This window comes from Haematobia irritans, chromosome 1, assembly GCF_050003625.1.
Source record: "Haematobia irritans isolate KBUSLIRL chromosome 1, ASM5000362v1, whole genome shotgun sequence".
Classification (NCBI taxonomy): domain Eukaryota; kingdom Metazoa; phylum Arthropoda; class Insecta; order Diptera; family Muscidae; genus Haematobia; species Haematobia irritans.
The window spans coordinates 238,141,974-238,214,062 of record NC_134397.1 but is presented as its reverse complement, the minus strand read 5'-3'; the positions used below and the strand labels follow the sequence as shown (position 1 = coordinate 238,214,062).

At 31.9% G+C, this 72,089-nt stretch overlaps 1 protein-coding gene across 1 annotated transcript; it reads left to right on the top strand.

Annotated features, from left to right (window-relative positions):
- The first annotated feature begins 36,917 nt into the window (after positions 1-36,917).
- On the top strand, positions 36,918-51,318 carry LOC142236183 (alpha-2 adrenergic receptor-like). The gene is made up of 2 exons (XM_075307474.1): positions 36,918-38,594; positions 49,570-51,318. Exon 2 carries the CDS (start codon positions 50,215-50,217, stop codon positions 51,199-51,201), a length of 987 nt encoding a protein of 328 aa, XP_075163589.1. The 5' UTR covers positions 36,918-38,594; positions 49,570-50,214; the 3' UTR covers positions 51,202-51,318.
- The last annotated feature ends 20,771 nt before the right edge of the window (positions 51,319-72,089 follow it).

Here is a 72,089-nt window from a genome sequence, read left to right as displayed (position 1 = left end):
TACTAGTTTCCACTTTGCGTCGTTGGATTTTCGAAGTTGCCTTGTTATCTGTCTCCAATCTTTGCTTGGTTTGCAATATAAACTCATTATTCACTTTGCGTCGTGTTGTTTTGGAACGTATCTGCAACGCAAAGCGAGGTCTAGGTGTATATATATTTTTTTCTTTATAGGAAAGATATTGTAATATTATTATTTAATGATAGAATTTTATTAATAAAGTTTATATTTCATACAGAATTAAATTTCCAACATATACTCCTGTGATATTTAGGTTAAAAATTAGAAATCATTTTATTGTATAATTTTGTTCCTATAAGTTTTTTTGTTTCGCATATTAGATATATCTCAACCTACCTCAACCGTCGTCCTCCAATAATATCCCAAATATGGTCGGTCACCAGTGATATTAGGAGTTATAAAAAATAATTATATTTTTTATTATCTTAATTATAAGTTCTAAGCTATTTTTATTGCTTCTAATGGTCATCAATAAATTTCTGGAATTGTACAGTGAAGCGACCACATACGAGTATTCCATGAAGGCAGTGTGTTGGGGCTGATGTAAAACAAAATGATTGAAAGCCCAAATGGATATCTTTTATATTAATAACTCCCTACAGGATCATTGACGACAATAAATTGATTCGGTTCTTTGTGTGTGTGTGTGTTGGTGTATCTTTGTGAAGTCATGTGTGTTATCTGGTGGGTTTGCCAAAAATGCCTTTAAAGAAATCTTTGTCATTGTTAAAATTGGCTCAATAAGTTAGTTGTATTACGCTTTATTGCTGTGAAATTTTGTGGTAAATAAATTGCCACATTACATTCTTAATTCACAAATTTGACTCTTGTAACTCCCCTATTGGGAACAGGAAGCACATTCAGCCAAACAAGGCTGAGTATTTATCAGAATCAGCGATAAATCCATTGGGATTTTTAACCATATAAATTTTTCCATTTACCGCCAATCTATTTATCCTTACAGAGCTAGGTTGACGATAAAGAGTCTTCGGATCATGGCTTTTCATGTCTGATTCCTCAATATATTAATTTCTTAGTAAATTGTTCCGAACCTGGATTTGTTGAAAATTTGGCCATTTACAAATGTTTCTTAAGAGAAGCGGATGTCTCCCTATGCCCTTTTATTTTTCCCCGACCAAATATTAAACAAGTATATACAGCACTAAGTTCGGCCGGGCCGAATCTTAAATACCCACCACCATGAACCAAATATTAGGGTTTCCTTTGAAATTTCAGGAGGGCTTGAGGACTTGAGGACACTTCCCGAAGATAAATTTAAAGATTTCACCTATGAGGACAATATCAGATTCTGGATTTATATGAACCATTTTTGTTTGAGTTCTAGAGGAATCATTAACATCTCTTGTAAGTGTGCAAGAAAATTATAAAATAACGTCTTAATTTGAAATCTTAAATCTGTGGAAGTAAAATCTGGAAATTTTACATTGAGTTTCAAGCAATTTTCATGATCAGTGCGCCTTCTACACCGTCAAGAAGTGAAGTCGGTCTATATGGAGGCATTATTATTATGGACCGATAAAAACTTAATACGATACACGTTTTTGTGAGCCTAAAATATCAGAATATTTACAAATTCAGGCAAATCAGATAAAAACTACGGTTTCTAGAAACCCAAGGAGTTAAATCGGGAGATCGTTCTTATGGGGGCTATACTAAAATATGGACCGATACTCACCGTTTTCGGCACACCTCTTTATGACCCGAAAATACCTCTAGATTTCCAATTTCAGGCAAATAGGATAAAAACTTCGGATTCTAGAAGCCCAAGAAGTAAAATCGGGAAACCGATCTATATGGGGGCTATAGCAAAATATGGACCGATACTCACCATTTTTGGCACACCTCTTATGGTCCTAAAATACCTCTTTATGACCCGAAAATACCTCTAGATTTCCAATTTCAGGCAAATAGGATAAAAACTTCGGATTCTAGAAGCCCAAGAAGTAAAATCGGGAAATCGGTCTATATGGGGTCTATAGCAAAATATGGACCGATACTCACCATTTTCGGCACACCTCTTATGGTCCCAAAATACCTCTAGATATCCAATTTCAGACAAATTGGATAGAAACTACGTTTTCTATAAGCCCAAGACCCAAAATCGGGAGGTCGTTTTATATGGGGGCTACACCAAAACATGGACCGATACTCACAATTTTTGGCACACGTATTTGTGGTCCTACAAGACCTCTAGATTTCCAATTTCAGGTAAATTGAATAAAAACTGCGTTTTCTATAAGCCAAAGAAATCAAATCGGGAGATAGGTCTATATGGGGGCTATACCAAAATATAGACCGATACTCACAATTTTTGGCACACCTCTTTATGGTCATAAAATACCTCCAGATTTCAAATTTCAGGCAAATTGGATAAAAACTACGATTTCTATAAGCCCAAGACCCCAAATCGGGAGGTCGGTTTATATGGGGACTATATAAAAACCTGGACCGATATAGCCCATCTTCGAACTTGACCTGCCTGCAGACAAAAGACGAGTTTGTGCAAAATTTCAGCACGATTGCTTCATTATTGAAGACTGTAGCGTGATTACAACAGACAGACGGACATCGTTATATCGTCTTAGAATTTCGATGTGTTACAAACGGAATGACAAACTATGGTCATTCTATGGTGGTGGGTATAAAAATCAGGAACCTGATATAAATTTCATAACCTCACCCATTTTGCCGTAAAATTTCAGTCGGGGGAGTTTAGTTTTGTTTTCCCTGTATTTAAAAAAAAAAGTCGGGCAAAGGGGAGGTCCCCCTCCGCGACTCAATATCAAAAAAAAATGCAGCGGATCTTTGTCTGGATGCCAACCCCAACCTTCAATGAAAATTTCAAGCAAATCGCATACTTTTGTTCCAAGTTTCAAAAAGTAGGGCAAGGGGGAGGTCCCCCTGCCCGTCCACATATGAACTCTTCAGGTACCCCATATTAGTTACATAACCTCACCGCATGTTCTCTGTAAGTCTCAGATATTTAATTTAGAGAAATTTAGTTTTTCACTGTACTTTAAAAAAGCTGAACAAAGGGGAGGTCCTCCTCCGCCGCCAAATATCGAAATATAAAGTAGCGGATCTTTGTCTAGATACCAACCTCAACCTTTAGTGAAAATTTCAAGCAAATCGGTTAACCTTGGTCCAATTTTCAAAAAGTCGGACAAAGGGGAGGTCCCCCTCCGCGACCAGGTGTCAAAAAATGAGGTACCCTATTTTCACAACATGAGCGCCTCCTATGATGGTTGAAAGTTTCAAGTAAATCGATTCAGCCGTTTCCGAGCCTATCCGAAACATACAAATAAACAAACATACTATGAATTTTATATATATGTTACATATAAATATAGATTTTGTCAAAATTGTATTTCTACAGAAAATTTTGTCCACATTTTATTTTTATACAAAAATTTGTCACAATTTTATGTTTTTGAAAATTTCTTCAAAATATTAATATTATACAAAATTTCGTGTTCGGTCTAGGTAGGAATCGAACCCACTACCTTATGTATGCAAGGCGGGCATGCTAATCATTGCACCACGGTGGCTCCCTTGAGTTGAGAAAGTTCACTTTAAATTGCTAAGTTGCTAAAATATATATAAAAATCATATCGGCGAAACACTTAGTACTTCAGGGCATAAAAGTTTTAATTCCAATTTCTCATGCTATATGATTTCTTAAGAATATTGACAAATTCCTTATTCAACTTATGACTATGTCAAAATGTAACACGATGTAAGTGTTTATTTCATGTGAGTTACACATGAAGTTCTTCAATTCATAGAAACCATATTTAATTTTAATTAGAGGCACTGTACTGGAAAAAGTTAATAAGTTGAGGTGCTAAAATTACTGACGTTTACTTTCCCGCCCTACCATTAATTTTATTGGTGGACCGCTATTAGAATTTGTTTTCCTATGGCAACAAATATGACGTTGTAAGTTCACCTATGGCACTTAAGCTGATTAAAATTATTTAACAATTTTTTCTCATGACATGAAATTTCGTTACAAAAAAAAAAAGAAGTATATATGGCCTTAAGTTCGACCAGACCAGACCGAATCGGTGGATAGTTATCGGATATACAAATGGACGGACACATACTGGATATACAAATGGACACGTACGCTCCCGGGAAGATAGGTTCAAATGGTGCGATCCCCGAAGTTAAATTCAGAACATCCACATATGAATACTACGTCAGATTCTGAATTTATAAGAGAATTTTTTGGTTTGAAATCTAGAGGGATCTTAGACCTATAAAAAAAACGAAATTCTGTGGAATTTTATACACAGGACTCGAATGAGCAGGAAAATAAAAATGGGTAAAATTTACTTCTAGTTTCAGAAAATTTGAATAAGTGTGTAGACTTCTGAGTAATCTGCAGTCAAAATTGAAAATCAAGTGTTGACAAAAAGTTCAAAAAACTAAAATTTTTAAGATAAATATTATTTCCTGGAAATGAAAGTAATGTTGTTAAAAACAAAACTGTGTAGTGTAAAAATATTTCTATTCTCTACTCTCTACTAACATCAAATTGTTTATTTGTAAATAAAAACTTAGTTTAATGCGCACTGTTATTATACCCTCCACCATAGGTATATTAACTTTGTCATTCCGTTTGTAACACATCGAAATATTACTCTAAGACCCCATAAAGTATATATATATTCTGGGTCGTGGTGAAATTCTGAGTCGATCTGAGCATGTCCGTCCGTCCGTCTGTTGAAATCACGCTAACTTCCGAACGAAACAAGCTATCGACTTGAAACTTGGCACAAGTAGTTGCTATTGATGTAGGTCGGATGGTATTGCAAATGGGCCATATCGGTCCACTTTTACGTATAGCCCCCAAATAAACGGACCCCAAATTTGGCTTTCGGGGACTCTAAGAGAAGCAAATTTCATCCGATCCGGCTGAAATTTGGTACATGGTGTTAGTATATGGTCTCTAATGACCATGCAAAAAATGATCCACATCGGTCCATAATTATATATAGCCCCCATATAAACCGATCCCCCGATTTGGTTTGCAGAACCTCTAAGAGAAGCAAATTTCACCCTATCCGGCTGAAATTTGGTATACTAACACCAGTTTGACTATGCAAAAATGGTCCACATCGGCCCGTAATTATATATAGCCCCCATATAAACCGATCACCAGATTTGACCTCCGGAGCCTCTTGGAAGACCAAAATTCATCTGATTCAGTTGATATTTGGTACGTGGTGTTAATAAATGGCCTCAAACACCCATGCAAAAATTGGTCGAAATCGGTCAATAATTATATATATTATAAACCGATCCTCAGATTTGACCGCCGGAGCCCCTTGGAAGAGCAAATTTCATCCGATTCGGTTGAAATTTGGTACGTGATATTAGTATATGGTATCCAACAACCATGCAGGAATTGGTTCATATCAGTCCATAATTATATATAGCACCCATATAAACCGACCCCCAGATTTGGCCACCGGTGCCTTTGGAGAAGCAAAATTCATCAGGTTGAAATTTTGTACGTGGTGGTAGTATATGATATTTACCAACCATGCCAAAAGTGGTCCATATCAGTCCATAATCGTACATAGCCCCATATAAACCGATCCCGAGATTTGGTTTTGGACCCTCTTGGAGGAGCAAATTCCATCCGAGTCAGTTGAAATTTGGTACATTGTGGTAGTATATGGCCGTTAACAACCATGCCTAACTAGGTCCATATCGGTATATATATATATATATATATATATATATATATATATATATATATATATATATATATATATATATATATATATATATATATATATATATATATATATATATATATATATATATATATATATATATATATATATATATATATATATATATATATATATATATATATATATATATATATATATATATATATATATATATATATATATATATATATATATATATATATATATATATATATATATATATATATATATATATATATATAGCCCATATCAATAATTGTATACAGCCCCCATATAAGCGACCCCCATATTTAAATAGTGGCTCCCTACGTACCGTGCAAAAGTCCATATCAATTCGTAATTATTTGTAGACTTACCTACACATACCTTTTTCGTCTAATATATACCACGTATGGACTAACTCACAATTTAGAAAACGATTTAAGATACCACAATCCAAGTAATCCGATTGTGGATGACAGTCTTTCGTAGAAGTTTCTACGCAATCCATGGTGGAGGGGACATAAGATTCGGCCTGGCCGAACTTACGGCCGTTTATACTTGTTATACCCTCCACCATAGGATGGGGGTATATTAACTTTGTCATTCCGTTTGTAACACATCGAAATATTGCTCTAAGACCCCATAAAGTATATATATTCTGGGTCGTGGTGAAATTCTGAGTCGATCTGAGCATGTCCGTCCGTCCGTCTGTCCGTCTGTCCGGCTGTCCGTCCGTCTGTCCGGCTGTCCGTCCGTCTGTGGAAATCACGCTAACTTCCGAACGAAACTAGCTATCGACTTGAAACTTGGCACAAGTAGTTGTTATTGATGTAGGTCGCATGGTATTGAAAATGGGCCATATCGGCCCACGTTTACGTATAGCCCCCATATAAACCGATCCCCAAATTTGGCTTTCGGAGCCTTCCGGAGCAGCAAAATTCATCCGATCCGGTTGAAATTTGGTACCTGATGTTAGTATACGGTCTCTAACAACCATGCAAAAATTGGTCCATATCGGTCCATAATTATATATAGCCCCCCATATAAACCGATCCCCAGATATGACCTCCGGAGCTTCTTGGAGGGGCAAAATTCATCCGATCCGGTTGAAATTTGGTACCTGATGTTAGTATACGGTCTCTAACAACCATGCAAAAATTGGTCCATATCGGTCCATAAATATATATAGCTCCCATATAAACCGATCCCCAGATTTGACCTCCGGAGCCTCTTGGAGGAGCAAACTTCATCCTACCCGATTGAAATTTGGTACGTGGTGTTAGTATATGGTCTCTAACAACCATGCAAAAACTGGTCCATATCGGTCCATAATTATATATAGCTCCCATATAAACCGATCCCCAGATTTGACCTCCGGAGCCTCTTGGAGGGGCAAAATTCATCCGATCCGTTTGAAATTGGGTACCTGATGTTAGTATACGGTCTCTAACAAGCATGCAAAAATTGGTCCATATCGGTCCATAATTATATATAGCTCCCATATAAACCGATCCCCAGATTTGAACTCTGGAGCCTCTTGGATGAGCAAAATTCATCCGATCCAATTGAAATTTAGTACGTGGTGTTAGTATATGGTATCTAACAACCATGCAAAAATTGGTCCATATCGGTCCATAATTATATATAGCTCCCATATAAACCGATCCCCAGATTTGACCTCCGGAGCCTCTTGGAGGGGCAAAATTCATCCGATCCGTTTGAAATTGGGTACCTGATATTAGTATACGGTCTCTAACAAGCATGCCAAAATTGGTCCATATCGGTCCATAATTATATATAGCTCCCATATAAACCGATCCCCAGATTTGACCTCCGGAGCCTCTTGGAGGAGCAAAAGTCATCCGATGCGGTTGAAATTTGGTACATTTCGTTAGTATATGGCCTCTAACAGCCATGTAAAAATTGTAAAATTTTATTACTATAGAAAGTTTTGTCAAAATTTCATTTCTATAGAAAGTTTTGTAAAAAGTTTATTTCTATAGCAATGTTTGCCAACATTTTATTTCCATAGAAAATTTTGTCAAAATTTTATTTCTATAGAAAATTTTGTAAAAAATTTATTTCTGTAGAAAATTTTGTCAACATTTTATTTCTATAGAACATTTTGTCAACATTTTATTTCTATAGAAAATTTTGTCAACATTTTATTTCTATAGAAAATTTTGTCAACATTTTATTGCTATAGAAAATTTTGTCAACATTTTACTTCCATAGAAAATTTTGTCAACATTTTATTTCTATAGAACATTTTGTCAACATTTTATTTCTATAGAACATTTTGTCAACATTTTATTTCTATAGAAAATTTTGTCAACATTTTATTTCTATAGAAAATTTTGTCAAGTTTTTATTTCTATAGAAAATTTTGTCAAAATTTTATTTCTATAGAAAATTTTTCAAATTGAATTATATACGTATTTAATCGGCCTTTTTTTTTTGTTTAATATATACCCCTTATGGACTAACTTACAATTTAGAAGACAGTGTTAAAAAGTTTTACGATACCTTGCCATCGGCAAGTGTTATCGCAACCCAAGTAATTCGATTGTGGATGACAGCCTTTAGTAGAAGTTCCTACGCAATCCATGGTGGAGGGTACATAAGATTCGGCCTGGCCGAACTTACGGCCGTATATACTTGTTTTTTTTTTTCTTTTTGGCAACTTGTAAATAATTTGTACCATTTTATTAATCCTTACTCTGCTTTTAACAAAAAAGTATCCTTTAATAACATGTAACAAGTATACAATGCAGTAAGTTCGGGCCGAACCTTAAATACCCACCACCATGAATCAAATATAATAGTTTACATTGAAAAGTCTTCGTCGTTGCGGGTTACTTAATAATATATAGAATTTCAGGGAGTTTGATGACAAATATTCCGCCAAGCAAATCAGTTCAACCAGCATGCTTCCCGAAGATAAATTTAAAGATTCTACCTATGAAGACTAGATCAGTGGAATTATAAGAACCAATTTTGTTTGAGTTTTAGAAACATCATGAACGTATCGCGTACATGATGAAATAACGCCTTGTTCTGAAATCTTAAATCTGTAGATTTTTTCCGCCACTATTAAAATGTTTACGAGGAGTAAAATCTGGAAATTTTACTTTCAGCTTCAAGTAATTTTCATTATCAGTGCTCCTGCTATTATCCTGAAAGAAGAGTTTTTTTTCTGAGGAACCAAATTTTAGATAAGCAAAGTTTTCTTTTGACACAAATTTTAGAGACATTCGTTGAATCGCTTATCAAAAATTCGGATTAGTTTGCTCTTAGCGAAAATACTTTATAAAGGGTGATACGGTAAAAATTTTGTCAAGGGAAAACGCGTGTAAATAGGTGAAATGGTTTATTTAAAAAAATCAAATTAAATTTCTTTTTCAAATTCAATTAGTATAAAATTCAGGAAAAATATTCAGTTAGGCTTTCTCTTTTCCAAATCCGAATTGCCGAGCCTCACGCTTGACACCTGCCATCAGATTTTGTACAGCCACCTTGTCCACCTTCTTCGCCGCAGAAAGCCAGTTTGCCTTGAACTGCTGCTCGTCCTTAGCAGTTTTTTGGTCTTCTTTATGTTCCGCTTGACAATAGCCCAGTATTTCTCAATTGGGCGGAGCTCTGGCGTGTTGGGAGGGTTTTTGTCCTTGGGAACCACCTGCACGTTGTTGGCGGCGTACCACTCCATGGCTTTTTTACCGTAATGGCAAGATGCCAAATCCGGCCAAAACAGTACGGAACAACCGTGTTTCTTCAGGAAACACACAGAGAACATATTGGTTGAAAATTGATTGTTGCAATAAAAATTCTGCATGTACAATGAAATCACAGTTGCGTCAATCAATTTACATTATTTACAACCTTAATTCGTCCCTACTTCCATTTGACGATTATTATTATAGGGCTTTGTTTGTAATACAAATCAAATAGTTGTCTCAACTAAATGTCTCTCTTTTTAACATTTTTGATTGAATTCGATACGCGCAACCAACCTTAAAAAACCTTCATAACTGTCATTTAGTATTCAGAACTTACAATTGATATTCACAACCGAATTCCTTTGGAAATATTTTTCAAATGTCATTAATATTGTTAAAAATTATTCAATGTTGAAGGAATCGTGTCTTTTCAATTTAAAACAATGAAAATAACTGAAAACGGAGTATTTTCAACCGGTTCTAAGTTTATTTGAACTCTTGAGGGATTGCCTATCAAATATTTCCATGAACAACTCGCGCAGTGTGAAACTGTTCTAAGTACACCATATTTGCTACGAGTCATATAAACAGTTCGTATCTTCAATTGTTTGGGATCGAGTTTTGGATGTGGAACAATTTTATAGATTTGAAAGGTAAAAGTTTGAACCAATTTACAAATTTAAAGTGGCTCTAATGGGAAAATACATCTCCACGCCTGTATTTTGTCTATCAAAACCCTAAGGAAGTGATTGTGGCGAGTATGTTCTTATTTATTTTTTAAAACTCCACACTAATTTTCTGATTTAATTTGTTGCGTTTTTAGACTGGCTATGTCATCCCATTTTATGGTATATCATCATGTGCTCAGTTCGGACGCCGTTTATAAATACTTGTATACTAAGAGTTCCAAAGATTTAACTACCATTGTCTGTCAATTCTGCAATCCATGCTGGAGGGTGTACTTTCAAAGGTGTATATATTTTTGTAATTGTTAAGGTATTGTAATTTTATGTAACATATTTTTCTATCATTCAAAAAATATGAATAAAATACAATATTCTGAAGGAAAAAATCATTTTCAATTCGATTAAGGTGCTAGTAAAGTAAAATATAATCAAATAAAGAAAGGAGCAATGACCAATTCTATCGTCTAATACAACCAACTCTATACATATTATTAGTTGGATTTTCCATAATTCGATTGAGTCGACCGAATTTGTCGGGTGTCACAACTGCTAACAGATGGTTGCTGCAACTGCCAAAAGGAGTTTGGCAATAAATTCGGTTATCACAACCAATCTGTATTCTCTGTGAAGGCAGCAGACGTTTATTCAAACACTCTTTCACGTAAATTTCTTAGTTGACAGTCCCGGAAGCTATGAAAATGCTGCTTTTCAAGCCACAGGTACAGATGGCTTGCCAAACCAGATATTTCTTTGCGAACTTTGACAGTTTTATGTACTTGAAAATATCTGCTACCTTTCTCCTGTTCCGGAAGCTGCTTGTAGTCGGCTTTGAAGTAGGTTTCGTCGTCCATTACCACGCTGTCAAACTTCGTCAGCATCGTCGTGTACAGCCTCCGGGATCGCGCTTTGGCCGTCGTATTTTGTTTATCATCGCGATTTGGAGTCACTACCTTCTTGTAAGTCGATAGTCTGGCTCGTTTTTTGGCTCGATGCACGGTTGTAGACGATACACCCAGCTTATTTGCGGCATCTCGGAGAGAGAGGTTAGGGTTTCGCTTGAAACTACCAGTAACTCTCTTTGTCGTCTCAGCGGCTTCCGGTTTTCGATTTTCCCCCCGATCCAGACTTCCTGGCTGTGGACAAACGTTCCCCAAACACTTTAATTACATTTGTAACGGTTGATTTGGTAACTTTTAGCGATTTTGCCAGCTTTGCGTGCGAGTAGCTCGGATTTTCGCGATGCGCGAGCAAAATTTTGATACGCTGCTTAAACGGCATTTTGACAACTGAAGAGTGAATTCCAAAATCAAAATAGGAGCAACATTCTACACACACACACCTTCAAAATGAGGGGTGTTCAGGTTTTTTTAAATGCAAAATTGAAAGAAATGCGTCAAGTTTATATTGACCAAATTTTGACCGTATCACCCTTTAGCCCACCTTCGAACTTGACCTGCCTGCAGACAAAAGACGAGTTTGTGCAAAATGTCAGCACGATTTCTTCATTATTGAAGACTGTAGAGTGAGTACAATAGACAGACAGACGGACATGGTTATATCGCCTTAGAATTTCACGCGGATCAAGAATATATATATACTTTATATAGTCGGAAATCAATATTTCGATATGTTACAAACAGAATGACAAACTTATTATACCCCCGTCACCAATCTGTGGTGGTGGATATAGAAAAAGCGAGTTGTAAAAAACTTGAATTCAAAGAACTTCCTGAGTAGTTAAACAAAGAACATCTTTAAGGTTTCGAGAACATAAAACATTTCCGATTTTGAAGCAAAACTGATCAAAATTGCGGAACATGTACAAAATTTCAGAATGATTCATTGGTAAAAGGCTGTAGCGTGATTAAATCAGTCTGACAGACAGACGGATTCTTTATATAGTCGAAAATCGATATTTCGATGCATTACCAATGGAATGGCAAACTTATTCCACCCACATTCTATAGTGATGGCAATAAAAAAAAAATATTGGAAAACTCCATAGAATATTTGTTCACATCAAATTGAGTAAACTTTGTTTTTCACATGTGACAGGCAGCTATGTCAACAGAGTCACCATCAACGATATGCAGATTGCATGACATTGCATTTAATAATGGATGTACTTAAATGCATGATAGTGTCCTGGTTGACAGCGACAACGAATTTTCCCAAAAAAAATATTAAACAGTGGTATGAAAAACAGTAAAGTCAATTTTTTAACTTGGACTATGCAACAGATATGAATAGAGCTGAGTTCAGTTAAGCTCGTATACCCATCATTAAGGATTTAATTTATAAGATTTTGTGAAAATGTATATAAATATAATATTTATACCCTGCGCCACACTGTGGAACAGGGTATTATAAGTTAGTGCATATGTTAATAATACCCAGAAGGAGACGGGATAGCCACATGGTGTCTTTGGCAAAAATGCTCAGGGTGGGCTCCTGAGTCGATATAGCCATGTCCGTCTGTCCGTGAACACATTATTGTAATCAAAGTCTAGGTCGCAGTTTTAGTCCAATCGACTGCAACTTTGGTATAAGTATGTGTTTTGGCTCAGAATAGAACCCTATTGACTTTGGAAGAAATCGGTTCAGATTTAGATATAGCTCCCATATATATCTTTCGCCCGATATGGACTTATATGGCCCCAGAAGCCAGAGTTTTATCCTAATTTGCTTAAAATTTTGCACAAGAAGAACAATTAGTACTATAGTCAAGTGTGCCAAATTTTATTGAAATCGGTTCAGATTTAGATATAGCTCCCATATATATATTTCGCCCGATTTGCACTAATATGACCACAGTGGCCAATCTTTTACTCCGATTTAATTGAAATTTTGCGCAGGGAGTAGACTTAGCATTGTAGCTATGCCTGCCAAATTTGGTTGAAATCGGTTCAGATTTAGATATAGCTCCCATATATAGCTTTCGCCCGATTTACACTCATATGACCACAAAGGCCAATTTTTTGCTCCGATTTAGTTGAAATTTTGCACAGGGAGTAGAATTAGCATTGTAGCTATGCGTGCCAAATTTGGTTGAAATCGGTTCAAATTTAGATATAGCTCCATACATAGCTTTCGCCCGGTTTACACTCATATGACTACAGAGGCCAATTTTTAACTCCGATTTAGTTGAAATTTTGCACAGGGAGTAGAATTAGCATTGTAGCTATGCGTGCCAAATTTGGTTGAAATCGGTTCAAATTTAGATATAGCTCCCATATATATGTTTTTCTGATTTCGACAAAAATGGTCAAAATACCTTGTAAAATCGCCACTGCTTAGTCGAAAAGTTGTAAAAATTACATTAAATTTCCTAAACTTCTAATACATATATAACGAGCGATAAATCATAAATAAACGTTTGCGAAGTTTCCTTAAAATTACTTCAGATTTAAATGTTTCCCATATTTTCTTTTACTAACATTGTGTTCCACCCTAGTGCATTAGCCGACTTAAATTTTGAGTCAATAGATTTTGTAGAAGTCTATCAAATTCTGTCCAGATCGAGTGATATTTAAATGTATGTATTTAGGACAAACCTTTATATATAGCCTCCAACACATTTGACGTGATATGGTATCGAAAATTTAGATCTACAAAGTGGTGCAGGGTATAATATAGTCGGCCCCGCCCGACTTTAGACTTTCCTTACTTGTTTCCAATTAAGTACTTTAATGAGTTTTAAAAAATATTCAATTAAAAATTTAATTGAAACAAAAATCAGTCACAAAAATTGTTAGTATCAATTAATTTTGTAATTGACTTTCAATTAATTCTTTAATTGATTCTATTCAATTAAAAATTTAATTGATTCAAAAATTAATTGAAACAAAAATTAGTCACAAAAAATGTTAGTATCAATTAATTTTGTAATTGACTTTCAATTAATTCTTCAATTGATACTATTATTTTTGTGATTGAAGACATTTCAATTACAAACAAGTATATACGGCCGTAAGTTCGGCCAGACCGAAGCTTTTACACCCTCCACCATGGATTGCGTAGAAACATCTACTAAAGACTGTCATCCACAATCGAATTACTTGGGTTGTGGTATCATATACTATCACCACGTACCAAATTTCAAGCAGATCGGATGAATTTTGCTTCTCCAAAATGCACCGGAGGTCAAATCTGGGGATCGGTTTATATGGGAACTATATATAATTATGGACTGATAGGAACCAATTCCTGCATGGTTGTTGGATACCATATTCTAATATCACGTACCAAATTTCAACCGAATGGGAAGAATTTTGCTCTTCCAACGGGCTCTGGAGGTCAAATCTGGGGATCGATTTATATGGGGCCTATATATAATTATGGACCGATACCGACCAATTTTTGCATGGGAGTTTGAGGCCATATATTAACACCATGTACCAAATTTCAACTGAATCAGATGAATTTTGGTCTTCCAAGAGGTTGCGGAGGTCAAATCTGGTGATCGGTTTATATGGGGGCTATATATAATTATGGACCGATGTGGACCAATTTTTGCATGGTTATTAGAGACCATATACTAACACCATGTACCAAATTTCAGCCGGATCGGATGAAATTTGCTTCTCTTAGAGGCCTCGCAAGCCAAATCGGGGGATCGGTTTATATGGGGGCTATATATAATTATGAACCGATGTGGACCAATTTTTGCATGGTTATTAGAGACCATATACTAACATCATGTACCAAATTTCAGCCGGATCGGATGAAATTTGCTTCTCTTAGAGGCCTCGCAAGCCAAATCGGGGGATCGGTTTATATGGGAGCTATATATAATTATGGACCGATGTGGACCAATTTTTGCATGGTTATTAGAGACCATATACTAACACCATGTACCAAATTTCAGCCGGATCGGATGAAATTTGCTTCTCTTAGAGGCCTCGCAAGCCAAATTTGGGGGTCCGTTTATATGGGGGCTATACGTAAAAGTGGACCGATATGGCCCATTTTCAATACCATCCGACCTACATCAATAACAACTACTTGTGCCAAGTTTCAAGTCGATAGCTTATTTCGTTCGGAAGTTAGCGTGATTTCAACAGACGGACGGACGGACGGACATGCTCAGATCGACTCAGAATTTCACCACGACCCAGAATATATATACTTTATGGGGTCTTAGAGCAATATTTCGATGTGTTACAAACGGAATGACAAAGTTAATATACCCCCCATCCTATGGTGGAGGGTATAATTAATTGAATAAATTAATTTCGTGAGTGAATCGAAATATTATATTTTTGTGTGAATGTTGAACGAACTAACGAAATGGCTGTTTCAGCGTACCCTCATCACATGGAGGGCATATAAATATTCGGGGAATATGGCAACATTTGCACATCTACCATTCAATGCCACAGGCATTAATACAGTATCTGAGGTATCGATAGCAAATTCTAAACTGTACACGCACAGAAAAAACATGTTTGGACATGGTTGCCGCATCCATTCAATGCTTATCTAGAGCATGTAATTGCCGCGAAAACCTTGTATTTTGTTTTTGTAAAAATAACTTTCGAGCGGAGAAAAATATATGTTGGCTATAAGCATTTGAATGGTTCTCAAATACCGCAAACATGTTCTATCATTTAAATGATAGAATTTGAGACCATTAAATGGTCGGGAAAATCATGTACCTGACCATTCAATTTTTTTACTTTTTTACGGGGAAAAAAAGTATTTTTATAGGTTAAGTATAGACATGTCTAGTACCATTACATGACCATAAAAACCATTTACATTTTTTTCGTGACCATTTAATTTTTTAACTTTTTTGCATCGAAAAGAATTTTATAAAAACATTGAGCAGGTACACACGATTTTCATTTTGCGCGTCAGTCGTGTGTTGATTGTTTCTTGGAATGGACGGAGAATACGGATTTACTGTTTTGTGTTAATTTATTTATTCAGAAGGGGCACGTGGTTTTATGTGAACAAAAAGGGAAGTGTAATTGAAAAAATGTATCTGTTTTGTTCTGCATTTTGCTATGTGGTATCATTTATTTTTATTTGCAGTTACATGATGTCTGCATTTGTACATTTTATGGAATAATTACTTATTGTTGAAATTGAAAAAAAAGAGTGTGTAAAAATATATGATGTTTGCCTGAACGGCATTATAAATACAAATAAGCAACGAATTAGTATATAAATACAAAAAAAAAACAAATAAAGTTAATTTTGTGTTTTTTTTCTCAAATGGCGTCCTTTTCTCGACGATGGAAAACGTTTTTTTTATAAAGATCAAAACATTTTAGGTTGTGACCATGTTCTTTTAACTAGAAGAAAAACATTTTGAATGAATACCATAACATTTTAAATCGTGACCATTGTATTTTCATTCAAACAAAATACTTTTTACCAATATAATAACATTTTAGATGAGGACAATTAAATTTTTCTTAGAACCATGTTCACTGAGCCAACATGGTTGCAGGTGAAAATGTTACATGGTCGCCGCAAAAATAGCTCCTATCATATTATTTTGCTCTTCAAATATGATTGTGACAATCATGTTTCTTCTCTGCGTGTAGGTAATTTTATGCAAAGATATCTTTGTAGTTCATAAAATTAATCAGGACATACGATAATTAGTTTCCCAAGTTTATGCGGACAATGAGTTATGCATATCATTTAATCTCCTTGAAAATCACTTATTTTTAATATTTAACTTTAGTACCACTGCAGGGGCAGCAACCACGGTTGCCACTCATGTCAAAAATAATCTACCAAAGTTTGAAGGAAATTTTACCACCAATCTAAAAAAATTAAAAAAAAATATTTTTGTGGTTATTTGAATTTTTTTGTCAATTTTTTTTTTATAGAAAATTTTGCTAATTTTTTTATACAAAATTTTGTCAAAATTTTATTTCTATAGAAAATTTTGACAAAATTTAATTCTATAGAAAATTTTGTCAAATTTTTATTTCTACAGAAAATTTTGTCAAAATTTTATTTCTATAGAAAATTTTGTCAAAATTTTATTTCTATAGAAAATTTTGTCAAAATTTTATTTCTATAGAAAATTTTATTTCTATAGGAAATTTTATCAACATTTTATTTCTATAGAAAATTTTTCAAAATTTTATTTCTATAGGAAATTTTATCAACATTTTATTTCTATAGGATATTTTGTTAAAATTTTATTTCTATAGATAATTTTGTTAACATTTTATTTCTATAGAACATTTTGCTAAAATTTGATCATATTTTCGAGGTCATTTTAAATTTTCTTGTAAATTTTTTTATAGAAATTTTTGTCAAAATTTTATATCCATAGAAAATTTAGAAAATGTTGTAAAAATGTAAATTCTAAAGAAAATTTTGTAAAAATTTTATTTCTATAAAAAATTTTGTCAAAAGTTAATTTCTATAGAAAATTTTGCCTATATGTTATTACTATAGAAAATTTTGTTAACATTTTATTTCTATAGAAAATTTTGTTAAAATTTGATCATATTTTCGGGGTCATTTTAAATTTTCTTGTAATTTTTTTTTCTATAGAAATTTTTGTCAAAATTTTATACCCATAAAAAATTTTGTGAAAGTTTTAGTTGCTAGAAAATTTTGTCAAATTTGTATTTCTTTAGAAAATGTTGTAAAAATTTTAATTCTATAGAAAATTTTGTAAAAATTTTATTTCTATAGAAAATTTTGTCAAAAGTTAATTTCTATAGAAAATTTTGTCAATGTTTTATTACTATAGAAAATTTTATCAATTTTTTATTTCTATAGAAAAATTTGTCAAAATTTTATTTCTATAGAAAAAATTTTATTTCTATAGAAAATTTTGTTAAAATTTTATTTCAATCAAAAATTTTGTCACAATATTATTGCTATAGAAAAAAATTATTTCTATAGAAAAATTTATCAAACTTTTATTTCTATAGAAAATTTTGCCAAATTTTTTTTATAGAAAATTTTGTCAAAATTTTATTTCTATAGAAAATTTTTTCTATAGATAATTTTGACAAAATTTTAGTTTTTTACAAAATTTTTTCAAGATTTTATTTCAATAGAAAAAAATTTATTTCTATAGAAAATATTATCAAACTTTTATTTCTATAGAAGACTAGCGTAACCCGGCCCGCTTTGCTGCGCCTTCCGAAGCGTATTTGTAGGAACATTTTGCGTTAACTTAGTCAACCTTCGTGCTGAAAACAAATTCGAAATGATTTGAATTCTTTCAAACAAATCGGACTACTTGCTTTTTCGTTTATAGGTACAAATACGGCGGATATGCACATGTAAAACGGTTCGTTTTAAAAAATGTCGGGGAGAGGGTGTACCCTTTAAATCGGAAAAAGCAAAAGTTGTAAAAAATTTTACCACATTAACATTTGCTAAAATGATGCACCCTCTACGTTGGCTGCCAATTTCATGTAAATTTTAGCTCTTTACTAAAAAGAAGTCTGGCAGAAGCCTGTGCAAAAATCGTAAAATTATGTAGCGAGTTCCCATTTACGGACAACCCTCTACTTTCGATTTAAGAAAAAAAAAACGGACAAAAGGGAACCCTCTCCCCACCTTCGCTCCACTCCGACCTGATATCGGACTATCACGTACCCTATATTAATTTCACAACTACTCAATGGTCCCTATAAATTCTATCGAAGTAAATCGACAAAGTTTATTTCAATTTTCCCCTTCCCCAACCAGATATCGAAAAATCATATACTAATTTAAAAATCATATATAAATTTAATAACCTCCTCCAACGTTCCCTGTAAATTTCAAGTAGATCGGAGATGTTTAAATTTTGCTCTATTGTTTTAAAGGGACGTCACTTTCCCCGATACAATATCGACAAACACCGTAGTGAATAGCACCCCTAACCTTCCCTGAAAATTCTTGAAACTTCCCTTCGTTCATTACCTTCCTCCACTGCCTTTGTAAATTTCAAGAAAACTTAAGAATTTTTGTTTTTTGTTTGCAGTTTTAGAGGAGGACCTACTCCCCGACCAAATATCGAAAAGTGATGTAGCGTATTTTTGTATGTAAACGTCCCAGAAAATGTCAAGCAAATTATAAGCCTAAAGGGGCGGCCTCTCTTCCGTCCAAATATCACAAAATCAGGTATCAACTATTAATATCGTAACCTCTCCCCAGTCCTCTGTAAATTTCAAGTAACTCGGTAAAGTTTAATTGTTTCTCTGTATGTAGTTACTTAAGAGAAGCGGATGTCTCCCTATGCCCTTTTATTTTTATTAAAAAATCAGGAACCTGATATAAATTTCATAACCTCACCCATTTTTTCCGTAAAATTTCAGTAGGGGAGTTTAGTTTTGTTTTCACTGTACTTTAAAAATCAAGTCGGTCAAAGGGGTGGTCCCCCTCCCCGACCAAATATCGAAAAATAATGTAGCGGATTTCTGTCTAGATGCCAACCCCAACATTCAATGAAAATTTCAAGCAAATCGCATAATTTTGTTCCAAGTTTCAAAAAGTAGGGCAAGGGGGTGGTCCCCCTCTCCGTCCACATATGAAATCATCAGGTACCCCATATTAATTCCATAACCGCACCGCATGTTCTCTGTAAATCTCAGATAATTTAGAGAATTTTAGTTTTTTCACTGTACTTTAAAAAAAGTCGAACAAAGGGGAGGTCCCCCTCCGCCACCAAATATCGAAATATAAAGTAGCGGATCTTTGTCTATGAAAATCTTGTCTTGTCAATGAAAATTTCAAGTAAATCGGTCAACTTTGGTCCAATTTTCAAAAGTCCGACAAAGGGGAGGTCCCCCTCCGCGACCAGGTGTCAAAAAATGAGGTACCCTATTTTCACCACATGAACGCCCCCTACGATTTCTGAAAGTTTCAAGTAAATCGGTTCAACCGTTTCGCAGCCAACTCGGAACACACAAACAAACAATCAAACAAATAAACAAACATGAATTGAATTTTATATATATAGATTTTGACAAAATTTTATTTCTATAGAAAATTGTGCCAATTTGTTTTATAGAAACTTTTGTCAATTTTTTTCTATAGAAACTTTTGACAAAATTTTAGTTCTTTAGAAAATTTTGTAAAAATTTTATTTCTATAGAAAATTTTGTCAAAATTGTATTTCGTAAAAAAAAATTTATTTCTATAGAAAATTTTGTTAACATTATATTTCTATAGGAAATTTTATCAACATTTTATTTCTATTAAAAATTTTGTAAAAATTTTATCATATTTTTGTGGTCATTTTGTCAAAATTTTATTTCCATAGGAAATTTTGCCAAAGTTTTATTTGCTAAAAAATTTTGTCAAAATTGTATTTCTTTAGAAAATGTTGTAAAAATTTTATTTCTATAGAACATTTTGTCAAAATTGTATTTCGTAGAAAAAAATTTATTTCTATAGAAAATTTGTCAAAATTTTATTTCTATAGAAAATTTTGTCAAAATTTTATTTCTATAAAAAAATTTATCACAATCTTATTTCTATAGACAATTTTGTCAACATTTTATTTCCATATAAAATTTTGTCAAAATTTTATTTCTATCGAAAATTGTGTCAAAATTTTATTTCTATAGAAAATTTTGTCAAAATTTTATTTCTATCGAAAATTTTGTCAAAATTTTATTTCTATAGAAAATTTTGACAAAATGTTATTTCCATAGAAAATTTTGACAAAATTTTATTTCTAAAGAAAATTGTGTAAAAATTGTATTTCTATAGAAAATTGAAGTACCTCTTAGTTGATGAGGTATTTTTTTTTTTTTTTTGATAGAATTCTATCAACTGTGGCAACCGTGGTAACAACCCCTTACAAAAAAAGTAAAAGTTAGTTTCTATTGCACAGTTAGTCCAAACAAAAAACCCCAAAACCCTTTATACCATATACATTTAACACCTTATTGACCAACTCTCAATCATGAATACGCTACGAATAATGTGTTGCTTTACCACACATCAAACTCCATTCAACTTCAATACAATGTCACCCCTTCCCTACCATGCTACTCACAAAATATTTTGTAGGATTTTTGTCTGGAGGTGTGTTACTCTTTAATTAACACGGTTGTAAAACGAGCAACCATTAGAGGAGTCGAGTAAGCAAGCAGTAACACAGGTTATACGATTTCTCATTATATGTTGTTGTTGGTTTTTGTTCTCTTCTGTATTCCAGCCAGCATGTCAATGTGTCTAAAGGGAGACATAATATAAACCGAACTCTTTTTTTTTTGCTACTCAACAAAATAGCCAAGTCAGCATGGCACTCCTTGTCCGTCCGTTGAGGTCCAGTCAATACAAAAGCAAACGTGTGAAAAGCTAGCGTAGCGAAAAAAACACAGAAGCTTGAAACTTCCATTAATGTAACTTCCTCCATTGGACTCCACACTAAACTGACTCAGTCAGCCTGTATTTTAACTTAACCCAGTAGTAGTGTTTGACTTTTATGTCCATGTTCATGTTGTCCAACCTGGTTGGTCTTCAAAGGCAATTCTTTATAGTAAAATGAAATTCTATAAAAATCTATGGATATAGTTTATACGAGTAGTGATGGGTGCTTTCTCTTGGAGCGTTGGGGTCTGATAAGTCGTCACTCACATTGCATAGTCAAAAGTATAGAGTAGAGTATATGCGATAAATTATGTCAAATTTTTATTGGTAGTTTTACTACTGGATTAACATGGTCATTAGTGCAAGTATGCCAGCCAGTTGTGGTAGTGAATATGTGTGTGGAAGAGAGAGAGTGGAGGAATGTGTGTGAGTCATACTGTACTATGCTCATTCAGCATATCAACAGCGAAAAAGGATCATTTAATGTATTCACCAAAGGCCCTTAACTAAATGTTAATGAGCATAGACCATGGTACACATACAGAAGACAGGGATCAACTGGGATTTTCTTCCGGTACTAATTCTACTCTAGGTATTAAGTAAACGAATGAAATAAATAAAATGGAATAGAACAGAGTTATTGCCAAAGCGTTTGAGGTTGAACTATAGGTTCGCCAATGACGTGTTTTATTGTAGAGGTATGTCTTGGACTTATCCTAGACAGGTGTGTGAAAATCTAAACTATAAACTTTTATGGATACAAATACGAGATGTACAACATATTGAAATATTCCCACTTCTCCTCTACACCAAGAGTAGCGCAAAGTCAGCGAGGGTGCCACAATTGGTACAATTTATAAAATTTTCGACATTAATAACATTTTGACAAAATTTTTTACAGAAAGTAAGTGTTGTTACAATTTTCTACACACAAAGAAAATTTCATTAAAATTGAGCCAACGAAAATTTTTCATTGATATAACGAAACATTTTCATTAAGACAATGAAAATGTTCGTTAATAATACGAAACGTTTCGTTGACTAACAGAAAATTCGTTATAATAACGAAAAATTTCGCTATATCAATGAATTTGTTTCTTTGGCTCAATTTTAATCGCACATTTCATTAATATAACGAAACTTTTTCTACCAGTGTATAGAAATAAAAAAAGGAATAAAATTTTGACAAAATTTTCTATAGAAATAAAATTTTGACAAAATAAAATTTGACAAAATAGAAATAAAATTTTGACAAAATTTTCTATAGAAATAAAATTTTGCAAAAATTTCTATAGAAATAAAATTTTGACAAAATTTTCTATAAAAATAAAATGTTAGGTTAGGTTAGGTGGCAGCCCGATGTATCAGACTTACTTAGACTGTTCTGCCCATTGTGATACCACATTGGTGAACTTATCTCATATCACTAAGTGCTGCCCGATGCCATGTTAAGCTCAATGACAAAAGAACCTCCCTTTTATAGCCGATTCCGAACTGAGTTCCACATTGCAGTGAAACCACTTAGAGAAACTTTGAAAACCTCAGAAATGTCACCAGTATTATTGAGGTGGGATAATCCACCGCTGAAAAACTTTTTGGTATTCGGTCGAAGCAGGAATCGAACTCACGACCTTGTGTATACAAGCGGGCATGCTAACCATTGCACCACGGTGGCTCCCAAAAATAAAATGTTAACAAAAATTTCTATAGAAATAAAATTTTGACAAAATTTTCTATAGAAATAAAATTTTTACAAAATTTTATATAGAGCTAAAATGTTAACAAAATTTTCTATAGAAAAAAAATTTTGACAAAATTTTCTTTATAACTAAAATTTTTACAAAATTTTCGAAATAGATCAAATTTAAAAAAAAAAATTATAGAAATAAAAATTTGACAAAATTTTCTATAGAAATAAAATTTTGACAAATATTTCTATAGAAATAAAATTTTGACAAAAATTTCTATAGAAATAAAATTTTGACAAAAATTTCTATAGAAATAAAATTTCTACATAAATTTCTGTAGGAATAAAATTGTAAAATTTTTTTTTTAAATAAAATTTTGACAAAATTTTCTATAAAAATAAAATATTAACATAAATTTCTATAGAAATAAAATGTTGAAAAAAATTTCTATAAAAATAAAATTTTGACAAAATTTTATATAGAGCTAAAATTTTGACAGAATTTTCTATAGAAATAAAATTTTGACAAAATTTTCTATAGAAATAAAATTTTGACAAAAATTTCTTTAGAAATAAAATTTTGACAAAATTTTCTATAAATATAAAATGTTAACAAAAATTTCTATGGAAATAAAATGTTGACAAAATTTTCCATAGAAATAAAATTTTGACAAAATTTTCTATAGAAATAAAATTTTTACAAAAGATTTTATAGAAATAAAATTTTGACAAAAATTTCTATAGAAATACAATTTTGACAAAAATTTCTATAGAAATAAAATTTTTACATAAATTTCTGTAGGAGTAAAATTTTGAAAATTTTTTTTGGAAAAAAAATTTTGACAAAATCTATATATATAAAATTCAATCTATGTTTGTTTATTTGTTTGTTTGTTTGTTTGTATGTACCGAGTTGGCTCCGAAACGGCTGAACCGATTTACTTGAAACTTTCAGAGATCGTAGGGGGCGTTCATGTGGTGAAAATAGGGTACCTCCACCTGGTCGCGGAGGGGGACCTCCCCTTTGTCGGACTTTTTGAAAATTGGACCAAAGTTGACCGATTTGGTTAAAATTTTCGTTGAAGATTGGGGTTGGTATCTAGACAAAGATCCGCTACTTTTTATTTCGATATTTGGTGGCGGAGGGGGGCCTCTCCTTTGTTCGATTTTTTTTTAAAGTACAGTGAAAAAACTAAAATTCTCTAAATTATCTGAGATTTACAGAGAACATGTGGTGAGGTTATGGAATTAATATGGGGTACCCGATGATTTCATATGTGGATGGGGAGGGGACCTCCCCCTTGCCCTACTTTTTGAAACTTGGAACAAAATTATGCGATTTGCTTGAAATTTTCATTGAATGTTGGGGTTGGCATGTAGACAAAAATCCGCTATATTATTTTTCGATATTTGGTCGGGGAGGGGGACCACCCCTTTGCCCAATTTTGTTTTTTTTTTTTTTGAAAGTTCAAAGAAAACTAAACTCCCCCGACTGAAATTTTACAGAAAACATGGGTTACGAAATTTATATCAGGTTCCTGATTTTTTAATAAAAATAAAAGGGCATAGGGAGACATCCGCTTCTCTTAAGTACATACAGAGAAACAATTAAACTTTACCGAGTTACTTGAAATTTACAGAGGAGAGAGAGGGATCGTAACCTCCGTCAACCGTAATAGTTGATACCTGATTTTGTGATATTTGGACGGAAGAGAGGCCGCCCCTTTAGGCTTATAATTTGATTGACATTTTCTGGGACGTTTACAAAAGATACGCTTTTCGACATTTGGTCGGTTTGGTTTTCTTGAAATTTACAAAAGCTGTGGGGGAAGGTTATGAACGAAGAGGAGACCTTCCTTGCCCCACACTTGAAGGAAAGCTTCAAGAATTTTCAGGGAAGGTTAGGGGTGTCGATATTGTATCGGGGAAAGTGACGTCCCTTTAAAACAATAGAGCACAATTTAAACATCTCCGATCTACTTGAAATTTACAGGGACGTGGCAGGAGGTGATTCAATTTATACATAATTTTTAAATTAGTATATGATTTTTCGATATCTGGTTGGGGAAGGGGAAAATTGAAAAAAACTTTATCGATTTACTTCGATAGAATTTATAGGGACCATTGAGTAGTTGCGAAATTAATATAGGGTACGTGATAGTCCGATATCAGGTTTGAGTGGAGCGAAGGTGGGTAGAGGGTTCCCTTTTGTCCGTTTTTTTGTTTTTTTCTTAAATTGAAAGAGAGAGTTCCCGTAAATGGGAACTCGGTACATATTTTTATGATTTTTGCACAGGCTTCTGCCAGACTTCTTTTTAGTCTTCTTTTTAGTAAAGAGAGTTCCCTTTTGTCCGTTTCTTTTTTTTTTCTTAAGTTGAAAGTAGAGGGTTGTCCGTAAATGGGAACTTGGTACATAATTTTATGATTTTTGTACAGGCTTCTGCCAGACTTCTTTTTAGTAAAGAACTTAAATTTACATGAAATTGGCAGCCAACGTAGAGGGTGCATCATTTTCCAACATTTTAGCAAATGTTAATGTGGTAAAATTTTTTACTACTTTTGCTTTTCCCGATTTATTGGATGGGAAACAGTAATTCTTTGTATGTTATTATAATACAGTGCTTAATTTTCAGATATGTTGAGGAGAAGGATACCTTTCCTTGACAAACCCCACTTAAAATTCACAAGAAATATAGAAGATTGTCCAACTACTCGAATACAGAACATTATTAAAAAAAATTGGAGGAAAGGGTACACCCTCTCCCGCCGTATTTGTACCTATAAACGAAAAATCAAGTAGTCCGATTTGTTTAAAAGAATTGAAATCTTTTGGAATTTGTTTTCAGCACGAAGGATATAGTTGACTAAGTTAATGCAAAATGTTCCTCCAAATACGCTTCGGAAGGCGCAGCGAAGCGGACCGGGTTACGCTAGTTTTCTATAAAAATAAAATGTTAACATAAATTTCTATAGAAATAAAATATTGACAAAATTTCTATAAAAATAAAATTTTGACAAAATTTTGTATAGAGTTACATTTTGACACAATTTTCTCTAGAACCAAATTTTGACAAAATTTTCTATAGAAATAAAATTTTGACAAAAATTTCTATAGATATAAAATTGAGACATAACTTTCTGTAGGAATAAAATTTTGAAAAGTTTTTTATAGATATAAAATTTTGACAAAATTTTCTATAAATATAAAATGTTAACAAAAATTTCTATGGAAATAAATGTTGACAAAATTTTCCATAAAAAAAATTTTAACAAAATTTTCTATAGAAATAAAATTTTGACAAAAAATCCAATAGAAAATTTTGACAACATTTTCTATAAGAACAAATTTTTGACAACATATTCTATAGAAGTAAAATTTTGACAACATTTTCTATAAAATAAAATTTGACAAAATTTTCTTTTAAATAAAATTTTGACAAAATTTTCTTTTAAATAAAATTTTGACAACATTTTCTATAGGAACAAATTTTTTACAACATATTCTATAGAAGTAAAATTTTGACAACATTTTCTATAAAATAAAATTTGACAAAATTTTCTTTTAAATAAAATTTTAACAAAATTTTCTTTTAAATAAAATTTTGACAAAATTTTCTTTTAAATAAAATTTTGACAAAAATTTCTATAGAAATAAAATTTTAACAAATTTTTCTATATAATTAAAATTTAAAAAAAAATATAAAAAAATGAGAAAATTGTCTATAGAAATTAAATTTTTCCAAAAGTTTTTATAGAAATAAAATTTTCTATGGAAATAAAATCTGGAAAACATTTTCTATAGAAATAAAATTTGGACAAAATTTTCTATAGAAATAAAATTTTGACAACATATTCTATAGAAATCAAATTTTAAAAAATTTTCTATAGAAATAAAATTTTGAAAATATTTTCCATAAAATAAATTTTTAACAAAAGTTTTTATAGAAATAAAATTTGTACAACATTTTCTATAAAATAAAATTTGAAAAAAATTTCTTTGAAATAAATTTTGACAAAATTTTCTTTGAAATAAATTTTGACAAAATTTTCCATAGAAATAAAATTTTATATAGAAAAAGATTTGAAAAATAGAAATAAAATTTAAACAATATAAAATTTGACAAAATAAAAATAAAATTTTGACAAAATTTTTTATAGAAATAAAATGTTGACAAAAGTTTCTGTAGAAATAAAATTTTGACAAAATTTCTATAGAAATAAAATTTTGTCAAAACTTTCTATAGAAATAAAAGTTTCACAAAATTTTTTATAGAAATAAAATTTTGACAAAAAATTCTGTAGAAATAAAATTTTGACAAAATTTTCTATAGAAGTGAAATTTTGAAAATTTTTTATAGAAATAAAATTTTGACAAAATTTACTTTGGAAATAAATGTTGACATAATTTTCCATAGAAATAAAATTTTTAACAAAATTTTATATAGAAAAAAAAATTTGCAAAATTTCTATAGAAATAGAATTTGACAAAATTGTTTATAGAAATAAATTTTATTTCTATAGAAAATTTTGTCTAAATTTTATTTCTATAGCCCTGTTGATAGTGTGTTTGCTTACAAATTTTAATGTCCGTGGTTCGATTCTCCGTCCAGGCGAAAGGTAACATTTAAAAAATATATTAAATCGAATAATGTATTTTTAATTGTTTGTATTACATAAAAAGATCCTAGCAGAAAAAGCAGATGTGAGAGAAGATGCAATTATTTTTATTTTTTCACAAAAAGTATATACTTTTTTCCCAAATTAACTTCTTTACAGAGAAAAACTAACTTGAAACGATATTGTTTTTGTTTAAAATTTCATTTGAGAGGAAAGCATTTTTTTTTGCATGTAGATATATTCGAGAAAAAAACTCTAAATCATTGAATATTTCTTCCATTCACTTTTGCCTTTGTCAGTTACCTGCAACAGAGTTCAAATGCAATGTCAGTCGGTTCAGCCAATAACAAAAGTGTTTTCTAGGTAGGAAGAGTTTGGTTTGACTGTCAGTTTGTCTAAAGCTTAGCACCGATGCTCTTTGGCTTTTCTTCAATATTTAAATAAAATAGAAAAAGAAAACTGCATTGTAACATTCCTTTTGTGTGTACCTACATTTACTTCAGCTTCATTGAATCTGTAAATATTGCATAGAAAACAGGAAATTAATTTTGCATTAAAAATCAATATTGAAAGTAACAATAGGATATATTTTTAAATAATATTGACTTATTGAAAATGGAAGGGAAACCATAGAAATATTTCTATAAGAAAACTTTTATTTAATATGTAGATTATTTTACAATTTGCTACTCTAAAGAAGGTGTCACTTAAGCCAATTTAACTTTAATATAGTTCATGAAAATTATTATTTTTTTTTTTTGTTATTTATGTTTTTTAGTTTTTTTAGATGGGAAAGTTTTATTCACTTTAATAAAGTTTGTTTTACTTTAGTTAAAAAGTATCTCAAAACTTCTTAATATTGTCTTCTAACTTGTGTTGGTCCATATGGAGTCTAAGTTTGATAAAAATATTTAAGGAAAGTATAAAGACGAGCGATTCCGACTATATTATAGCCAGTTTCAATTTGTAGATCTATACGCGACCCGAAAATAATCTACCAAAATTTAAAAAAAAAAAAACAAGTATATAAGGCCGCAAGTTCGGCCAGGCCGAATCTTATGTACCCACCACCATGGATTGCGTAGAAACTTCTACGAAAGACTATCATCCACAATCGAATTACTTGGGATGTGGTATCTTAAAACTTCTTAACATCGTTTTCTAAATTGTGATTTAGTCCATACATGGTATATATTAGACAAAAAAGTTATGTAAAGTTAAGTCTACAAATAATTACGAATCGATATGGACTTTTTGTACGTAGAGAGCCAGAATTGAAATATGGGGGTCGCTTATATGGGGGCTATATACAATTATGAACTTGATATGGACCATTTTTTGTGTGATTGGGGATCGATTTATCTGAGGGCCATATATAACTATAGACCGATAAGGACCTAGTTAGGCATGGTTGTTAACGACTATATACTAGCACAATGTACCAAATTTCAACTCACTCGGATTAAATTTGCTCCTCCAAGAGGTTCCAAAACCAAATCTCGGGATCGGTTTATATGGGGCTATGCACGATTATGGACTGATATGGACCATTTTTGGCATGGTTGTTAAATATCATATACTACCACCACGTACCAAATTTCAAGCAGATGGGATGAATTTTGCTTCTCCAAAAGGCACCGGAGGTAAAATCTGGGGATCGGTTTATATGGGAGCTATATCTAATTATGGACTGATATGAACCAATTCCTGCATGGTTGTTGGGTAACATATACCAACATCACGTACCAAATTCCAACCGAATGGGAAGAATTTTGCCCTTCCAAGAGCTCTGGGGGTCAAATCTGGGGATCGGTTTATATGGGGCCTATATATAATTATCGACCGATATCGACCAATTTTTGCATGGGAGTTTGAGGCCATATATTAACACCACGTGCCAAATTTCAACTGAATCAGATGAATTTTGGTCTTCCAAGGGGTTCCGGAGGTCAAATCTGGTGATCGGTTTATATGGGGGCTATATAATTATGAACCGATGTGGACCAATTTTTGCATGGTTGTTAGAGACCATATGCTAACATCACGTACCAAATTTCAGCCGGATCGGATGAAATTTGCTTCTCTTAGAGGCCTCGCAAGCCAAATCGGAGGATCGGTTTATATGGGGGCTATTTATAATTATGGACCGATGTGGACCAATTTTTGCATGGTTGTTAGAGACCATATACTAACACCATGTACCAAATTTCAGCCGGATCGGATGAAATTTGCTTCTCTTAGGGGCCTCGCAAACCAAATCGGGGGATCGGTTTATATGGGGGCTATATATAATTATGGACCGATGTAGACCAATTTTTGCGTGGTTGTTAGAGACCATATTCTAACACCATGTACCAAAATTCAGCCGGATCGGATGAAATTTGCTTCTCTTAGAGGCCTCGCAAGCCAAATTTTGGGGTCCGTTTATATGGGGGCTATACGTAAAAGTGGACCGATATGGCCCATTTGCAATACCATCCGACCTACATCAATAACAACTACTTGTGCCAAGTTTCAAGTCGATAGCTTGTTTCGTTCGGAAGTTAGCGTGATTTCAACAGACGGACGGACGGACGGACATGCTCAGATCGACTCGGAATTTCACCACGACCCAGAATATATATACTTTATGGGGTCTTAGAGCAATATTTCGATGTGTTACAAACGGAAGGACAAAGTTAATATATCCCCCATCCTATGGTGGTGGGTATAAAAATTACCAAAAACTTACCAAATAAAAAAATATTATTTTGTAGTGTTTGATCAAATTATGTGGTTATTATGAAAAAATGTTTCTTCAAAAGAAATAATTTTTTTGACAAGTTTATATATTATTTTATGATCACTCCCAATAGCTATAATTTTTTTGGGTTTATAAATATCCCTTGAATTATAAATGTGACGAAATTTTAAATAGTTTTAGTTCACACCATCAAGGGAAGATTGATGCTACTGCAAAAATGGAGAGCTTACCCACAATGGTCCTTGTGAGTGTATTCTCATAGAAAATTTAGTGAAAATTTTATTACTAGAGAAAATTTTTTGAAAACTTTATTCCTATAGAAAAGTTAGTATACGTTTTATTTCTGTAGGAAATATCATTATTTTATTTCTTTGTCATGATAGCCTGGTACTGAAAACAGGCGATTAACGTCCAAATGCATTATATCTTAATTTACAATTAATTATTATTCGAGCTATATGGACAAATTAGATTATTATATATCCCAGCCAGATCTATACTAAAGGCTGTGGAAAGGTTCGCCCGAACCGAAACATGTACAGTCTAGGCGTGTATAGATTTGTATCTGGCGTTTTCTTTTCAATGGTTCTATTAACTTCCTTAGTCTAATTTGTCCATATAGCTCGAATAATAATTAATTGTAAATTAAGTTTTTTTATTTCATTAAAAAATTTTGTCAAAGTTTTCTTCCAAAAATGTTGTTAACATTTTAATCTTAGGGGAAATTTCATCAAAATTTTATTCCTAGAAAAAAATGTATCAACATTTGTTTTCTATATGCTTTTTTATACCCTCCACCATAGGATGGGGGATATATTAACTTTGTCATTCCGTTTGTAACACATCGAAATATTGCTCTAAGACCCCATAAAGTATATATATTCCGGGTCGTGGTGAAATTCTGAGTCGATCTAAGCTTGTCCGTCCGTCCGTGTGTTGAAATCACGCTAACTTCCGAACGAAACAAGCTATCGACTTGAAACTTGGCACAAGTAGTTGTTATTGATGTAGGTCGGATGTTATTGCAAATGGGCCATATCGGTCCACTTTTACGTATAGGCCCCATATAAACGGACTTGCGAATCCTCTAAGAGAAGCAAATTTCAGCCGATCCGACTGAAATTTGGTACATGGTGTTAGTATATGGTCTCTAATGACCATGCAAAAAATGGTCCACATCGGTTCATAATTATATATAGCCCCCATATAAACCGATCCCCCGATTTGGTTTGCAGAGCCTCTAAGAGAAGCAAATTTCACCCTATCCGGCTGAAATTTGGTACATGGTGTTAGTATATGGTCTCTAATGACCATGCAAAAAATGGTCCACATCGGTCCATAATTATATATAGCCCCCATATAAACCGATCACCAGATTTGACCTCCGGAGCCTCTTGGAAGACCAAAATTCATCTGATTCAGTTGAAATTTGGTACGTGGTGTTAATAAATGGCCTCAAACACCCTTGCAAAAATTGGTCGAAATCGGTCCATAATTATATATAGCCCTCATATAAACCGATCCGCAGATTTGATGTCTGGAGCCCCTTGGAAAAGCAAAATTCATCCGATTCGGTTGAAATTTGTCCGATTCGGTTGAAATTTGGTACGTGATGTTAGTATATGGTATCCAACAATCATGCAGGAATTGGTTCATATCAGTCCATAATTATATATAGCCCCCATATAAACCGATCCCCAGATTTTCCAAATTTTATTTTCATGGAAAATTTTGTTCCAAGAGAAAATTTTGTCAATATTTTATTCCTAGAAAAAAAAAATATGTCGTAATTTTATTTTTGTAGGAAATGTTAATCAAATGGGGAATTTTATCACAATTTTATTTATTGAGAAAATTTGTTCAAAATTTATTCTTAAGGAAAATTTTGTCGTTTGTCCTAGAGAACAATGTGTCAAAATTTTAATTCTAAAAAAAAAATTAACAAAATTTTATTCTTAGGGAACATTTTATTTAAATTATTTTTCTAGTGAAATTTTTGGCAAAACTTTATTTTTAGAGACAAATTTATCAAAATTTTAATCGTAAGGAAAATTTTACCAAAATTTTATAACTATAGACAATTTTGTCAATTTTTTTAATTCTATTTTAATTCTAAAAAAAATTATCAAAATTTTTTTCTTAGGGAACATTTTATTTAAATTATTTTCCTTGTGAAAATTTTGGCAATACTTTATTTTTAGAGAAAAATTTCTCCAAATTTTAATCGTAAGGAAAATTTTACAATAATTTTATAACTAGAGACAATTTTGTAAATTTTTTTTATAGAAAATTTTGCCAAAATTTTAATTGTAGACGACAGTTTATTCCTAAAGAAAATTTTCTCAAAATTTTTTTCCTAGAGAAAATTTTATCAACATTTTGTTCTTAGAGAAAATTTTATTAAAATTTCATTCCTAGAAAATTTTGTCAACATTTTATTCCTAGAGAAAATTTTTTTAAAATTTTATTCCTATAGAATATGTTGTCAAAATTTTATTCCTGTAGAAAATTTTGTCAAAATTTGTTCCCATATTTTATTTCTTTAGAATAATTTGTCAACATTTTATTCTTTCCTTCCTTTTTGATTTTATTAAAATTTCATTCCTTGAAAATTTTGTCAACATTTTATTCTTAGAGAAAATTTTGTTAAAATTTTAGTCCTAGAGAAAATGTTGTCAAAATTTATTCCTGTAGAAAATTTTGTCAAAAATTGCTTCCATATTTAATTTCTTTACAATAATTTGCAACATTTTATTCTTTTCTTACTAATTTATATTTAAAATTTTAATCCAATAGGGAATTTTATCAAAATTTTATTCTTGTCAAAATTTTCTTCCAAATTTTATTTTTTTTTTAGAAAAATTTTTTTCTGAATTTATTTATATTTGTAGAAAATTTTAATCCAATAGAGAATTTTAAAATTTTAAAATTTATTCTTAGAGAAAATTTTGTTGTTTGTCCTAGAGAACAATGTGTCTGAATTGTAATTCTAAAAAAATTAACAAAATGTTATTCTTATTGAACATTTTGTTTAAATTATTTTCCTAGTGAACATTTTGGCAAAACTTTATTTTTAGAGAAAAAATTATCATAATTTTAATCGTAGGCAAAAATTTACCAAAATTTTATAACTAGAGACAATTTTGTCAATTTTTTTTATTGTATTTTAATTCTAAAAAAATTATCAAAATTTTATTCTCAGGGAACATTTTATTTAAATTATTTTCCTAGTGAAAATGTTGGCAAAACTTTATTTTTAGAGAAAAAATTATCAACATTTTAATCCTAAGGAAAATTTTACAAAATTTTATAACTAGGGACAATTTTATGAATTTTTTTGTAGAAAATTTTGACAAAGTTTTAATCGTAGACAAAAGTTTATTCCTACAGAAAATTTTCTAAATTTTTTTTTCCTACAGAATATTTTATCAACATTTTGTTCTTAGAGAAAATTTAATAAAATTTCATTCCTAGATAATTTTGTCAACATTTTATTCCTAGAGAAAATTTTGTTAAAATTTTATTCCTAGAGAAAATTTTGTCAAAATTTTATTCCCGTAGAATATTTTGTCTCTAGTTTTGTTTGCTTCCATATTTTATTTATTTAGAATAGTTTGTCAACATTTTATTCTTTTCTTCCTAATTTATATTTGTAGAACATTTTTATCCAATAGAGAATTTTATCAAAATTTGACTTCTAGAGAATATTTTATCAAAATTGTATTCTTGTCAAAATTTTCTTCCAAATTTTATTTTTTAGAAATTTTTTTCCTAATTTATTTATATTTGTAGAAAATTTTAATTCAATAGAGAATTTTATCAAAATTTTATTTCTAGAGAATATTTTATCAAGATTGTATTCTTGTCAAACTTTTCTTCCAAATTTTATTTTTTTAGAAAATTTTTTTTCTAGAGAAAATTTTATCAAAATTTCTTTCTTAGAGAAAATTTTATTAAAATTTCATTTCTAGAATATTTTGTCAAAATTGTATTTCTCTAGGAATAAAAATTTAACAAAATTTTATTCCTGTAGAAAATTTTGTCAAAAATTGCTTCCATATTTTATTTCTTTAGAATAATTTGTCAACAATTTTATTATTTTCTTCCTAATTTATACTTGTAGAAAATTTTAATCCAATAGGGAATTTTATCAAAATTTTATTCCAAGAGTTTATTTTATCAAAATTGTATTCTTGTCAAAATTTTCTTCCAAATTTTATTTTTTTAGAAAATTTTTTTCCTATAGAAAATTTTATCAAAATTTCGTTCTTAGAGAAAATTTTATTAAAATTTCATTCTTTGAATATTTTGTCAAAATTGTATTCCTCTAGAAATTAAATTTTAACAAAATTTGCTTCCATATTTGCCTCCATTGCTTCCATATTTTATTTCTTTAGAATAATTTGTCCACATTTTATTCTTTTCTTCCTAATTTATATTTGTAGAAAATTTTAAACCAATAGGGAATTTTATAAAAATTTTATTCCTAGAGTATATTTTATCAAAAAATGTATTCTTGTCAAAATTTTATTTGTTTAGATAATGTTGTCTAACTTTTATTTCCATGGAAAATCTTGTTAAAATTTTATTCCAGGAGAAAATTTTATCAAAATTTTATTTTTGTAGAAAATTTTTATCCAGTGTGTAATTTTATCAAAATTTTATTCGTACAGAAACTTTTATCGAAATCAATGAGGTTCCTACCCAAAATACATACGTATGCCAAATTTGAAGCCGATTGAACTAAAACTGTGACCTAAACGGTCAGAAGTGCATGGCTAGATGGACTCAGGGGCCTGACATGAGCATTATTGCTGAAGATAGTTCGTTCGCTTTTTTTTTTTTTTTTTTTTTTGTACGGAAGATAGCGTGATTTCAATAGGCGGACGGACGGACATTAACTCAGACTTTCACCACGACCTAGAATTAGTTAACTGTATCTATCCTTAGTATTTCGATGTATTATTTTATAACCTTCTACGGTAGAGGGTATTTAAATACCAATTAAAAAAGAAATAGATCCAATAAAATTTAATTTCTGCATTGATTTTGGGTTTGTTTAAAAAATGCATTGAATAAATTAAATTTTAAGTTAATATTTAATCAACTTCTTTACTATTTTATTTGAACAAGTTTTAGAGATATTTTTTTTGCGTGTACCGAATTTTAAAACTACATTACTTTCTTTTTTAGGTTGGGGTTTCTGCGAGTAAAAAAAAATGCATTGCAATATGTTCGATTTTTTTCATTCAATGAAACTCTTCAGTTTTGTGTTATTTAAAAGATAAATTTTTAAATGTTAAATATTTTTTTTTATAAACATAACATCCTTTTTAATGTCCTGACTTGGACAAATAAAGAGTTACAAATAATATATAATGCTGAACCTTCAATTTTTGTGCGCGCTACTTGATACTATATAGCAACAAAGGCCAATTTAAAATTCTTGATTAATGTTTGTGTACTTGGTAAATTGTTTTTGGTAAATTTTGCTCTATGGTGCATCTAAATCATATTAAATTGTATTTATTTTCACATCAAATTTATGACAACGTCATCAATTGTGATTTTGTTTTTGGTATTGATCACTATATTTATTGCATTTCCCAAATGCAAACAGCATAAATGTTTACCAAATCGAATTGAAGAGAATTGTTAAGGCATTGCCATATTCAAAAATAATATTCGTTCATGTAAAAAGCGAATGGAACATAAAGCTTAAAAAATTCCCATAGTGATTTTCTCTTTCCATTTCTCTCCCTCTCTGTAATTATTGAAAATTACTTTACACATAAGTGTGGAAGATAAATACAAAATAAAATTTCCCTCAAATAAGTTTGACACTACTAACACACTTTTCACAGTCATGGACGGGGCCATCACACAATAACACAGAGAGTAAACCAAATACATAGATGAGGAGAGCAACAGTGTCCAATAGTTTTAACAGCAGCCTTATAATGTAAATCTAAACAGAAAACACTGTTGCTTGTTTTATGTGAGCTACTCACAAATGAGAGAGCATATAGAAATTAGAAAGTGGATTCTATGTTGCATGTTAGTAGTTGTATGTGTATTTTCATTAAAATTGTTGGTTTGTTTTCATATTGTTTATATCATTTAAAATTCATACAAATCTTTATTTATTTTAGGGGATATATTAGGAATTTTTAATATATTTCTTGGATATGTTAGTCTTTTACGATGTATGGTGGATTGTATGTTGTTATCACTCTACATTGGGGCTCTGTTATGTTTAACGGTTTCCACATTCACTCACATACCCATTAGTTGTCGAAGGAAAGCAAGAAAAAACAGAAACACAAAAACAATAACAGAGGAATACTTTCGATAAAAGAATTTTCGAGTTTTAGTCAAGTTATGAATTTCAAACCGAAAGGAACGTATGACCACGCGTACGCGTCGCTACTCTCACAAAAACACAATAAAAAGAAAAAGAATAGAAATTGCATTACTTGGATTTTTGATAGTAAAAGAAAATTATAACCGATATTTACGTCAAACTCCCAACACACTAACCTATTACTCTCAATTTCTAAATGGCTTACTAGAATGTGATGAAACATTGATAGAAATGAAATGAAAAGAAAAATTAAAAATAAATGTCGGTATAGAAATTAATTAAAAGAAATTTTTTAGAAAAATTCACAATATCCAAAAAATAATAAAGTGTATGTTTTCATAAAAAAAAAATATTTTTTTTAATGTGAGTGGATTATAAATAATTTTTTTTTTAATAATTTATGTGGCTTCCTTGGTTTTATTACTAAAATAGTGTTTGTGTTTTTTTTTCGAAAAAAAGGCCCATAAAATAAATAACCTTGCAAAACATTTAATGATTTTTCACACCTTCTTCTGATCAAGTGTAAATAAACAAAATAAATAGTTGGAGATTTTTTTTCGATAGAGAAAGAATTTCAGAAAAAAACAAAAAATTTCCCCAAAATATAAGCAGAAGAATGTTCAATGGGAAAAGGTGTTGATTTTTAATTCTAATGAAATTTTCGCTCATCTTTAAATAAATAATTAATTTTTTATCCCCTTGGCTAAAATTATATGGGGTGAAAATAATCTATATTCCTAACCAAAAAAACAAATCTATGAAAATCAATATTAAATACCAAGAAGCTCCTACAAACCTACTTGAAATCTTAAGAGCCCAAGGAAATAAATTCTTAAAGTGTCATACAAAAAGCAAAAATCTACCAAAACCATTTTAAAGTGAACAATATTGAGCCACTTAAGTGCTGGTAGCCAAACCAAAAAAAAACAAGTCTTTAAACACAGCATCTTAGCCCCCAATCCCCCATACCTACAAAAAAGGCTATTTCACCTTTGCTTGTTCTATACTTTCGCATCCCTCCTGTAGTGAACCAATGACCATTCCATATAAATGATCTGGTGAGGTAGTCTATAGGTAGTCCCAAAAGAGAACTGGACACACACAACACCCCACTCCACCCTGCCCCCCTTGGACAAAGCTCAGTAGCCTCACCTGAACATTAAATGCAAAAAAAAAACATCTTTTCTACCCTTATCAGCATCAACCATTTTGGGCACACATAAACACAAACAAACACTTTAGCAAAACATAAAGCAAAAAAAAAGAACTCGTTAAATATTTTGTAACTAATAAAAAAAAGCATCACAAAAGTTTAATAAAAATTACTAAAAAAACAGAAAAGAACAAAACATATAACAACAAATACAACACAAGTTTCGGTTAAAACGGGTAAATTTTAGTATAAGCACGAATCAGCAAACAAATAAACAAAATAAATTACAAGAAAAAAAATAAGAAAATAAAACAAAAGTCATTGTGTCACCAAAACAAAAAAGTTAATTAATTAAAAAGGAAACCATTAAATTTAATAATAATAATCAAAAAGAAAAAAAAAATAATAATAACAAAGAATTTTGTAAATATTACATCAACTCAACAAACAACAACAACAAGCAAGAGAAAGGCTGTTATAGAGGAGCAACAGTCATCACCCAAAAGCAAAAAACCACTGTCACACACACAACAACCGTAACAGCCGCAGCAAGTGTATTTGCGAAGTAAGCAATAAATAAATAATTTTATCCCAAAGCCGCTGGACTAATAGAAATCCACCTAAAATGCACACACACACCCACTCATATGGCCTAACTGAACTCTCCATGCAATGAGAGGGAGATACAATTAATTATTGATAAATGCCAAAAACAAAAAATAAAGGCATCCAAGCCACCACACAACAATTGTAGTCATTGCTGCAAACACACCCATATTCATTGCACATACATACATTTACTCACTCACTCACTCACTCAGTATCCTCTTTATTACCACAAACAAAATTGAAGAAAACAAAAAAACAAAAACTTAAAGAAAACAAAAACAACAACATAACTTGAGAAGAAAATTAGGAAAGAAAAACAAAATAACAACAACCAAAAACAAAAAAAAAACTAAACAATCAATTGCTTAGGTTCACTGTACGACCATGACAGACGGGAAGGACGAATGGGTAGACGGACAGACGCCGTCAACCATAGTCAACGCCATGAAAATGTGAAAAATTGTTCAAATGCAATTAATTAATCGTATTGGTTTATATTGTTTATGATGGTATGAGAAATTGTATGTACATGTGTGTGTGTGTGTTGCTTTATTATTATCAAATGTATATTTATAGAGCAATTATTATTGTTTTATTACATATGCTTCTGCGATATTAGGGTGAGAAGTGGAGATTAATTTGGCCGGGACAAAAGTCTTAGGTATCTTCAACAAGAACTTTTTCATTCACCACATTATTGACAGTTCGCTGCAAGTGGTGTAGTGTAAGATTAATATCGTTTTGCCCCATTTATGATGGGATCTATATTAATATGATTATGGCCTGGTTAGACAATTTTGCCATTTTGGTCCGATCGAGCCAAAATTGGTCCGAAAAATTATTAATTTTTTAAATTTGGTCCTATGGTCGGACCAAATGGTATTTGGTTGATTATGGTCCATTTCGTTAAATCGGTTTTTTTTTTTAAATTTTCTGTAGAAATTAAATTTTGACAAAAGTTTTATTAGATATAAAATTTTAACAAAATTTTCTATAGAAATAATTTTTTTTTTAGAAATAAACTTTAAAAAAAAAATTTTGTATATATACAAAATTATGCAAAAGTTTTGTATATAAAGAAAATTTTGTAAAAATTTTATATAGAAATAAAATTTTTCGATAACTTTCTATAGAAATAAAATGTTGAACAAATTTTCTATAGAAATAAAATTTTTACAAAATTTTCTAAAGAAGTAACATTTTGACAAAATTTTCTACAGAAATAAAAATTTTGACAAAATTTTCTGTAGAAATAAAATTTTGACAAAATTATCTATAGAAATAAAATTTTGAAAACATTTTCTACAGAAATAAAATTTTGAAACAATTTTCTATAAAGATAAAATTTTGCCATAATTTTCTATAGAAATAACATTTTGACAAAATTTTCTATACAAATAAAATTTTGACAAAAAATTCTGTAGAAATAAAATTTTGACAAAGTTTTTTATAGAAATAAAATTTTAACAAAATTTTCTATAGAAATAAAATTTTGCCAAAATTAAAGAAATAAACTTAAAAAAAAACTTTGTACAGATACAAAATTTTATTTAGGAAGAACATTTTGTAAAAATTTTATATAAAAATAAAACTTTGCAATAACTTTCTATAGAAATAACATTTTGACAAAATTTTCTATAGAAATTTTGCGATAACTTTATATAGAAATTAAATTTTGACTAAATTTACATTAGAAATAAAATTTTAACAAAATTTTCTATAGAAATAAAATTTTGCCAAAAAATACAGAAATAAACTTTAAAAAAATTTGTATATATACAAAATTATGCAAAAATTTTGTAAAGATTTTATATAAAAACAAAATTTTGCCAAAATTTTCTATAGAAATAAAATTTTGCAAAATTTTCTAAAGAAGTAAAATTTTGACAATATTTTCTACAGAAATAAAATTTTGACAAAATTTTCCGTAGAAATAAAATTTTGACAAACTTTTCTATAGAAATAAAATTTTGAAAACATTTTCTACAGAAATAAAATTTTGAAACAATTTTCTATAGAAATAAAATTTTGCAAAATTTTCTAAAGAAGTAAAATTTTGACAATATTTTCTACAGAAATAAAATTTGACAAAATTTTCTGTAGAAATAAAATTTTGACAAACTTTTCTATAGAAATAAAATTTTGAAAACATTTTCTACAGAAATAAAATTTTGAAACAATTTTCTATAGAAATAAAATTTTGAAAACATTTTCTACAGAAATAAAATTTTGAAACAATTTTCTATAAAAATAAAATTTTGACAAAAATTTCTGTAGAAATAAAATTTTGACAAAATTTTCTATACAAATAAAATTTTGACAAAATTTTCTGTATAAATAAAATTTTGACAAAGTTTTTATAGAAATAAAATTTTAACAAAATTTTCTATAGAAATAAAATTTTGCCAAAATTAAAGAAATAAACTTAAAAAAAACTTTGTATAGATACAAAATTTTGTTTAGGAAGAACATTTTGTAAAAATTTTATATAAAAATAAAGCTTTGCAATAACTTTCTATAAAAATACAATTTTGACAAAATTTTCTATAGAAATTTTGCGATAACTTTATATAGAAATTAAATTTTGACCAAACAAGTTTTCCAAATTAGTTTAATATTATTTAAAATATAAAAAAATTCCAAAAAATTACTTCGATAGAAAATGTTGTCAAATTTTTATTTCTATTTATTTATATAGAAAGTTTTGTCAAAATTTTATTTCCATAGAAAATTTTGTTAAAATTTTATTTCTAAAGAAAATTTTTTCAAAATTTTACTTCTATAGAAAGTTATCGCAAAATCTTACTTCTATAGAAAATTTTTATCAAAATTTTTTTTCTATATAAAATTTTGTTAAAATTCTATTTCTATAGAAAAATTTGTCAAAATTTTATTTCTATAGAAAATTTTGTCAACATTTTATTTCCATAGAAAATTTTGTCAAAATTTTATTTCTATAGAAAATTTTCTCAAAATTTTATTTATATGGAAAATTTCGTCAAAATTTTATATCTTTAGAAAATTTTGTTAACATTTTATTTCTATAGAAAATTTTGTCAAAAATTTATTTCTATAGAAAATTTTGTCAAAATTTTATTTCTATAGAAAATTTTGTCAAAATTTTATTTATATAGAAAATTTCTTCAAAATTTTATATCTATAGAAAATTTTGTTACCATTTTATTTCTATAGCAAATGTTGTACAAATTTTATTTATATAGAAAATTTTGTCAAGGTTTTATTTCTATACAAATTTTTTTCAAAATTTTATTTATATAGAAAATTTTGTCAAAATTTTATTTATATAGAAAATTGTGTCAAAATTGTGTCAAAATTTCTGTAGAAAATTTTGTCAAAATTGTATATCTATTGAAAATGTTGTCAAAATTTTATTTCTATAGAAAATGTTGTCAATCTGAATTATATACGTTTGTAATCGGTCGTTTTTTTTTTGTTTGTTTAATAACAGGTTGGCTGATAAGTCCCCGGTTATCGGCCAACCGGTAATGAGTTTCCTTACTCTGCCCCAGGGAAATCAACAATAATTGATTGGTATGCAAAATTCAAGCGTGGTGACCGGTGAACCGTCTCCGAAGCTTGGAAAGACTCAAAAGTCAGCTGGCAAAGTAATGGCCTCTGTTTTTTGGGATGCGCATGGAATAATTTTTATCGATTATCTTGAGAAGGGAAAAATCATCAACAGTGACTATTATATGGCGTTATTGGAGCGTTTGAAGGTCGAAATCGCGACAAAACGGCCCCATATGAAGAAGAAAAAAGTGTTGTTTCACCAAGACAACGCACCGTGCCACAAGTCATTGAGATTCATAATTTGGACTTCGAATTGCTTCCCCACCCACCGTATTCTCCAGATCTGGCCCCAGCGACTTTTTCTTGTTCTCACACCTCAAAAGGATGCTCCCAGGGAAAAAATTTGGCTGCAATGAAGAGGTGATCGCCGAAACTGAGGCCTATTTTGAGGCAAAACCGAAGGAGTACTACCAAAATGGTATCAAAAAATTGGAAGGTCGTTATAATTGTTGTATCTTGAAGTGAACTATGTTGAATAATGAAAACGAATTTTGACAAAAAATGTGTTTTTCGTTGTTAGGCCGGGGACTTATCAGCCAACCTGAATTCAGAAATAAAATTTTGACAAAATTTTCTATAGAAATAAAATTTTGAAAAATAAAATTTTTACAAAATTTCCTATAGAAATAACATTTTCAGAAAATTTTCTATAGAAATAAAATTTTGACAATGTCTTCTGTAGCAATAAAATTTTGACAAAATTTTCCATGTAATAAAATTTTTACAAAAGTTTTTTATGAAAATAAAATTTTGGCAAAATTTTCTATAGAAATAAAATTTTGACAATAGTTTTTTATTCAGTCAATTTCATCAGTATTCCAAACAAATAATTTTCCTATAACAAATGTAATGTAGCCTAGGTAAACCACGAGGAATCAATCATCAATAAATAAGTGGACAAATGAATGACTAGCTTAGCAAAACAAGAGGATGTGAGTCCCTCACTATTCATAATATGGGGTCGAGAAGCAATATTCTTAGTAGACTTTCAATTTCAATTTATATATTCATCTTTATTTACCATTTGTTCAGACAATATTTACAAGGTTACGAGATTTTATATAATATATTACAGCGAGTGAGACTTTAATACAAGTTTAGATTTCTTTTTAATGGATGTAATGTTCGTAAAGGAAAAATTAGGGAAAAACCTTTATTTGATTGTAAAGTAAGATCAAATATAACTGGAAAAATGTACGTATTGAGTGGTTTGCTAATTATTAGTAAAATACCCATACGTACGCTTTTCTATTTGCTAATTAAGTTGAACAAAAATTATTGTGTTAAGTCTATACACTCTTTTATCAATGGATAAGAAGAGATTTCTATTTTAGATAGATAGTTATCGGTATATCTCTTAATAAAATAATGTAACCGTTCAAAGCCAGTTTCCATATAAAGAGCATCGGTGGAGTATCTCCAGTGTTTGTTGTTTATTATCTTAAGACATTTGTTCTGGATGACTTGAAGCTTTTTTAAGTTGGTTTTAGCGGCTTTATATCAGATGGGACATCCGTATGTAAGAGATGGTCTAATTATACTTGTAAATATAAGATTTTTGTTCTTGATATTAAGTTTTGAGTTTTTATTTATTAAGGCCCACAAGCATCTTATTGTCTTCATAGTTTTTGCGCAAGTTTCGTCTATATGTTGCTTAAATGTAAGTTTTTTATCTAGGACAACGCCCAGATATTTCACATAATTTGCGATTGGAACTGTCTCATTTCCATAATTTAATTGTCGGGTTGGTTCTCGTTTTGGAGAGTTATTATACGGAAAAATGATTGCTTGTGTTTTAGTAGGATTAATTTTGATTTTCCATTTGTTAAAAAATTTGCTACACGCCTTTAGACCCTTTTCCATCTTCTTAAGTAGGGGTTTTATGAGTTTACTGCTGGTTATTAGCGCTGTGTCATCTGCATAGTAGGCTGTGCTAAGGTAATTCGGGGGAGAAAAATCGGATGTGTAAACAGAGTATAAAAGAGGTGACAGTATGGATCCTTGAGGTAACCCAGATGATATTTTTCTATGAGTTGAAAGTGTGTAATTCACCGATACGACAAATGTTCTATTTTCAAGAAAGTTTGCTATAAGGCGACATAAGTAATTAGGTACTCCAGATTTTATTAGTTTAAAGACAAGGCCATTATGCCAGACAATGTCGAAGGCTTTCTCAATATCAAGTAATATAAGACCAGTTGACAGTTTTTTACGTTTATTTGAAACTATAATGTTTTTTATCCGGTTTACTTGGTGTACTGAACTGTGTCCCTTCTTAAATCCAAATTGCTCATTTGCAATTAAATTATGATTGGTTGCGAAATCATTTAATCGGTTATGAATGATTTTTTCAAATAATTTCCCAATATTTGATAAGAGGCTTATAGGTCTATTACTCTTGGGGTCCTTCTTTGGTTTCGTAGGTTTTGGTATTGGTATTACTTTTGCTTGCTTAAAATGTTTTGGAAAATAATTTAAGTTAAAGCAGCTTTTGAATATATTAACCAAAATGTGTAATCCCCTTGGTGGAAGATGTTTTATTAATACATTAGAAATTTCATCTAGACCAGGAGATTTTGAGGATTTGAGATGTTTGACTATGTTGCAGACTTCTTCAAAAGATGTTTCAACAACACCATCAGAACTATTTGACTCGTTTAGGAAAAGCTTGACATCACGATTGACTTTTCTATCAAAAGAGTGTTTGTAATCAGATGTTAAGTTATTAGATTCTGCGAATGTTTCCGCAAGTATCTCTGCTTTATCCTCGTCAGAACTGATTGTCTGATTGTCCGTTGAAAAGTTTGGTACACTCTTATTGGATTTTCCTCTTAGATTTCTACTCATTTTCCGAAAAGATTTGTCCCCTGGGCTAACTTTGAGACCATATTGTTCCATTTTCTGTTCCTTTCGATATTAATTCTCTCTGTTATAATTTGGGCTATACGTAAAAGTGGACCGATATGGACCAATTTTTGAATGGTTGTTAGAGACCATATACCTACACCATATACCAAATTTCAGCCGGATCGGATGAAATATGCTTCTGTTAGAGACTCCGCAAGCCAAGAGGGACCCCTTATATGGGGGCTATACGTAAAAGTGAACCGATATGGCCCATTTGCAATACCATCCGACCTACATAAATAACAACTACTTGTGCCAAGTTTCAAATCATTAGCTTGTTTCGATCGGAAGTTAGCGTGATTTCAACAGATGGAAGTTAGCGTCATTTCAATAGCCCCCATATTTCATCCGATCTGGCTGAAATTTGGTACATGGTGTATGTATATGGTCTCTAGAAACCATGCAAAAATTGGTCCATATCGGTCCATAATTATATATAGCCCCCATATAAACCGATCCCCAGATTGGGTTTGCGGATCCTCTAAGAGAAGTAAGTTTCATCCGATCCCGATGAAATTTGATAGATGGTATAAGTAACAACCATGCAAAAATTTGTCCATGTCACTCCATAATTATATATAGCCCACATATAAACCGATCCCGAGATTTCACCTCAGGAGCCTTTTGCAGGAGCAAAATCCATCCGATCCGGTTGAAATTTGGAACGTGGTGTTAGTATGTGGTCTCTAACAAGCACGCAAGACTTGGTCCATATCGGTCCATAATTATATATAGGCCCCCATTTAAATCTATCCCTAAATTTGACCTTCGGAACCTGTTGGAGGAGCAAAATCCATCCGATTCGGTTGAAATTTGGTACGTGGTGTTAGTATATGACCCCTAATAACCATGCCAAAATTGATCCATATCGGTCTATAGATATATATATATATATATATATAGCCAATCCCCAATCACACAAAAATTGGTCCATATCGGTTCATAATCATGGTTGCCACTCGAGCCAAAAATAATCTACCAACATTTTATTTCTATAGAAAATTTTGTCAAAATTTTATTTCTATAGAAAAATTTTTCAAAATTTTATTCCTATGTTATAGAAAATTTTGTCAAATTTTATTTTTATAGAAAATTTTGTCAAAATTTTATTTCTATGGAAAATTTTGTCAAAATTTTATTTCTATAGAAAATTTTGTCAAAATTTTATTTCTATAGAGAATGTTGTCAAAATGTTAATTCTATTGAAAATTGTATCCAAATTTTACTTCTATAGAAAATGTTGTCAAAATTTTATTTCTATAGAAACTTTTGTCAAAATTTTATTTCTATAGAAACTTTTGTAAAAATTTTATTTCTATAGAAACTTTTGTAAAAATTTTATTTCTATAGAAAATTTTGTCAAACTTAATTATATACGCATTTAATAGGTCTTTTTATACCCTGCGCCACACTGTGGAACAGGGTATTATAAGTTAGTGCATATGTTTGCAACACCCAGAAGGAGACGAGATAGACACATGGTGTCTTTGACAAAAATGCTTAGGGTGGGCTCCTGAGTCGATATAGCCATGTCCGTCTGTCCGTCCGTGAACACATTTTTGTAACCAAGGGATTAGGTAGTAATTTAAGGCCAATCAACTTCGAATTTGGCACAAGTATGTGTTTTGGGTCAAAATAGAACCCTATTGATTTTGGAAGAAATCGGTTCAGATTTAGATATAGCTCCCATATATATCTTTCGCCCGATATGCACTTATACGGCCCTAGAAGCCTGAGTATTACACCAATTTGGTTGAAATTTTGCACTAGGAGTACAATTGGTAGTATAGTCAAATGTGCAACATTTTATTGAAATCGGTTCAGATTTAGATATAGCTCCCATATATATCTTTCGCCCGATATGGACTAATACGGTCCCAGAAGTCAGAGTTTTCCTCCAATTTGATTGAAATTTTGCACAGGGAGTAGAATTAGCATTGTAGTTATGCGTGCCAAATTTGGTTGAAATCGGTTTAGATTTAGATATAGCTCCCATATATAGTTTTCGCCCGATTTACACTCATATGACCACAGAGGCAAATTTTTAACTCCGATTTAGTTGAAAGTTTGCACAGGAAGTAGAATTAGCATTGGTGCTATGCGTGCCAAATTTGGTTGAAATCGGTTCTGATTTAGATATAGCTCCCATATATATGTTTTTCTGATTTCGACAAAAATGGTCAAAATACCAACATTTCCCTTGTAAAATCGCCACTGCTTAGTCGAAAAGCTGTAAAAATGACTCTAGTTTTCCTAAACTTCTATTACATATATATTGAGCGATAAATCATAAATAAATTTTTGCGAAGTTTCTTTAAAATTGCTTCAGATTTAAATGTTTCCCATATTTTTTTACTAACATTGTGTTCCACCCTAGTGCATTAGCCGACTGTCCAGATCGAGTGATATTTAAATATATGTATTTGGGACAAACCTTTATATATAGCCTCCCCAACACATTTGACGGATGTGATATGGTATCGAAAATTTAGATCTACCGAGTGGTGCAGGGTATAATATAGTCGGCCCCGCCCGACTTTAGACTTTCCTTACTTGTTTAGTTTAATATATACCACGTATGGACTACCTTGCAATTTAGAAGACGGTATTAAGAAGTTTTAAGATACCTTGCCATCGGCAAGAGTTACCGCAACCCAAGTAGTTCAATTGTGGATGACAGTATTCAGTAGAAGTTTCTACGCAATTCATGGTGGAGGGTACATAAGCCTCGGCCTGGCCGAACTTACGGCCGTATATATTACTTGTTTTAACTACTCAATTAGTTTTTTTAATTAAATTTTTTTACAACTCGCTTTGTTATATTTTAAAGGGTAATTTTACTTCTTTTTGTTTTAAATAGATTAAAAAAAAATTTGTCTAAAAATCCCTTCTAGAAAAATTGCAAATTTTTTAAAATATTTCAGGTCAATCGTTTCAGACAAGTGTTAGAATGCATTAAAAATCATAACAAATTAAAAATTATTTATTTTTAAAAATATCACAGAATTTTTTAATTTACATCCAAAGCCCATAATTCGGATCCTGCTTTAAGAAGTGATGCATATTCAGTGCAACGGCTGTTGAAATGGAGGACTTCCATCCTATGACAAGCCCATGTTAAATTCATAGCTTGTGCGTCAATTTTGCACCACTTCCGAATCCAAAAAGAACATTTTCCACAACTTTTTTGGTGAAACTTTTTTTCTGGGTAATTAATTAATACAATGTAATTCAATATAGTCGAGAAGTACCACTTCCTTAACGTTTTTTCTTTGATTGAAAGTATTCAGATTATCTTGAACGAAAATGAGCATGTCCGGTTTCAAAGACTTTGGCTTTCCGCTAATGATTTTGGTATTGATTGCAAGCCAAAGAAGCAGACAATTGAAGTAAGGACAAATTTAAGAAACAATTTTCTTTTAAAATTAAGTTTTGCGTATTCGATTTCAGGAAACAAAGTTTAATTTAAAAATGTCTTTAAATTAAATTGCTGTAAAACATCTACTATTTTAGATTGTCCCCTATGTTCCGAAATTCGATATCGCAAATCGCAAGAATTTATTTCTCTTGTAACGAAAAAATAAAGATAATCTCGGACTACAGTACAATTTAGTTTGGACTTCTCATTAAAAAGAATTATATTACCAAGATTTAAGTTTAAAAGTTTCAGGGTTAAGAAATTATGCTCAAACGAAAATTTTGCGATTCCGAAATTCGGAACATGGGGGAATAAATTTAAAGACAACTTCATTAATTTTGAAGAATTTTTCAGAATTATTAAAGCCAAGTTGACCCGAGTTAAACAAAATTTTCTTTTATGTTAACATACCCATTTTTACTCTAGTCTTTGGAAGAGTTCTAATCCTTTGAAATTGTTGTCAGAAGCCTTATAATATTAACCCATCATTGGAAATTTTCTGCGAAGTATATGGTTGACTAAGTTAACTTAAAACATTCCTTAAAAAGTTACTTCGAAATTAATTAGATATTTTATAAAAAAAATTGTCTCACAGTTTTAAATAATCTGGAAGGCATAGCGAAGCGATCCGAGTTCAGCTAGTACTCCCAAAGAAAAAAATGCTTTCCTCCGGAACGAAATTTCAGAAAATGAAATTTCTTATAAAATACTTTCTTTAAAAACAAATAAATTCGAATTTATGATAAACAATGCAATAATTATCTCTAATTTTTCCCATGTCATTTTAAAGAAAAAAATTTTTTTTGCATCAAAAGAAAAATTCAATGGTTCAAAATTTCGTTCCACAGAAAAAATAAGTCTCTTCCATTGCATCGCTCTAATTTTCTATCAAATTGAAAATGTTTTAAATTTCTTAATCATAAACAATCAATGCCCTTAACTCTTATTTAAAAATCATAAATCAATTCATTTATTAAACAAACAAAATCATTTTTCTCTTCTGCCATCTTTTCAGATTTAATCAGCGTGGGTGCCACCTGAACTTTAGCAAATAAACACACAGTCAGATAGAAAATCATAAAATATGGGGCCTATGGAATTGTTAGCCACAAGTGAACAACTATAAATAATCAAAATTTTATGGCAACAAACAACAACTACAACAACAAAAAATCATTAAAAATACAAAAGAAAAAAAATCCGGAAAATTTTAAAACAGGCAATTAGTGTCTCAAAAATACAACAACAACAAAAGAATATAGCAACAATGTATGTAAAATAAATAAACATAAATATTTAAGATTTAAGTGTTAAGTGGTGAACAAGTGTAAAATTGTAAAACAAATGCCAGAATCCAAACGCTTTACAGAATGGACAGAATGACGGAAACGGCAACAAAAAACAATAACGACGTTGTCGTCGAAGTCATTGTGAGTCTAGAAAAATTTTAGTCTCCTAGAAATCTTGGAGGGACCAATAGAAATCAAAATGATGAAAATTAATAAAAATAAAAACCTAGAAAAACGACGCAAATAAATAAATAAACTAAATTAAAAAAAAAAAACTCCTCAGAAAACAACAACAAAAAAACCACCAAAATATCTTTTTTTTTGTTTTCCAAAATTTTCAAATTCAAAACAAAATCAATTCAAAAATCATCATGGATTTCAATAGCGACTTGGATAGCAACATCAATACCGGCAACATTAGCACCGATGACTTTTTGGCCATATTCACCTCATCCACGGCGACAACACCCAGCGAAGCTGGTGGTGGTCCTGGTGGTGGTGGTCCTGGTGGTGGTGGTGGTCTAAAGGGTGGAGGAGTCAACCATCATCCCGCCAATGCCACTATGAATCCGCCCCTAGTCACAGTCGATGGCCAGTACACGGTTACCAGTCTACTCGATAGTGCTTTTGGTGGAGGAACTGTGCCCACACCCACAGCTGATATCAATGACACACTCTTTCTACTCTCCTCCAGCTTCTATAATACATCAGCCAATGCAGCTGCGGCGGCGGCCGCTGCAGGAGCTCCTACCATCAATCTCACCTCCTCCACCAGTACTCAATTTGGCCAGTATTTCAATCAATCCTTTGGCACAAATCTCACCAGCAATATCACCGAAGTTCATTGGGATGGTCGCTATCCCAGTGGTTATACCCTGACGCACATTGTCATAGCCTCCATTATAGTCACCATTCTGATGATTGTCATCATTGTGGGCAACATGCTGGTCATCATTGCCATTGCCACGGAGAAATCACTGAAGAACATTCAGAATTGGTTTATTGCCTCGCTGGCGGTAGCCGATTTCTTTTTGGGCCTCATCATAATGCCCTTCTCGCTGGCCAACGAATTGATGGGCTATTGGATATTTGGCTCTTGGTGGTGTGACATCCATTCGGCCATGGATGTCCTATTGTGCACGTCGTCTATAATGAATTTATGCCTGATATCGCTGGATCGCTATTGGAGCATAACGAAGGCGGTGGATTATCTGAAATCACGTACGCCGGCACGTGCGGCCTTAATGATAGCGGCGGTGTGGATAATGTCGGCGCTGATATGTATACCACCGCTATTGGGTTGGAAGGTGAAAATGCCGGAAGGTCCTTTGCCAAAGTGTGCGGTAAGTTTTTGCTGATTTGTTTATTTTGTCCAGGTTTTTTGTAATTGGAGGCTGTTTTTTTCCTCACGTCCATGAGTTTGTCAATTTTTCTTTTTTATTGAGGTTTCTTTTGTTATTTGGTAATAAATGGGGAAACCAAAGGCAAATATTTACAATTGAGTTTTATTGCAGTTACAAAGAGAAAGGAGGCTTATACAATTGTCAATGGGATCACATAAAATCAAGGTTCTGTAAAAAATTATAAATGCAAATTTTCTATATTCAGCGAGGCTGGTATGTAATGCAACGCAGACAAGTTTTTAATTTTATTGTTTGAAATTTCAAGTGGTCGAAAAAGCCGTCACACGCTGCAAGAAATTGGCTCTGCGGTATATTGGTACATGCCCGCCCAATCCCCGTCTTGAGATGATAGAAACGTTGGTATTGGCCATTACGGAAGCCGATGGACGCTCGGCTCCAAAAAATAAGAAAATATCATAAAATTTTAAAATCTGTTTTGTTCGAATTGGCTACCCCTGGCCCTAGTTATAGCTTTAAAATGACCAACAAAAGTATTACACGCTGCACAGAAGTAACTCGTGAGTATTTTTCCCATATTCCCAGCGTAGCGTAGCCTTGACATTATCGACACTTTGGTATTTTCTAATGCCAACCTTAAACTCCAAAATGTCATAGAAGCAAAAGTACAACGGTTTGAGATCCGGATATTTTGGTAACCATTATGCGGTAAAACTGAAGCGATGAATCTTCTAAATTTTTGGTTGACGGGGGCTGAGTCCTGTTGGAATGTCCACGACATGCGGCCGAAATGTTTGGCTGTCCAGGCCTTCTATACTGCGGGTGATTTTTCCAATACTATTCGGCACTCATTTTGTCTCCATGGTTGGTTTGTACCAAAAATGGTAGATTTTTTACTGTTTGGTAGATTGGTAGAATTCTTGATGTTTTTGTAGACTTTGCAAAACATTACTCCACAACTAGAGGAAGTACAATAAAAAATATAACATTTTTACTTAATTTTCTAAAAAAATAAAATTTGTACAAAGTTTTCTATAGAAATGAAATTTTGAGAAGATTTTCTAAAGAAATGAGATTTTAACAAATTTTAACAAAATTTTCTATGGAAATAAAATTTTGACAAAATTTACTAAATAAAATTTTGACAAAATTTTTTAAATAAAATTTTGACAAAATTTTCTAAATAAAATTTTGAAAAGCTTTTCTAAAGAAATAAGATTTTAACAAATTTAAATTTTGACAAAATTTTCTTTAGAAATAAAATTTTGACAAAATTTTCTTTAGAAATAAAATTTTGACAAAATTTTCTTTAGAAACAAAATTTTGATAAAAATTTCTATAGAAATAAAATTTTCTATAGAAATCAAATATTAACAAAATTTTCTATAGAAATTAAATTTTAGGTTTCCTATAGAAATACAATTTTGACAACATTTTCTATTGAAATAAAATTTTGTCATGATTTTCCATAAAAAAAACTGCGACAAAATTTCTATAGAAATAAAAATTTGAGAAGATTTTCTGTAGAAATAAAATTTTGACAAAATTTTCTATAGAAATAAAATGTTGACAAAATTTGCTATGGAATAAAATTTCTACAAAAATGTCTATAGAAATAAAGGTTTGGCAATTTTTTTTATAGAAATAAAATTTTGACAAACATTTCTACGGAAATGACATTTTTACAAAATTTGCTATAGAAATAAAATTTTGAAAAAATATTCTATAGAAATAAAATTATGATAAAAATTCCTATGGAAGTGGCATTTTGACAAAAATGCCACTTCCATACAACAAACAAAACAATTTCTATAGAAATAAAATTTTGACAAAATTTCTTATAGAAATAAAATTTTCCATTCGTTTTGTTTTGTTATGTTTGGTTTTTTCCCTTTATTCATTGTTGTTGTTTTTGATTTCAGCTTAAAACCACAAATGTAGCTTAACCAACAGAGAAAAATAATGTTTGTCAAATTTATTTGGGCAAAGCCCTATAAACTTGTAGTCTATAGTTTAGTCAATGCTTGGTTTTAAGCAGAAATCAAAAACAACAACAATGAGAAATAAATTTTTGACAACAATTTTTAATAGAAATAAAAAGTTAATAATTTTTTTTTGTGGAAATAAAATTTTGACAAAATTTTCAATAAAAATAAAATTTTGACAAAATTTTCAATAAAAATAAAATTTTGACAAAATTTCTATAGAAATAAAATTTTGACAGAATTTTCTATGGAATAAAATTTGACAAAATTTTCCATAGAAATAAAAGTGTGACAAATTTTCTATAGAAAAAAAGAAATGAGATTTTAACAAAATTTCCTATAGAAATAAAATTTTGACAAAATTTTCTATAGAATAAAAATCTTGAGAAGATGTTCTTAGAAATAAAATTTTGACAAAATTTTCTATAGAAATGAAATTTTGATAAAAAATACTATAGAATAAAATTTTGACAAAAATATCTATAGAAATCAAATTTTAACAAAATTTTCTATAGAAATGAAATTTTAAGTTTCCTATAGAAATACAATTTTGACAACATTTTCTATTTAAATAAAATTTTGTCATGATTTTCCATAAAAAAACTGCGACAAAATTTCTATAGATATACAAATTTGAGAAGATTTTCTGTAGAAATAAAATGTTGACAAAATTTTGTATAGAAATAAAATTTTGACAAAATTTTCTATGGAATAAAATTTCTTCAAATTTGGCAAATTTTTTTTTATAGAAATAAAATTTTGACAAAAATTTCTACGGAAATGGCATTTTTACAAAATTTGCTATAGAAATAAAATTTTCAAAAAATATTCTATAGAAATAAAATTAGGACAAAAAATAAAAATGATATGGAAGTGGCATTTTGTCAACAATTTCTATAGAAATAAAATTTTTAAAAAAATTCTGTAGAAATATTGCTCTAAGTCCCCATAAAGTATATATATTCTGGATCGTGGTGAAATTATGAGTCGATCTAAGCATGTCCGTCCGTCCGTCTGTTGAAATCACGCTAACTTCCGAACGAAACAAGCTATCGACTTCAAACTTAGCACAAGTAGTTGTTATTGATGTAGATCGAATGGTATTGCAAATGGGCCATATCGGTCCACTTTTACGTATAGCCCCCATATAAAAGGACATCCATATAAACCGATCCCCCGATTTGGCTTGCGGAGCCTCTAAGAGAAGTAAATTTCATCCGATCCGGCTGAAATTTGGTATATGGTGTTAGTATATGGTCTCTAACAACCATGCAAAAATTGGTCCACATCGGTCATAATTATCTATAGCCCCCATATAAACTGATCCCCCGATTTGGCTTGCGGAGCCTCTAAGAGAAGCAAATTTCATCCAATCGGGCTGAAATTTGGTACATGGTGTTAGTATATGGTCTCTAATGACCTTGCAAAAATTGGTCCACATCGGCCTATAATTATATATAGCCCCCATATAAACCCATCACCTGATTTGACCTCCGGAGCCTCTTTGAAGACCAAAATTCATCAGATTCAGTTGAAATTTTGGTACGTGGTGTTAATATATGGCCTCAAACATCCATGCAAAAATTGGTCGAAATTCGTCATTAATTATATATAGGCCCCATATAAACCGATCCCCAGATTTGACCTCCGGAGCCCCTTGGAAGAGCAAAATTCATCCGATTCGGTTGAAATTTGATACGTGATGTTAGTATATGGTATCCAACAAAAATGCAGGAATTGGTTCATATCAGTCCATAATTATATATAGCCCCCATATAAACCGATCCCCAGATTTGACCTCCGGTGCATTTTGGAAAAGCAAAATTCATCTGATCTGGTTGAAATTTGGTACGTGGTGGTAGTATATAATATTTAACAAACATGCTAAAAGTGGTCCATATCAGTCCGTAATCATATATAGCCCCCATATAAACCGATCCTGAGATTTGGTTTTGGAGCCTCTTGGAGGAGAAAATTTCATCCGAGTCAGTTTAAATTTGGTATATTGTGCTAGTATATGGCCGTTAACAACCATGCGTAACTAGGTCCATATCGGTCTATAGTTATATATAGCCCTCAGATAAATCGATGCCCAATCTCACAAAAATTGGTCCATATCAAGTTCATAATTCTATATAGCCCCCATATAAGCGACCCCCATATTTCAATTCTGGCTCTCTACGTACCGTGCAAAAGTCCATGTCGATTCGTAATTATTTGTAGACCTACCTATACATAACTTTTTTGTCTAATATATACCACGTGAGTTATGACTCACAATTTAGAAATCGATGGTAAGAAGTTTTAAGATACCACAACCCAAGTAATTCGATTGGTGATGACAGTCTTTCGTAGAAGTTTCTACGCAATCCATGGTGGAGGGTACATAAGATTCGGCCTGTCCGTATATACTTGTTTTTAGATATAAAATTTTTGCCATGATTTTCCATAGAAATAAAACTGCAACAAAATTTGTATAGAAATAAAATTTTTACAAAATTTTCTATTTAAATAAAATTTTGACAAAATTTTCCATACAAATAAAAGTGTGACAAATGTTCTATAGAAATAAAATTTTAACAAAATTTTCTATTGAAATAAAATTTTAGCAAAATTATCCATTGAATTAAAATTTTGACAAAATGTTTTATACAAATAAAATTTTTACATAATTTTCTATAGAAATAAAATTTTTACATAATTTTCTATAGAAATAACATTTTGACCAAATTTTCTATAGAAATAAAATTGTGACCAAATTTTCTATAAAAATAAAATCTGGACAAAATTTTTTATAGAAATAAAATTTCGATAACAATTTCTATAGAAATATTGACAATATTTTCCATGAAAATAAAATCTGGAAAAAATTTTCTATAGAAATAGAATTTTGCAAAATGACGAAATTTTCTATAGAAATAAAAATTTCTCAAATATTTCTACAGAAAAAAATTTGACAAATTTTCTATAGAAACAAAATTTTGATAAAATTTTTTACGGAAATAAAATTTGTATTTGTTTTTTTTTTTATCTCAGCTTAAAAACCTGCGTTGACTAAACTACAAAAGTAGCTTAACCAACAGAGGAAAATAATGTTTGTCAAATTTATTTGGGCAAAGCCCTATAGACTGCAATAGTGTTGGATGGACGCACGTTTCGAAACTACCACTTTCATTATTAGCATCCTCTACTTGCAGCAAAACTATCAACCACCCAGCAAAAAAAACGTCGCCAAAAAAATAATGAAAATGTTCTTTTTGGATCCGGAATTGGTGCAAAATTGACGCAGAATCGATGAATTTAACATGGGCTTGTCATAGGACAAAAGTCCTCCATTTCAACAGCCGTTGCACTGAATTTGCATCGCTTTTTAGGTGTGATCCGAATTCAATGTTTTTGATGTAAATTAAAAAATTCTATGATATTTTGTCAAATAAATAATTTTTATAATTTTTTTTTATCATTTTTAATGGATTCTAACGCTTGTTGAAAACGTTTGACCTCAACAATTTTCAAAAATTCACAATTTTTTCAGATTGGATTTAGAATTTTGTTCGACAAAATTTAAATGATTTGTACCATTTTATGAATTCTTACTCTATTTTTAACATATTTGAAACAAAAAAGTTAAAATTACCCATCAAAAGTATGAAAAAAACGAAGTTATAAAAATTGAATTAAAAGAACTTCATGGGTAGTTAAAATAAAGAACATCATTGGAAGTGCATCTTCTGGAAGTGCTGTTAAAGTTGTGCCTTTGGAAGAACTTCCAAATTTTTTTGCTGGGCAATTATCAGAATAAATTCTGGTAGTTCACTAAACCCAAAGTGAACCACACTTGAACCTTCCGAAAAAAGGTTTATGATAGTTGGCCTCCGCCTAAATAAATCTTTGTACAAACATCTCTCTTTTCCTTTGCCACTGTCAAATCATCGATTTGAGTGCAGTTGGGCAAAATTTTCTATAGAAATAAAATGTTGACAATTTTTTTTGAAATAAAATTTTCTATAGAAATAAAATTTTGGGAAAAATTCTATAGAAATAAAATTATTACAAAACTGTATATAGAAAATAAATTTTGTCAAAATTGTGTATAGAAATAAAATTTTGACAAAATTTTTTATAGAAATAAAAAAAGTTCTATAAGATTAAAGATGAAAACATTGTCTATAGAAATAAAATTTCAACAAAATTTCTGTAAATTCAATTCCTTTAACAATATGTATTAGTTTTGGGAGCCACCGTGGTGCAATGGTTAGCATACCCGCCTTGCATACACAAGGTCGTGGGTTCGATTCCTGCTTCGACCGAACACCAAAAAGTTTTTCAGCGGTGGATTATCCCACCTCAGTAATGCTGGTGACATTTCTGAAGGTTTCAAAGCTTCTCTAAGTGGTTTCACTGCAATGTGGAACGCCGTTCGGACTCGGCTATAAAAAGGAGGTCCCTTGTCATTGAGCTTAACATGGAAACGGGCAGCACTCAGTGATAAGAGAGAAGTTCACCAATGTGGTATCACAATGGACTGAATGGCCTAAGTGAGCCTGATACATTGGGCTGCCACCTAACCTAACCTAACCTATGTATGAGTTTTCGTGTTATTTAATACGATCAAAGTTCCTAGTATATTCTCTCTTTTAGTAGAAGTAGTAACATTACCTCGTTGGTACAAACTAAAATCGTTAATACATTAAAAATTCGACACGTTTAAAATTCAAGGGATATTTATATATCCTTCAAAAAAAATCCCTAATAGGATGGATCATACATTCAATTGAAGAAAAACATTTTTTTTTGAGCACAAAAATTTCGTCATAAGCTTTAAAATATTTTTTTTTTTAATTTGGTAGATGTGTGGTAAAATGTTCTTTAAATTTTGGTAGATTATTTTTGGCACGAGTGGCAACCGTGGAACCAATACCAAAACCTGTAGGAGAAGCCAAACATTTTCGAATCCAAGTAAACTTTTGGCAACATACCCCGTTTTATAATCTCAGTTCAATATATTTGTCTTAATTGATTACCATTTAAATACTTGTTAGTAAATACTTTTCAATTGAAAGACAACTCCTCATATCACTATCATCAAAATCCATTATCTTCAATATCTTCCCATATTTTCTTTTTGGTTTTTGGCATTGACACATTCCCCTTTAGTGAAATTAATCTGTGAAATCGATAATGCATAAATATTTATTCATAAGTAAAACCCACATTTAAATGTTTTCGAACAAGCAATGGCATTTATTATGGCTGTAAATTAAAATGTGTACAGCAATTACATGAGCATGATTGTACACAATAACAACATGATGTTGTTGTAGATCAAGGTGTGTGTGCACGCTCTCCCGACCATCCATCCACCACAACCACCCATCGTGGACTTTGTTCACAATGGAAAATTGAAAAACTTCAAAGGAATGTAAGAGCGCAAAGAAAACCAACCAACAACAACAACAACAACAAAAACAATAAAAAAACAACAAAACTAAATTGCAATTGCGGATAATTAGTATTTAATTTTGCTATCGACAATGTAAATATTATGACATTGTCGATAAACGATCATAATATTTGTGTTTGTATTTGTTTCTCTCTCTAGTCATGCATTTAAATGCGAGTAATTGTTTACATACGCGGTTACTTGTGAACTAAGCGCGCGATGGATGGGAATGCATGGATGGCTGTATGATGCTGGTGGGATGGTTGCACATAAATCAAACCGAATGACTCTTGTAGCATTTGTAGAATTTTCTTTAATTTATTTTATAGGTTTTTGCTTGTGTATATATGGGATTGAGAAATCAATAAACCTGCATTTACATATTTAAATTGAATTGCATTTTTTCTTCATATTTTGTGTGGTGAGGGTCAATATAATAAAATAAATTATTTTGCCTGCTTATTGGTTTGTGGTAAAAATATCTGGTTTTGGAATTGGAGAAAATAGCCACAAAGAATTTTTATACTCTAAAGCAAATAGTGTTTTCTACTTTAAGTCGAGTTTGGATTTGGAAATTTAAGTTTTCATTAATACGTTTGTAAAGGACTTTGATAATACATGAATAAACAATTAAGAAAAGTCTATAGTCGGGCGGGGCCTGTAAAAAAAATAAACCTGCATTGTCCGAAAAGAATCAAAAAGCGCGAATGAAGTTTGCAAGAGAGCATACAAATTGGCCTTTCCTGAAGATGAAGTCGTATTTCAACAGATGGTGATCCGAAGCATAGTGCAAAACAAGTAAGGAAAGTCTAAAGTCGGGCGGGGCCGACTATATTATACCCTGCACCACTTGTAGATCCACATTTTCGATAACATAACAAATCCATCAAATGTGTTCTACAATATTTATAGACTTTAAATTTAAGTCGGCTAATGCCCTGGCGTGGAACACAATTTTGGTAAAAAAACAAGTAAGGAAAGTCTAAAGTCGGGCGGGGCCGACTATATTATACCCTGCACCACTTTGTAGATCTAAATTTTTTTACTTCTACAAAATCTCTAGAATTAAAATTTAAATCGGCTAACGCTAATTCTCCAGATTTAAAATTTAAATCGGCTAACGCTATCCAGTTAATTGGAGGAAACTTCCATTGAAAATGGGTCTAAAATGTGTAACAGTCTACCATATTTCCCCAACTCTGGTGTACTTATATATGGGAGCTATATATAATCTGAACCGATTTTGACTAAATTTGACATGTATAGTTAGAATAATAACTCTGCTATCTATGGATTTTGAAGCCATATAAGTTCAAATCCGACGAAAGATATATATGGGAGCTATATCTAAATCTGAATCGATTTTGACCATATTTGGCACATACGATAGTATCGTTAAAAGTACCGCTTGTGCAAAACTTGAAGTAAGTCAGGGCAAAACTCTGGCTTTTGAGACCATATAAGTCCAAATCGGGCGAAAGATATATATGTGAGCTATATCTAAATCTGAACCGATTTTAACAAAATTTGACACAATTAACGATACTATTAAACGTACCCCTTGTGCAAAATTTGAAGCAAATTACGCCAAAACTCTGGCTTTTGTGGCCATATAAGTTCAAATCGGACGAAAGATATATATGGGAGCTATATCTAAATCTGAACCGATTTGGCTGATATTTTGCAAGACTTTTGAGATTCATAAAATATTTGGATGTACGGTATTTTAAGAAAATCGGTTGATAAACACGCTAACTATGACCAAATCGGGGATAAATATATATGGCAGCTATATCTAACTCTGAACCGATTTTTTCCAAAACCAATAGCGATTGTCTCTGTCTGAAGAAACGGCCCTATGCCAAACTTGAGGACGATCGGACTTAAATTGCGAGCTGTACTTTGTGCACAAAATTACATATACAGACAGACGGACGGACAGACAGACGGACATCGCTAAATCGACTCAGAATTTAATTCTAAGCCGATCGGTATACTAAAAGATCTATGATCACTATTTCTTGGCGTTACATACAAATGCACAATCTTATTATACCCTGTACCACAGTAGTGGTGAAGGGTATAAATATGGGAAACATTTAAATCTGAAGCAATTTTAAGGAAACTTCGCAAAAGTTTATTTATGATTTATCGCTCGATATATATGTATTAGAAGTTTAGGAAAATTGGAGTAATTTTCAACCAAATTCGTCCATATCGGGCGAGAGATATATGTGGGAGCTATATCTAAATCTGAATCGATTTCAACCAAATTTGGCACACATAGCTACAATTCTAAACCAACTCCCTGTGCAAAATTTCAACCAAATTGGGCCAAAACTCTGGCTTTTAGGACCATATTAGTCCATATCGGGCGAAAGATATATATGGGAGCTATATCTAAATCTGAACCGATTTCAATCAAATTTTGCACATTTGACTATAATACTAATTGCACTTCGAGTGCAAAATTTCAACCAAATTCGGCAAAAAATCTGGCTGCTGGGTCCATATTAGTTCATATCGGGCGAAAGATATATATGGGAGCTATATCTAAATCTGAACCGATTTCAATCAAATTTTGCACACTTGACTATACGTCTAAGTGTTATGTTTGTACAAAATTTCAAACAAATCGATATAAAACTCTGGCTGCTGGGTCCATATAAGTTCATATCGGGCGAAAGATATATATGGGAGCTATATCTAAATCTGAACCGATTTCTTCCAAAATCAATAGGGTTATATTCTGACCCAAATTAGGAACATGTGCCAAATTGCGACCTAGACTTTGATTGACACATTCCCCTTTAGTGAAATTAATCTGTGAAATCGATAATGCATAAATATTTATTCATAAGTAAAATCACAAAAATGTGTTCACAGACAGACGGACGGACAGACGGTTATGGCTATATCGACTCAGGAGCCCACCCTGAGCATTATTGCCAAAGACACCATGTGTCTATCTCGTCTCCTTCTGGGTGTTACAAACATATGCACTAACTTATAATACCCTGTTCCACAGTGTGGCGCAGGGTATAAATATGGGAAACATTTAAATCTGAAGCAATTTTAAGTAAACTGCGCAAAAGTTTATTTATGACTTATCACTCGATATATATGTATTAGAAGTTTAGGAAAATTAGTGTCATTTTTACAACTTTTTGACTAAGCAGTGGCGATTTAACAAGGAAAATGTTGGTATTTGGCCATTTTTGTCGAAATCAGAAAAACATATATATGGGAGTTATATCTAAATCTGAACCGATTTCAATCAAATTTGGTACACATGACTATATTACTAATTGTACTCCTAATGCAAAATTTCAACCAAATTGGGCCAAAACTCTGGCTTCTGGGGCCATATAAGCCCATATCGGGCGAAAAATATATATGGAATCTATATCTAAATCTGAACCGATTTCAATCAAATTTTTCACACATAACTATACTACCAATTGTACTCCTTGTGCAAAATTTCAAGCTAATCGGGATAAAACTCTGGCTTCTGGGTCCATATAAGTGCATATCGGGCGAAAGATATATATGGGAGCTATATCTAAATTTGAATCGATTTCAACTACATTTGGCACGCATAGCTACAATGCTAAATCTACTCGATGTGCAAAATTTCAACCAAATTGGGCCAAAACTCTGGCTTTTAGGACCATATTAGTCCATATCGGGCTAAATATATATATGGGAGCTATATCTAAATCTGAACCGATTTCAATCAAATTTTGCACACTTGGCTATACTACTAATTGTACTCGTAGTACGAAATTTCAACCAAATTCGGACAAAAATCTGGCTTCTGGGGCCATATAAGTCCATATCGGGCGAAAGATATATATGGGAGCTATATCTAAATCTGAACCGATTTCAATCAAATTTTGCACACTTGACTATACGACTAAGTGTTATGTTTGTACAAAATTTCAAGCAAATCGGTATAAAACTCTGGCTGCTGGGTCCATATTAGTGCATATCGGGCGAAAGACATATATGGGAGCTATATCTAAATCTGAACCGATTTCTTCCAAAATCAGTAGGGTTCTATTCTGAATCATATTAGGAACATGTGCCAAATTTGAAGGCGATTGGACTTAAATTGCGACCTAGACTTTGATCACAAAAATGTGTTCACAGACAGACGGACGGACAGACTGACGGACGGACAGACGGACAGACGGACATGGCTATATCGACTCAGGAGCCCACCCTGAGCATTTTTGCCAAAGAGACCATGTGTCTATCTCGTCTCCTTCTGCACGCAGAGAAGGAATATGATCACCTCAAACATGTTTCAAGAGCAAAATGTTATTTTTGTATGGTGACCATGTAACATGTTTGTCACTAAAATGTTATTTTCTCGTCAAATATAACCTGCTTGCCGAAATCAGATACATGATTTCCGAGAAAATAACATGGTTACGAAAACCATGTTACATGGTCACCACCCAAAAATAACATTTTGCTCTTAAAACATGTTTGAGGTGATCATATTCCTTCTCTGGGTGTGGGTGTTGCGAACATATGCACTAACTTATAATACCCTGTTCCACAGTGTGGCGCAGGGTATAAATATGGGAAACATTTAAATATGAACCAATTTTGGGGCAACTTCGCAAAAGTGTATTTATGATTTATCGGTCAAATCTTCCTTTACTTCTAATACAGTAAAGGAAGATTTGAGTCACTTTTACAAGTTTTCGACTTAGTGGCGATTGGGTGGGTGTTCTGTCCATTTTTGCTCAAATCGGAAAAACATATATATGGAAGCTATATCGAAATCTTAACCGATTTGACGTGCATACTAAATCTTTTAATTCTACTCCCCTTGCAAAATTTCACGTAAATCGGACGGCAACTTTGACTTCTGTGGTCATATGACGGAATATCGGGCGAAAGATATATATGGGAGCTATATCTAAATCTGAACCGATTTCAATAAAATTTAGCACACTTGACTACACTACTAATTGTACTCCTAGAGCAAAATTTTAATCAAATTGAGCTAAAACTCTAGCTTCTGGGGCCATATAAGTCCATATCGGGCGAAAGATATATATGGGAGCTATATCTAAATCTGAACCGATTTCAATCGAATTTTGCACACTTGACTATAGTATTTATTGTTCTCCTGGTGCAAAATTTCAAGCAAATCAGAGTAAAACTCTGGCTTCTGGGTCCATATAAGTGCATATCGGGCGAAAGATATATATGGGAGCTATATCTAAATCTGAACCGATTTCTTCCAAAATCAATAGGGTTCTATTCTGACCCAAAATGGGAACTTGTGCCAAATTTGAAGGCGATTGGATTTAAACTGCGACCTAGACTTTGATCACAAAAATGTGTTCACAGACAGACGGACGGACATGGCTAGATCGACTCAGGGACCCTCCCTGAGCATTATTCTCAAAGAGACCACGTGTCTCCTTCTGGGTGTTGAAAACATATGTACTAGCTTATAATACCCTGTTCCACAGTGTGGCGCAGGGTATAATTAAAGTATGTTAACTATCAGGATAAATGTTGCCTTTTCATAAACACATCCTTGCAATAATTATGAAAATATTTTGAAATTATGCAATTGCAAAAGTGGCTATATAAGGTAAAATTATCCATTATAAAGGTTTGCCTAGTCTACCAGTCTATTGGAATGCCGGTTTACAGAAATATGACAATAATAAATTAGGAAGAGCAGCCATCTTTTAAACAATTGGGAGGTCGTTAGTACCTGGGCTAGAACCCACGACTGTATGTCAGACAAAGCAACTATTACTACTTGGTACATTATTTAAATAGGAAGTTTATTTCGATGCCCTCATTGCAGAGTACGCTAAGTCGACTTAGCATGTTTTGACGGAGTTCGCTGTTTTTTATTCGGATTGATGTGAATTGCATCCTGTCAAAATTTCGAATTTTTTGGACATTTCTATCAAAAGTTATGGTTAATATTGTACTTAGTCTGTGTCTAAAATTTTACAATATGTCCAATCCAAAAAGGACAAAAAGCTTTGTTTGGTCTAAAGTGACCTAAGTCATTTTTAGCCATGTTCTATACTAAAAAAAAAATTATAAAAAATATGATTTTAAGACGAAAAATAAGGGAATTTCTATCTTATACGGGTTTTGAGAAATTTCAAAAAACAAAAAATTGTTTGTTTCCTGTAAAATTCACTTTTTAGACTTAGCGCACTTTGAAATGTAGATATCGATTTTATATTAACAAGAATACCGAAAACAATAGTACTAAAAATAATCAAAACAGAAAATAGTTGTAGTATTTATCTCTCCATTTTATATAAAATATTGTAAAGAAAAATTCCCGGGAATTCCCCACTTAATTCCCGGGATAGCGGCAACGAAAAAATAGCGAATTCCCGGGAAAAAAATACTCACTAAGGTAGTGGGGGATATTACGTACTCTGTACCACCAAATTTAAATTTTTCTAATTTATTTAAATTTCTTATATCTTGTTATTTTCTTACAAATCGTAAATCTCTCTCTCTCTCTCTATGCCTTTAATCACCAAGAGTCGAAGAAACAATCGTAACAATTTGTATTCTTTGGAAAAAATTGCTCTTAAGGGACAGTTTCACAAGCATACACAGATTTGAATACTCACCAAACCATTAGCCATGCTCTTTAAAGTACAAGCAGAGTGAGTCTATTGAAATAAAACCACAGCACATCGCCCATACAAAAGCTTTAGAAAATTAAAAATGAGTAATCGTTTTTCACAATCCTCATGACATTGTGTGTGAGGGTTGGAACATTGAATTCGCAATATTTTTAAAATCTATTGAACATCCCCTTGTGTCATTCGAAATAAAGAGGGGACAACACCACACACGCACCCACCATACACTTTCTGGGCACTCATATGCAAATAAATACGAAATTTTATGGTAATGGTATGGTGTTGTGGTGGTGCTGGTGCTGATGGTATTGGAGTATGACGGAGGAAAAAAATCTTTTAAAACCACTACAGTGAATAAATACAAATCGATCGATTGAATGGGACCAGTACTGGAAATACACATCGTGGTACTATTGCCACAGATGCCAAGTGTATTTCATAATGTCAACATTAGCAGAAGAGTCTTCAATCCCTCTCCCTCTCTCTCCCTGTTACTCTATCTAGCTGCTTTGCCGTAATCGTTACGAGGACCACCTCTTCGTTACATGAGAGCATGTGAATGTAAAACCCAAAAAAAAAAAAAACAAAAACATTCACACAGGCAAATACACACGCGCATGATGATGAAGCATGCTGGTATTTACAACTCCTGTGGGCTTTTTGGGTTTTTTGCGGGTGGGGTTCAATATTGAGTGTTGGGAGACCAAATGTATGGAGAATGGGAGCGCAAACAAAAAAATCTGCATTTGTTGCGCCGCCAATCAATACGACGACCATACTCAAGGGGCTCAAGCTTATCCCACAACAATGAACAAAAATTTCTTTTTAATGGGGACTTCGCGCAATGCCACTTCTGTTCAACGCAAAGGCTTAAGAAGACATTCGAGATGAGTGGTAAATTGAATATTTTTATACGAAAATTGTTTTTTTTTCCTCTCATTCGATTGGTGTTCGTAATACATACAAAGTATGCGAATTATCACAGACTTCGATTAAATATCCTTTGGGTTTTTTTGTGTGTTCCATATCAGACGGTGGTTATTCTTAAAGTCAATTAAATTGAGATTTTAAGTAAATACGAAATAAAAGAAATTTTGAAAATCCAAATGAAGTGATGTGACGTGAAGGAGTTTGTTAGGGAATAATGAAGAATATTCAATTAATTTAGCTTATAGTTGGATTGTCTCAGAAATTATCCTTTCAGAAATATAAATCGTACAACTTAGACATTGAGCGAAGGTCATGGTAGTTAAAAAAAAAAAAAAATAACAAACAAAAAACTTAACTTTTAACTTTTGTTGTTTATTTTTATTTTATTTATTCTCTCTAAACAAACCCAAGCTATGTTTGTTTACTTGTATGTTCCGTAAGCTTGGAATTGTCTTAACCTATTTACTTGAAATTTTCAGAGAACAAAGAGGGTGGAAATAGGGTGCCTCATGTTTTGAGGTTATTTAAAGGTTAGGTTAAAGTGGCAGCCCGATTAAATTTCAGGCTCACTTAGACTATTCAGTCCATTGTGATAGAGGTTATTTGATTTGCTTGAGATTTTTTGAGAAAGCTCGTGTGTGGCATATTGACAAAGATCCACTACTTTATTTTTCCAAATTTGGTCGGGAAGAGGGACCTCCTCTTTGCCCTACTTTTTTACAGTGAAAGGACTAAACTTCCCGATTCAAATGAAATTTACAGAGCAGAGCATCGGGGTAGGTCATGGAATTCATATGGGGTACCTGATTTTTTGACGGGAAGGGAACCTCTTCTATCCCCCCGTTTTGAAAATTGACCTTATGTTTTCAAATGTGCTTGACATTTTCTGGAAAACTTGAGTTTGGCGTCTAAACAAAGATCGCCTACTTTATTTTTAGAAATTTGGTCAGGGAGTGGGATTTTCCTTTGGCCCGACTTTCTTTTAAATCTACAGCGGAAATACTAAACATCTCCGATTTACTGGAAATTTACACATAGGTCATGGGGGGAGGTTATAAAATTAAGATAGGGACAGGGAGGAGAACCTGCCTCTTGTCCCACATTTTGAAAAGCGGGCTTAGGTTCTCCGATTTACTTGAAATTTTCTAGGGAAGTTGAGGGTGGCGTTTAGACAGAGACTCGCTGCTTTATTGTTCGAAATTTGTCGGGAAGAGGGACCTCCCCTTTTTTATAGTGAAAAGACTAAACTTTCCGATTCAAATGAAATTTACAGAGCGTCGGGGTCATAGAATTCATATGGAGCACATGATTTTTTTTTTTTGACGAGGAGTGAACCTCCCCTATCCCGACTTTTTGAAAATTGAGCTTATGTTCTCAAATTTTTCGAAATTTGGTCGGAAAGAGACACCTCCCTTTTTACTCTACTTTTTTTACAGTGAAACGTCTAAACTTCCCGATTCAACTGAAATTTACAGAGCGTCGGGTTCATAGAATTCATATAGGGTACCTGATTTTTTTGACGGGGAGTGAACCTCGCCTATCACCGCTTTTTGAAAATTGAGCTTATGTTCTCAAATAAGCTTGAAATGTTCAGAAAATCTTGGGTTTGGCGTCTAAACAAAGATCGACTGCTTTATTTTTCGAAATTTGGTGAAGGAAGGGGACCTTCCCTTCAAGTACAAAATTTTTCCGATTTACAGGAAATGTACACATAGGTCATGGGGGGAGGTTATGAAATTATGATAGGGTACCTGATTTTGAGGGGGAGTGAGTTTTCCAAACTTGTCTGACTTTTTGAAAATCGGGCTTATGTTCTCCGATTTACTTGACATTTTCTAGGAAGGTTGGAGTGTCGTTTAGACAAAGGCTCGCTACTATATTTTTCGAAATTTGGTAGGGGAGGGGGCCTCCCCTTTGCCCTACCGTTTTTAAAGTACAGTCAAAAAATTGAATTTCTCCAAGTTACTTGAAATTTGGGGGGGGGGGGCGTGGGAGGAAGTTGCGAAATGAATATATGGTATATTTTGTTATTTGCTCGGGAAGGAGACCTCGCCTTTTCTCGACTTTTAAAAATTGGACTTAGGTTCCCTGATTTACTTGAAATTTTCCGGTAATGTTGAGGATAAAGGGCAACGGCTTTATTTTTTATGATAATTGGTCGTGGGGGGAATTTTCCTTTGTCCGACTTTTTAAGTACATCAAAGAAACTAAACTTCTCCGATTTACTTGAAATTTACAGAGGACGTTGGGGAAGGTCATGAAATTCATACGGGATACTTCATTTTTGATATTTTTACGGGAAGGCAAACCTTCCTCTTGCTCGATATTTGAAAACTTGAACAAAAGTTTTCCCGATTTTCTTGAAATTTTCATGAAAGGATGATGGTGATCTCTAGACAAAAAGGTCCTATTTTATTTTTTGATAATTGATCAGGAAAGAGGACGTCCGTTTTTTAAGAATAGAGTCCATTGTGATACCACAGTGGTGAACTTGTCTCTTATCACTGAGTACTGTCCGATTATCTTTTAAGCTCAAAGACGAGGGATCTCCTTTTTAAAGCCGAGTGCGATCGGTGTTCCACATTGCAGTGAAACCACTGCAATAATCCACCGCTGAAAAACTTTTTGGTGTTTGGTCGAAACTGGGTTTGAACCCCTGTGTATGCAAGGCGGGCATGCTAACCATTGCTCCACGGTGGCTCCAAAAAGAACTCCCCCTTGGAATAGTGAATGATCTAAACTTCTTCGATGTACTTCCAATTTTCTTGAAATTAGCAGGGAAGGAGGTTCGTCAAGGAGAGGAGGCTTCTTCTTATTAGACGTTTTTAAATGAATGACTTTTTTTAATATATATTGAAAATTTTTTCCAAAAACGGAAACAAAGCCCAGAAAAATGCATGAAATCTTTATTCGAATCGATAGTACGATTATTTCACGAAAATCTTGACCGCGACTGCGTCTCGAATCGTCCATCCGCTTAGTCCAAATTTCACATCTAAAACACTGTATTCGGGTCACACTTTACGAAGTGATACAAATTCAGTGTAACGGCTGTTGAATTGGTGGATATCCGTCCTATGACAAGCCCATATTAAATTCATTGCTTCTGAGCCAAATTTGCATCACTTCCAGATAAAAAAAAAACATTTTCACTCCTTTTTTAGGGACGCAATTTTTTGCTGTGTATCTATTGATATAGGTCGAATGGTGCTCCTCAAGGTAGGCGCAAACATTCACAAGCTAAGTAAAATGTTATTACAAAATATCAAGGTAGTCTCCTTACTCGGCTATAAAAAGGAGGTCCCTTGTCATTGAGCTTAACATGGAATCGGGCAGCACTCAGTGATAAGCGAGAAGTCACCAATGTGATATCACAATGGACTAAATAGTCTAAGTGAGCCTGATACATCGGGCTGCCACCTAACCTAACCTAACCTAGTCCAAATTTCACATCTAAAACACTGTATTCGGGTCACACTTTACGAAGTGATACAAATTCAGTGTAACAGCTGTTGAATTGGTGGGTGTCCGTCCCATGACAAGCCCATGTTAAATACATTGTTTCTTAGCTAAATTTGCCTCATTTCCAGATACAAAAAGAACGTTTTTTGCTGGGTATCTATTGATATAGGTCGAGTGGTGCTCCTCAAGGTAGGCGCAAACATTCACAAGCAAGGGGCAAATTTTATAGCAAAATATCAAGGTAGACTACTTTGTTCATGATTCATTATCATTAACCAGCGGCCAAGTTTGCCATCACACCCATACCATGAGGCTTCCCCTCCGTCGTTAACGGTTTGCTTGACGTGGTGCTTTTGGAGACTGGTAACTACACCAAGTCAGTAATATTCTGAGGTCGTTATGTTCTTTTGCTTCGGATGGAAAGCGGTTTATTTTTGTTTCATCTGATCATATAACTTATTTGCAGTCATTAACGCTCCAGTCTTTGTGAGCCTATCTAGACATTTTCTATTTAGTAAAGACTGCAAAAAGTGAATACATGCACTCGATACCTACTTAGATGAACCACAATTAATTTTTATAATTTTGTCACGAAAGAAAAAAATAGTATGATACAGGGAATCGGTAAATATAAAATTGGATCTTGGGTGAATAGTTATGCCTGGAACATTTCATACCAATCAACAAGTTTATACCTTGACCACATAAATGTTATTCCTGCAAGGTCGTATAATAGAATTCTATGTTTATTTCATCACTATGTTGTAGCGAAATTTCAAAGAGATTTAAATCTCTTAGAAAATTTCTAAAACCAACTCCTCGTCTTAGGTGAAATTCCAAACAAAGTTGTCCCTTTTGTACAGAATTCGAATGAATGAAGAACATACGAAATGTTCGTAACAAACAATATGTTTTAAGGCGATTTACATACTCTCGCCCAGTAAACGCACACACAATCTAACTCTCATAAGTGCCCATAGATGTGTGTTCTACAAAGCTTAGAACATGGATAAAGTTGATGCGCATGTATGGGTGTATGCTAATCTATACAACACAAGGACAAAAGTACAAAACATCCCCACTTACATCAATTGGAATTCTAAATGCAAATTCTATTTCATTTAGTTCGGCGGATTAGAAGAACAAAAAAAAACAACAACAACAAAACAAACTCCCCATTCAAAGAGAATACCAAGGAATGAAGAGGGAGAGAGAGGGAGAGTTCTTTTTTTTTTTGGGAGAAAAAATCCTAATCAGTTTCCCTAAATCGGCAAGAGCTAAACAACAAAAAAGAAGCTCTATCTTAATCATTGAGGTCTGAGAAGTTTTTGTTTTTGTTGTTGTTGTTGCTGTTGTTCATACTAACATTTTATACAGCTGGTGCTAGTGCTGGTTTTTGTGGTTTCATCATTTTCTTCAGTCTCCCCTTTTTCGGTCTATGAAAAGGGTAAAAATGTAAAGAAGGGAATTTTTTGTAGTGTTTTTTTTTTCGGCAGCTACAACTACCACCACTACCAGTGTAGTTGTAATGGAGACTTAGTAACACATTTGTTTGTTTATGTTATCTCAACTATCTTTTTGGCTTTAGTTTTTGTGCATTCAAGCTTTGAAATGTTTAAGTAAAGCCAGATGAATAATAGATCCATCCTTTCATAAATAAATCCATGGCAACAGTGAGACACATTGTAATTCTATGACAAAGTCATAGCTTTGTCTTCTGTAACATAATCTAAACTAGAGAAAATGTATATTTTTGTTGAAAGTGTATCTATTAGGGTGGTCCGAAGTATATCTAAATGATGGTGAAATTGTAAGAATCAATTTTCAATAAAACAAAATTTATTGTAATTTATTATGGTAAATTCGTATGGTTCACTTGGCTCGAATGGCTAAAATTTTGAGGTTTCATGCCATTAAGGTGTGAAATTATATCATCATTTATCGCCATAATTACATCTGGTTTTTCTACGTACCCCTCTTCTTTCAAATAATCCTAAATGAAGATATCCAACAGTGTCAAATCACATTAAATGACCTTCTAAAATAGTAGTTTGGATCCCCATTGCGATCCGGAAGTAGTGCAATCTTGAAATCTTAAAATCGGTTTATAAATGAGGCCACTATCATACTAAATAAGGTAATAAGGGGAAAATTTTTTAAAATTGGGTTCTACATATATATGGGAGCTATATCTAAATCTGAACCGATTTGGATGATACATTGCACATATAGTCAGTACTATAGAACATTATAGTACTGACTATGCAGTACATTATAGTACTGACTACAGTATTATAGAACATATAGAACATTATAAAGGTTTTATGGCCAAATTTCTGAAAATCGGGCGATACATACATATATATATATATATATTGGAGCTATAGCTAAATCTGAACCGATTGTGATAAA

Excerpts from the sequence above, each read along its gene's own strand:
- LOC142236183 (XM_075307474.1), top strand. The coding sequence starts at position 50,215 with ATGGATTTCAATAGCGACTTGGATAGCAACATCAATACCGGCAACATT.